Source organism: Pseudorasbora parva, chromosome 22 (genome assembly GCF_024679245.1).
Source record: "Pseudorasbora parva isolate DD20220531a chromosome 22, ASM2467924v1, whole genome shotgun sequence".
In the NCBI taxonomy this organism is placed as follows: Eukaryota; Metazoa; Chordata; class Actinopteri; order Cypriniformes; family Gobionidae; genus Pseudorasbora; species Pseudorasbora parva.
This window is the reverse complement of record NC_090193.1, coordinates 36,026,675-36,098,763: the sequence shown is the minus strand read 5'-3', so window position 1 is coordinate 36,098,763 and position 72,089 is coordinate 36,026,675. Positions and strand designations below refer to the sequence as shown.

The 72,089-nt window shown below is 42.1% G+C and overlaps 2 protein-coding genes and 1 pseudogene across 3 annotated transcripts; 2 read left to right on the top strand and 1 right to left on the bottom strand.

Annotated features, from left to right (window-relative positions):
• The first annotated feature begins 34,293 nt into the window (after nt 1–34,293).
• On the top strand, nt 34,294–38,706 carry LOC137058281 (uncharacterized; annotated as a pseudogene).
• Nucleotides 38,707–45,605: 6,899 nt separating this feature from the next.
• Nucleotides 45,606–69,869, top strand: LOC137058143 (F-box only protein 2-like). 2 transcript variants are annotated; one of them, XM_067431332.1, is made up of 6 exons: nt 66,200–66,278; nt 66,759–66,814; nt 68,522–68,648; nt 68,825–68,920; nt 69,005–69,143; nt 69,403–69,869. In XM_067431332.1, exons 2-6 carry the CDS (start codon nt 66,778–66,780, stop codon nt 69,535–69,537), a joined length of 534 nt encoding a protein of 177 aa, XP_067287433.1. In that variant the 5' UTR covers nt 66,200–66,278; nt 66,759–66,777; the 3' UTR covers nt 69,538–69,869. The 2 variants fall into 2 exon arrangements, with proteins under 2 accessions (XP_067287434.1, XP_067287433.1); XM_067431333.1 differs by lacking the exons at nt 66,200–66,278; nt 66,759–66,814 and adding an exon at nt 45,606–45,657.
• On the bottom strand, nt 49,711–61,183 carry LOC137058455 (PHD finger protein 13-like). The gene is made up of 4 exons (XM_067431730.1): nt 61,006–61,183; nt 60,237–60,277; nt 49,968–50,069; nt 49,711–49,885 (listed from the first exon to the last, which is right to left on the bottom strand). The coding sequence occupies exons 2-4, from the start codon at nt 60,273–60,275 to the stop codon at nt 49,778–49,780; spliced, it is 249 nt and encodes an 82-aa protein (XP_067287831.1). The 5' UTR covers nt 60,276–60,277; nt 61,006–61,183; the 3' UTR covers nt 49,711–49,777.
• Nucleotides 69,870–72,089: the final 2,220 nt, after the last annotated feature.

Sequence of the window (72,089 nt, the reverse complement as noted above, 5' to 3'; positions counted from 1 at the left end):
TTTTTAATGCCACATTGGGAGCTATACATTAATAAACCCTTTAAACAAGAACCAAAATCAAGGGTAGGTTCCAACTTTCCAAACTTTGTTTCCTTTTTACAGCAGAATGATCAGCTCCTTCCTTCAGCTGACCAATTCACTCAAAAATGTTAGCATTACTGCATTACATTATTTCACATGGGGTCATTTAAAAAAAATTATAGTGCAGGTGCATCTGACTCAGTTAACTAATCTCAAATTAAGTAATTTCATTTAATAATGAATTAACTAATATCCTGTAATAATTAACTTAATTCTGTATTTGTTAGTAATACTTGCAAATAGGAACCTTTCTTCCATTACACAAAAATATTTTTGCAAAACGTACTGAGTTGTTTTTTTCATAAGATTTGAAATCAAATTTGCCATGATCTTTTAACATATAAGACAATTTTGTACCATTAAAACATCTTGGAAGTCTCATAGCTTAAAATGTCCTCCTCATTACAAACAAAGAATTTATTTAATCAAGCTCCAATAATGTCTCGTTTTTTGATAGTGCAGGATCTGTGCAAATCACACTGACAAAACATTTGCATATGACTGCCTTCAGAACAAGACATGACGAAGGGTGCGTCTCAATCAGCTCCCTAGTTCAGTAGTTAGGGCGCTGATCAGGGAGTCATCCCGTTGACTTATAGCCTGGATGCCAGCCGAACTTAGCCCCGCCCACAACATTTTTAGGTCAGAAGGTTCGGTCTGACCTCGATCCATAGAGGAGTAATTATCCCAGAACAGAAACTGTTCGGACCAATGAAATCATCAGGGCGGGCTTTAGACGATGACGGACAGATGATCAACAGTAACGTAATCATGCACGTCATCAAAAGGGCTTGGATTATATTTGTTCAAATCTTAAACAGAAAGCTTGTTTGTATATGCATTCACCTTCACCGGAAAAAAATGGCGTTTGGGGGGTAAAATGTGTGTGTTATTTTGGCAAGGTTGCCTGCTAAAATTCGCACTCATGGGTCTATATATCACATAATAGTCGCTTCAACCCGCGGACATAGAAAACAACCCGCAGAAGAAAAAAAAACGCGGACTTGGCAACACAGTGAAGTTGAGCTCTGTTAACATTTGACAATGCGTCGCTTCGTTGCTCTGATTGGTTGTAGGTCTATCCAATTCAGGTCTTTCCTGGTTCGGTTGAAACACGCCCCATAATCACAGCCCAATGGAGCATCAGACTCATAATCTGACTAGAATTGAGTATGACCATGTCAGGCTAGTTGACTTATGTCCTGATCGGTGCCCTGACTACTGAACGCAAAGAGTTTCAAATCATCTCACCAAAGGCCCTGTCCACTGGTATTCAATCACTTAATGGGATAGTTCACCAAAAAAATGGAATTTTGTGAACTGTGAAATTAGTTTTTAATTTGTGAAATTAGTGCTGGGCAACAAACTAAAGATCCTCTTCTCTTTGAAAACTCTTTTTTTACTTCTAATTTGTGACCGGTGTTGACTTAAATCAAATGCATACAGATGTCTGTTTGCAGCTAGTTATTTTAGTTTATAAACTTTTAAATATGGATTTTTTTTTACACAATTGTTTCAGACAGAGAAGCGTGACTGGTCACTCTAGAAAACTTGTCTCCATTGCTCTAGAGACCAGTGGTGGCGTGCTTTACACCACTGCATCCCACACTTTGCATTGCACTTGGTATTTGTAATATATATTATATATACAATCACTATTATAGTGTTATAGAGTATGGATCCTATGAACTTGAACTTTCTATGCCTACTAATAGATTCCTTCTGCTGTTTCATCTTTAGTTCAAGTATGACTTTTTGAATATATTTTTGGACAAAAAGTCTTTGAACTTTACATTTAAATTCACACGTATACGCTTTCTGATGTTTTACCAGAAGGTCAAATATCATTATTTTTTCTTAAAATTCTGCCCCTGGATTCCATGAACTTGAACTTCTATACATATTGTAAGGCCGCCCAAATCGTCCCAACGAAGGCTAACGATCGGCGGGTGAAGGTCGCTGCGCGTTCGGTCTTTTCAGCGGGGCATAAAGGATTTTATTTCCAATTCCTCGTTATCTGACTCCATTTAATGATAATTTAGAATTTAGGTTAGAATGCCATTTGGTTATTTGGTCATTCATATTTAATAGTTTAACTACACATTTAATTATTCCGTTTAACCCTTTGTTGAAATTATACCCAACCTGAATAATTCCAGAGCAAGTCAGAATCAATCAAAGTGTAACAATTTATTTAACAGTCAGGTAAATGTATAAAGCCAATTACATAGTCAATTCAAAGGTAATCCATATATAACATCAAATACTCTGAAGTAAAGAATGAAATATATACCTGACTTCTGAAAACTACATAATGCTGGCTATCTTGAGACATCCAACATTACGGGCTGACCGGTTTAAAGTGTCAAGCCCTGAGCTCTTTGCAACATTTCCTTAAATACCCAGAAACAAATGCACAAACTCTTTCAAATGTAAACACGAGTGCACAATGGGAATTTGCATTGATCAAGACTTGTATTGATGTAAAGGCCAAATGGCTGAAAGCCACACCCACCAAACTAAGACAAGATATCTTTAAACTCTTAAAACATTGATTATCTTTTGGTTAACTTCTGTGGAGTTGAGATATTTGTACCAGTCGCACTGAGACATTTCAAACGATATCAAACACATATAATACTGTATCGTGTGGATTGACATTGTAATATAGAGATTCTGGGGTATATTTTCAGTGATCTCAGCATGAAAGTGGGAAGGAATTGGGGGAGAGTGGGTCAAAAGGGAAAGATGTAGATAAGCTGATAGTGAGGTGAGACTTGCGTCTCCAGTGCTGTGTGAGGGACAGTTCAGATGTTAATTTCCTTTATTTTCTCAGAGAGTCCTTGTTCTTCATTCAGACATTTCGGCATATACTAGTTTTTTCAGTCTTACAGTTCCACCTCTTGATCCCAATGGGTCAAACTCTGGTGGTCCTATGGGATCACTGTTAGACGTTGGTTAGACGTTGGTTCAGTCCTTGAGATGAAGAAATTGTCTTAGCAGCTGCAGAGCTCTTCGGAAGGCTCTTTGTTCACCTGCAGGACACCGTCTCGCCAGGTTTGTGTAGCTTGAGATTCAGCTGGTGGGTAAATGTGTTCAGGTGTTCTACCTGTAGTTCAGCACAGCATATTCATAGAGTCAGTCTCGGACCTTGGTGAATGTTCAGTTAACGTGTCACTTCTTCATGGGGAAGCTTCTGCTTCTGTAGCACTTTCCCGATAATCTGACTCTCCTTGTGTAATCCTCACACCTCCAATGGTGTGGCTCACTGGGTAGACTTCAATAGGTGGAAGGCTTCTCCATAGTTGACACCTGAAAGCATCTTAATGTCCACTTAACGACTGAACACTGATGAACTTGAAGCCGTAAAGAAATGCATAAGAACATATAATGCAAGAAAACATAAAAGAAAGAACAATGTGGGTTCACGTCAGCAGTGCGATTGGTACACCTTCTCTCAAGTGTTTTTCAAGGTCATAATTGGTGGGGTGGATTAAATATATTTAATCACCTAATTCTTTACTATTACTGGGATAAAGTGAGAGTGAAATTTTAGTATTCTTGGTCTGAATTACTTAAAGAAATGCAGCAAAAAGTCAGTGCAGTTTATATATTAAAATAGATGATATGCATATAATAATAACATCAATAATATTCAATCACAATTATGAAGATATACATATATATATAATAACCACTGTGTTTGTTCGGGAATCTTCCAATGCAATTAAGGCAGATCTAAATAAGTTTAGTCATTCAATAATGGAGATTGTGTATTCCTTGTCACAGTGTGTGTGTGTGTGTGTGTGTGTGTGTGTGTGTGTGTGTGTGTGTGTGTGTGTGTGTGTGTGTGTGTGTGTGTGTGAGTGCAGCAGGCAGGCTACATCAAAATCGATTACAGGATCAAATTTTAATTTTTGTAAATTGATTGAAGTGGTCACACTTCAGCTTTATCTACAGTTTAAAAATTTTGAATTTCCATAGCAGGTCTGTCTTTCTGCTTTAGAATTTGCCTCATCAATTTGTGATTAGCCTTGCACATGTGTTATACAGTGTTTTCCCATGAGGATGTTGTGAATAGCGTTTGCTATGTGTGTCTTTGTGATACTGTCATCATGTGACCAACTCTACTATCCTGTGTGTGTGAAGCTATTTGGATCTGTTGTTGTGAAAAGATGGACAATAGATCTTTAGTGAGGTAACACTTTTGGACTCTATGCCATCTTTTATGTGTAGTGTACAACCTGGATAGATTTGATCTGTTTCAGGTGAAATGAGGGTGTAGTGAAGGAGGTGTGTGTTCTGTGTGGAGATGGGTGGAGTCTTATCAATAACAATCTGTGTTGCAAAATTTAGTTCCAGTGCTACACTGGGAGGTATACATTTTGTGAAGTGTGAATGACCCCATTAAGTGTTTTCGCACCCATCTCCATCATTCCAGGTTGTTCTGACAATTCCATTGTTCTGGCTCTGATGGGGGTGTTAGCCCCATCCTGGTGTCCATCCTCCAAGGAATTGCAGTTGTCAACCTGAGACAGAAATAATGCAAAGAGAATCACAGTTAATTCTGACATTATCAACAGCTTCAGTCAGATGTGGACTTATTTGAATGGCACTATTATGCCTGTTGCAATTTTCATCCTGGCTGTCACATGAAACAGAGTTTCATCGGCCAGGTCTGAATTGTTGCTGTTGTTTTAGTACAGTGTGTGACACCTTAAAACTGTTCTTACAGTCGAGCCTTCACAGTCTGCTGTGAGCATTAGAAACCCCAGTTCTGCTGGAGAATTTTTCTGGATTAATCAGAGCTTTTATCGCTCATACTGTCATGAATTCCGATGGGTTGGTTCCCATGGCTTTATTTCCAGTTGCTCTCTTTACAGTCAGATCTGTGGGCAGAAATTGATTCACCTGTTTTGGTGTTGTCTGCTTTGAATTTTGTTTTACGGTGTCGCACACACATTTGATTATTTGAGGTCTCTGTGACCTGTAAAAAAATTGAGGTACTTCTGTGGTGAAGGGTGAATTGGTTTGCTATTATCAGTGCCACACATATAGCTGTGTTCTTGTAAAGGCAAAAGATAACAAGGTCTCTGTGACCTGTAAAAAAATTGAGGTACTTCTGTGGTGAAGGGTGAATTGGTTTGCTATTATTAGTGCCACACATATAGCTGTGTTCTTGTAAAGGCAAAAGATAACAGCACAACCCCTCCCTTTTGGCACTGGGAATTAACCCAATGCAACACAAGATTAAAATCCAATACATTTCTATATGCATTACCTCAATATTTCATCTGACTCCATAAACTAAAAGGTTTCCAAAGATTTTTAATAATTTATAAATTTGAGTACGTGTTTGATTAATCTATTTAACTCTTTTCTCTTATTGGACTTGTTTATTCGGTTCTCACCGTCGCTTAGGGTCCTCTGTAGCAGTGCACAAAAGAAACAAAAGTAACTAAAAATCAAATTGTTCAAATAGTCTAAATATATTTCCAGTTTTTACATTATTAAAATTCATGCAAATGAAAAGCTAAATGGGAGAACGAAAAGAGGTGGGGTTTTGTTGATTTCGTTAGGGAAAGTGGATATAGCAAAGAGGAAGTAGGAAGCAGGAAAAGGGAAGAGAGGGCCCGGTGGGGACGTTTTGAAAGTGGCGTGGAAAAATTAAGGGAAGTAAGGTGTTGTATTCAGCGTGTCGTGAAGACGCTCTTTGGATTACTATCGTGTGGGTAAAAGTGTCACGGTTCATGGATTCCCTGTCTCACTCTTGGGTCCGTGTTGAATGTAGGTGAGGGCGGAGCCTGGGATTGGCTCATCACGCACCTGTGGCTGATCACCTGCACCAGCTGCAACTCATCACCTTCACCCTATTTAGTCTCTCTGTTTCTCTCTTGTCTTTGTCAGAGCGTTGTTGGATGTTTCCCCTTGTGTCTCTGTGTTGGTTGTCGTTTCCCCCTTCCGTGAAACGCTGGATCCCTTCCCGGATTACCTCAACCGCGCTCCCGAGTCACTGCTGCTCACAGCCTGCCCGTGTCGCCAACAGAGTCTCTCTCACTGCTCCGTCTTATCCGGACTTCTTCTGTGTTCTGAGTTTTGGCTTCTGTGACACTTCTGTCAATAAACTAGTTACTTGCAATTGAATCCTGCCTCTGTGAATCCGTTACAGAACGCTCTGACCAACCATGGATTCAGCGAGTATCAACGCCCTACTGACCAGCAGCAACGAGAGACTGGACCAGCAGGAGGCGAACTTAACTGCCACAGGACAGGCAGTACACACCTTGGTGGCACGGGTGGCCGAGCTGACCCAACAGATGCAACAACTCGTCGGTCCCACTGTGCCCGACCCACCGCCGATTCCCCACACACCATCTGCATCACGGCAACCGGAACCACGTCTGCCTACCCCCGAGAGTTACGCCGGTGAGAGCAATTATTGCAGAGCCTTCCTTACCAAGTGTTCCTTGTTTTTCGCTCTTCAACCACAGACTTTCAACACGGGAAGATCCAAGGTGGCATTCGTCCTCACCCTGCTCTCCGGACGAGCCGCACTTTGGGGAACGGCGGTGTGGGAGAACCAACATCCTTGCTGCTCCTCGTTCCAGACGCTGGCGGCAGAGATGAGAAGGGTGTTTGACCGAGCGGTGACCGGAAGAGAAGCGGCACGTCAACTCGCAGAGCTCCGCCAAGGTAACCGCTCGGTCTCGGATTATTCCATCGAGTTCCGCACCCTGGCCGCCGAGTGCAAGTGGAACGAGGAGGCACAGTGGGACATGTTCCTGCATGGGCTGGCTGACCGCATCCAGAAGGAGATATTCGCCATCGACCTTCCGGAGAAGATTGACGGTCTCATTGACCTTGCTTTGAGGGTGGACGCTCGTCTGAGTCGGCTGAGGTCCAGGATGGAGCCTCAGCATGGGAGTGTCGAATGCCCTCAGGCCAGCGCTACGGATGCGGTCAGCTACACCGTCGACCCGGAGCCCATGCAGGTGGGTCGAGCTCGGCTCTCCCGGGAGGAGAAGGCGAGACGGAGATCCCGTGGTCTTTGCCTGTACTGCGGCGGGAACGGACACCTGCTAGACTCCTGCCCGGTAAAAGACCACGCCCGGCGGTAAAAGGAAGGCTACTGTCGGGCGGGATCTCCGTGGAAAAGACCTCATCCTCCACTCTCCTCCCGGTGAGATTGCTGTGGGCAGCTCAGGATTTTTCCAGCCTCGCCCTCCTCGACTCGGGAGCGGAAGGTAACTTCATTGACTCTGCCCTTGCTCACAAACTTAACATACCCACCATTGCACTCAAGAACACCATTTCTGTCAACGCACTCAACGGACAAGTTCTCCCTGACATTTCATTCACCACTGAACCACTTACACTGATCACTTCCGGCAACCACACAGAACGCATTTCATTTTTCATCCTGGACTCCCCTTTGGCTCCCGTTGTCCTCGGTCACCCTTGGCTGGAGTTACACAATCCAAGGGTTGACTGGGGACAAAACTCTGTGTCTGCGTGGAGTGATAGATGTTATGAGTCTTGTTTGGTGTCTGCTTGTTCGTCTGTTTCTCGTTCTGTTTTTCAGAGTGAGACGGTGAATCTGTCTAACGTGCCTCCGGAGTACCTCGACCTGAAGGAAGTGTTCAGTAAGTCCCGAGCTGCTTCTCTCCCTCCGCATCGTCCCTATGACTGTGCTATAGATTTACTCCCAGGTAAGTCTCCGCCTAAGGGCAAACTATACTCTCTTTCTATTCCAGAGAGGGAGGCCATGGAGAAATATATTTCTGATTCTCTAGCCTCCAAATTCATCCGCCCTTCCTCTTCTCCAGCGGGGGCGGGGTTCTTCTTCGTGGGGAAGAAGGATGGTTCTCTGCGACCTTGCATTGATTACCGAGGGCTGAATAACATCACGGTAAAGAATACCTATCCTTTGCCGTTGATGTCTTCAGCTTTCGAGAGGTTACAGGGAGCATCCGTCTTCACGAAGTTGGACTTACGTAACGCTTATCATTTGGTTCGCATCGGGGAGGGGGATGAATGGAAAACCGCATTTAATACCCCCAGGGGGCATTTTGAATACTTGGTCATGCCTTTCGGCCTTTCCAACTCCCCAGCGGTTTTCCAGGCACTCGTCAATGATGTGTTGAGAGACATGGTCGACCAATTCATATATGTCTACCTGGATGACATTTTGATTTTTTCTTCGTCTCTCCAGGAACATGTTCGACACGTCAGACGAGTGCTTCAGAGGTTGTTAGAGAATGGGCTTTTTGTCAAGGCGGAGAAATGCGCTTTTCATGCACAGTCTGTTCCTTTTTTAGGGTACATCGTGTCATCGGAGGGAATGCGCATGGATCCTGACAAGGTTAAGGCTGTGATGGATTGGCCAAGTCCAGATTCCCGTAAGGCCCTACAGAGGTTTCTGGGGTTCGCCAATTTCTATCGGCGTTTTATTCGCAATTTCAGCCAACTAGCCGCACCTCTGACTGCCTTGACCTCTCCCCGAATGACGTTCAGGTGGTCCGATACAGCCGAGGCTGTATTCGCCAAACTGAAAAGCCGCTTTGTTTCGGCTCCCATCTTAGTCGCCCCTGATCCCACACGTCAGTTCGTGGTAGAGGTCGACGCGTCAGAGGTGGGGGTAGGAGCGGTTCTTTCACAGCGCTCTCCCTCAGATGACAAGATGCACCCGTGCGCGTTTTTCTCCCATCGTCTTTCTCCTGCCGAACGCAATTATGACATTGGTAACAGAGAGTTGTTGGCCGTCAAGTTAGCGTTGGAGGAGTGGCGTCATTGGCTTGAAGGGTCGGGGGTACCTTTTATTGTATGGACGGATCATAAGAACCTTGAATATATTAGATCTGCTAAAAGACTCAACTCCAGGCAGGCTCGGTGGGCACTTTTTTTCGGACGTTTTGACTTTGTTCTCTCGTACCGCCCCGGGTCTAAAAACATCAAACCCGACTCTTTATCTCGTATTTTTGATGCTTCCGAACGCCCGGTTACTCCCGAGTGTATTTTGCCAGAGAAGATAGTTATCTCTACACTCACATGGGAGATCGAATCGAAGGTCAAAGTGGCCTTAGAAGGGGTAACGCCCCCGCCCGGCGGCCCACCGAGTTGTTTGTTCGTTCCGGAGGGGTTAAGATCCGAGGTCCTCAAATGGGGTCACTGCTCCAACATTGCCTGTCATCCAGGGGTAAACCGCACTTGCAGTTTAATAAAGCAACGATTTTGGTGGCCACTTATGGCTCGCGACGTTCGCAGTTTTGTTTTGGCTTGCTCGGTCTGTGCGGTTGGTAAGACATCTAACCAACCTCCCCAGGGGTTACTTCAGCCGCTGTCTGTTCCTTCGAGACCCTGGTCCCACATCGCTCTAGATTTTGTTACCGCCCTCCCGCCCTCCCAGGGCAAGACGGTCGTTTTGACCGTCGTGGACCGATTCTCGAAGGCAGCACATTTCATTCCCTTGCCCAAATTACCCTCAGCCAAGGAGACAGCGGTATCTGTAGTAGATCACGTCTTTCGGTTACATGGCCTCCCGATGGACGTGGTCTCCGACAGAGGTTCCCAATTTGTGTCCAAATTTTGGCAGGAGTTTTGTAAATTACTAGGAGCCACGGCTAGTCTGTCTTCGGGTTATCACCCCCAAAGCAACGGTCAGACCGAGAGAGCCAATCAGGATCTGGAGAGAGTGTTGCGATGTTTGGTATCCAAGAATCCTTCATCCTGGAGCCAGCAACTCTCTATGGTTGAGTACGCTCATAACTCGTGACCAGTGTCATCTACGGGCCTTTCGCCATTTGAGTGTAGTGTAGGTTACCAGCCACCTATTTTTCCTAGTCTGGATTCCGAGGTCGCGGTCCCCTCTGTTCACGCCTTTATCCAGAGGTGTCATCGCACATGGACCAGAGCCCGTGAGACTCTGCTCCAGGTGGGAGCGCGCACCAAGGCTAAAGCCGATCGCCACCGGTCTAAGCCTCCCGTTTACGTCGTCGGTCAAAGAGTGTGGCTTTCTACCAAGAACATTCCTCTCCGCTCCGTATCTAATAAACTTGCTCCCAAATTTATCGGCCCGTTCACTGTCACCAAGATCATTAGTCCGGTGACAGTCCGCCTCAAACTCCCTCCGGCGTACAGGAGGATTCATCCCGCCTTCCATGTATCCAAAATCAAACCTGTTTTTCACTCCCACCTTAATCCGCCAGTCCCGGTTCCCCCACCGCCGCGACTCGTAGATGGGGAACCAACTTATTCGGTTAATCGCATTCTGGATTCTAGACGGAGGGGACGCGGTTTCCAGTACTTGGTGGACTGGGAAGGTTACGGTCCGGAGGAGAGAAGTTGGGTTCCTGCTAGGGACATTCTGGATCACTCCCTTATTGATGATTACAATCAACAGGTAAGGTCGGCTGGGAGCGTCAGGGGACGCTCCTAGGGGGAGGGGTACTGTCACGGTTCATGGATTCCCTGTCTCACTCTTGGGTGCGTGTTGAATGTAGGTGAGGGTGGAGCCTGGGATTGGCTCATCACGCACCTGTGGCTGATCACCTGCACCAGCTGCAACTCATCACCTTCACCCTATTTAGTCTCTCTGTTTCTCTCTTGTCTTTGTCAGAGCGTTGTTGGATGTTTCCCCTTGTGTCTCCGTGTTGGTTGTCGTTTCCCCCTTCCGTGAAACGCTGGATCCCTTCCCGGATTACCTCAACCGCGCTCCCGAGTCACTGCTGCTCACAGCCTGCCCGTGTCGCCAACAGAGTCTCTCTCACTGCTCCGTCTTATCCGGACTTCTTCTGTGTTCTGAGTTTTGGCTTCTGTGACACTTCTGTCAATAAACTAGTTACTTGCAATTGAATCCTGCCTCTGTGAATCCGTTACAAAAAGTCCGAAACCTGCATTGGGAAGCGATCAATGCGGATGGTCTTGCTGGAACGAAGTAGAGCGACTGATCGAGCTGGAACCGGGACACCGGTAACATTGCATTATTGCTACAAAGGTGGTAAAGTTGAATAAGGATTCACAAAGCGAACCTGCCAGGCAAGCATAAATTCCTCCTTCTACGAGCTTTCAACTGGTCCGAACCACGAAAGGTAAAAGGATACATTTATCTTCCCCGCGCTCTCCCAGACTTAACAATTAACCCTTAACAACCTGCCTCTACGCCGTCGGAGTTATCCGTTTCTGAAAACGATTATTTTTCTTTTATTTGGACACCAAACATAGTGTTCGATGAACTTTCGTTTTCATTAATTATTTACTTATATTATGGACTATTGTTGGACAATTTTTTTGTTGATTTAAAAGGGATTATTCCTGTTGAATCTTGTTGGCCTGTGCAAAGACGCACGAGGAAAATAACTAAACGATTTGCAGACCTAACGAATGTATTTTCTTTTCTAAGGTTTGATATCTTAAGTCTGCACATGAGTGGTTGAACTCACTGCTATTACTATTGTTGTTTGTTTTTCTGATATTTATTTTGTGAAATTTAAAAGCCTTAAAGAAATTCTAAAATCATACGACATTTATTGTGTCCCTTTTTTGTTGTACGGGGTTAACGGAAAGTCCACATTCTTTGTCAGTTTATGTAAACTGTCTGGCGCCCAACTGGACTGATAGCCACCGTTACAGAGTGGCGCCCAACGTGGGGCTCGAATTACAAAATTTAGCCAGTTGAACTTGACATTCACGATTTGCTTGATTGTGGAAAACTGATGGACATATGAACTTTAACTGAACTATAAACTCCAACGGACATTGCATTGCCTTGCGGTACTGAAGTTAACTTTGAACTGATGAAAAGAAAAATATGTAATGTTTATTTTGAACCCCAGATTTGAATATGAAGGAAGCTTATTTATGATACATGTATCTCTGGACATGGTGGTAATTGTGAAATAGTGGTACTTATCATTGTTATTTATCATGTCTACTAACCATTCTTTTGCATATCCTTTGATGTCTCCTCCAGACATTTCCACTCCATTACATGTCCCTCTTCTTAGTGCTAGGGATAATAATCTGAACTTGCCTACCCAAATTCCCTGCGACGCACCTCCTTCCTTTTTACAATCAGCAGATATGGACATTGCCACTCCTGCTTCTTTATCACCTATTGTCCAAATCCATAATGAACCTCCTGTTGCATTGTCCATCCGTGAGGGAGTCTCGGCTGACTCCGAGATTCAGTGTGAACTTCCTATGATGCTCCCTACCCCTGGTAGAGGATGGGGTCAACTTACTGAGCAAGTCCACAGCAATCTGAATAAAATATACCAAGATCTAGATAAACAGGATAAAGTTTTGAATGATTTAAGTAAGCAAGTACAAAGAAGTAGGTTTCATATAGAATCTAAGATAAATAAACTCGCCGAGCAAACTGAGCAAAGTTTACGAAACCTACATAGCATAGTGACTTCCAAGAAGGACAACGATGACAGTGAGATGGATACAATAATGAAAGCAATGAAAACTGTAGTGTCAGAGGAAGTAGACCGAATTAAAGTTTCTCTGGTGTCTGACCTTGGTTTTATGGTGGATCAGTTGCAAATTGAAGTTCAGCAGGACCTAAAATGCATCCAGAAAGCTGTGCAAGAGAACCACACTGACATGGTAAGCCGTATTTCCGAATTCCCCTCAGCATTAAAAAGTTTGTCTACAAAAGTGGATGAAATGAGTGAGAAAGTTTATGAAATCTCAGTGGTTCACACTAGTAAAGTGGATGATGAAGAGAAAGTATCAAACCCTTCAGGTTCCCATGTCTTATCAGAGACTTCACCCTTGATCACTACTAATGCTCTTACTGCTGTTCCCAAAACTGATCATATTAAATTAGTCTTCCCAACCTATGGAAGGCCGGGAGATGATCCGGATCCACTGCTATACTTATCCAAGTGTCAAGATTTCCTTGCTTTGCACCCTTTGTCTGACACTGATCTTTTGGCTACTTTTCGTACTGTACTTCATGGCACTGCTCGAGATTGGTGGGAAACCACTCGTTCCAAAGTTGCATCGTGGTCTGAGTTCAAAGCTTTCTTTCTGATCATTCTTTATCCGCTTTCCTAGCTGAAGACTATGAAGACGAGCTTGCGGAACGTGTCAGAACTAAACAACAGGGCGACCATGAATCCATCCGAGACTTTGCATATTCTTATCGAGCTCTTTGTACAAGATGGAATCCAAACCTCACTGAAAAGGACATTGTTAAGTTAATTCTAAAACATATCAAGCCATATCTGGCCAGTCAGCTCCGTGGAAGAGTGGAGGATGTGGATGAACTTGTGCGATTGGGTCACCAGATGGAAAAAGACCATGAATTACAAGCGGTATATGAGCGTAATGTCCATGGCAGGAGAGCAGGGCCCACCCAGAAAGGGTTGCCTTCTCCCAATATTCCGCAGGAAGATAAAACCCCATTGTGTTGGCGTTGTAGAGGCACACATTCTCCTGGGTCATGCCCTCAGTACAATTCTCCTACTTTTACTCAGATGAACAGTCAATATAAACCACAAAAGTCAGCTAGGTCCAAAACTAGTGGATACCCTAATAATTCCTCTGCGTCAGCTGTGACATCTAAGCAGTCCTTTAAAGGTGATACTTCCCGGACTAAGGATTCTTTGTCAACTATAAAAGAGCCTTCCCTTCTGAATCCAAAAGCCGTTCCACAACAGCTAGTCGTACCCATACACATAAAAAATTGGTATGGTAAAGCTATCTTAGACACAGGAGCTAGCTACACATTGTTACATGAGAATCTTTGGGCTGAGTTAAATGGCTCAAAAGATAATCTTAAACCTTGGTGCCATGGTCCCTTGTATCTTGCCAATGGAGAAGCAGAGACACCTTTGGGCTGGACAACTTTAGACATCGAAATAAATGGGAATGTGGTAAATTCTTCAGTGACTGTGCTTCCTGCTAAGGCTCTGGCTTATGGAATTGTATTGGGGCTTGATTTTATTTATCATAGCCAACTACAAATAAATGTTGCTGACCAAGAGTATGGATTTAAACACACCCCTTTAGTTACTTACCCTTTCCAACCTGGCAGGGCCTCAGTGTCTGGACAGCAAAGCCAGACAATAAGGAACAGTACGGATGGGGGTAAAACAAAACATCAGCTGGTCCTTATAAGTTCAGTTCCTCCTCCGGGGTTTCAGCAGCAAGATCGTCTTGAATTTCAAGATTATATAAATAAGGCTGTGTCTTCTGCAAACCTACAGGCCTTCGGAAAACAACAACTGTGGGACATTCTACAGACAAATCCTAAAGTGTGCACCAATGAAGTTGGTAGAACCAATGTTTTACAGCATCACATATACAACTGCCCAAATTCCTATAAAACAAAAACCTTACCGCATGTCTTCTGTAAAACAGACCATTGTGAAAGAGCAGCTCCAAGAGATGTTATTAGCAGGTGTCATCGAACCGTCGCGGTCTGGGTGGTCCTCTCCGGTCGTGCTAGTACCTAAAAAAGATGGTGGACAGAGATTTTGTGTGGATTACAGAAAACTCAATTCACTCACAGAAAGTGATGCCTATCCCCTTCCATCCATCACAGAGATTCTGGAGTCCCTCTCTGGTTCAACCATTTTTTCCACTATTGACTTAAATAGTGGATACTGGCAGGTGGAGATGGCCCCTGAAAGTAAGTTCATGACTGCCTTCACCACTTCCTCAGGCCTCTACCACTTTAATGTAATGCCATTTGGACTTAAAAATGCACCAGCCTCCTTCCAGCGGTTAATGGAGTTGGTCCTGGGAGACTTACGTGGTCAGTGTTGTCTGGTGTATTTAGATGATATAATCATTTATTCTTCCTCTGTGACACAGCATTTTTTGGATCTCCAGATGGTGTTTGACAAACTGCAACAAGCGGGCCTAACTATCAATTTGAAAAAAAGTACATTCTGTATGGAGGAGATTAAATTTTTGGGGCACATTGTCAATACCAATGGCGTTGCAGCAGATCCTGAGAAGATACGTTCCATTCAGCAGTATCCTGTACCAAAAACCCTCAAAGAAGTTCAAAGATTTTTAGGAATGTCTGGGTGGTACCACAGGTTTGTTCCCGACTTATCAAAAATTTCTGCACCCTTGAACAATCTGAAAAGAAAAGGGCAGCCTTTTGTCTGGTCTCCTGAATGTCAGCATGCCTTTGACAAATTGAAATCATATCTGACCTCTTCTCCAGTTCTAGGACATCCCAAGCCAGATCTTCCCTTCACAGTGTATACAGATGCAAGTGAAATTGGCCTTGGTGCAGTCCTTACGCAAAAATTAAAAGCAGACACTGAACAAGTCATAGCGTATGCCAGCAGGACCCTGACTAAGTCTGAAGTGAACTATTCCGCAACAGAAAAGGAGTGCCTTGCGGTGGTATGGGCCCTAGAGAAGTGGCAGTACTATTTGGAACCAAAAATCTTCACCATAGTTACTGATCATTCTGCTTTACAGTGGGTGCTAACTTCTAACAAAACCACAAGCCGTCTATTGAGATGGGCTCTGAGATTGCAGAAGTTTGATTTTGTTGTAGAATTCAGGAGGGGCAAACTCAATGTTGTTCCAGATGCTCTCTCTCGAATAACTTCAACTGGGGAGTGTAACTTGTTTTCTACAAAGGAAAAGGTAGAGGATTTACCTTTTACTACTGATGTTGTGTGGGAAGAGCAACACCAAGATCCGGAAATTGAAAAGGTCTTCCGTGCTTTAGCAAAAGATGATCCAGTCCTGATGAAAAAATATATAGTCCTGGAAGACAAAGTGTATAGGAAAACCCAGGTTGATGAGCACCAAACGCATTACCGGATTTATGTCCCTGCCTCACTAAAATCACGAATATTACAGGCTTATCATGAAAATCCTCTGTCTGGTCATCTCGGCATCTTCAAAACCTACAAAAGGCTTCACAATGTTGCATTCTGGCCTAAGATGTGGTCCGAAGTAAAACACTTCATTAAATGCTGCCAGAAGTGCCAAGTCCTAAAAGGAGACAATAAAAAACCTTCGGGAAAACTGCAACAGACTATTGTGGACGGACCAAATGAGCTACTGGGAGTAGACCTGATGGGGCCGTTTCCTCGCAGTTCACAACAACATGAATACATCATGGTGGTGGTAGACTACTATACACGTTGGGTGGAAATTTTCCCCCTGCGAACCGCGAACGCTTCCTCGATTGCCCGAGTCTTTAGAACTGAAATTCTTACTCGATGGGGAGTTCCAACGTACATTCTATCGGATCGGGGTTCCCAGTTTGTATCATCCATTTTCCAGGAGCTGTGTGAACAATGGAAAGTCATGCCAAAGCTTACCACAGCGTATCATCCCCAAACTAACATGACTGAGCGTGTTAATCGTACCTTAAAGTGTATGATTGCATCATACGTTGAAGACAATCACAAAAAGTGGGATGCATACCTTCCTGAGTTCCGATTTGCATTGAACACCGCAGTACAGGAAACTACAGGACTGACACCGGCCGAACTCCAAATAGGCAGGAAGCTCCAGAGTCCTATGGATCGAATCCTCCAGTCATCAATCCCGGTTCTGCCAGATACGCCACTTTATGAAACTATTGATAGACTCAATCAGCTTCATGCTAAGGCCGATGCTAATTCGAAAAAAGCACGTTTCAGGCAATTAAGAAACTACAATAAAAACCGAAGAGATGTGGCTTACCAGTCTCAAGACAGAGTGTGGATAAGGAATTTCCCAAGATCCAGTGCTCCACATCAGTTTACAGCCAAACTTGGTAGGAAATGGAAGGGACCTTACCGGGTTGTCCGTCGGCTGGGTCCGGTAAATTATCAAGTTGTCCTGGAAAGCACTGGTGAAGATGTTAGAACTATACATGTTTGTAATCTGAAACCTTGCTATCCTACAGCTAAAGAAGTAGAAAGATGGGAAAAACAAAAAATTCTGGAAATATTTCAGGACTCGTCCGATGAAGAGGAATTCTTAGGATTTCAGGAGTAGACCAACCATGGGTTGATTTTCCAATGGGGGGAGGATGTAGCAGTGCACAAAAGAAACAAAAGTAACTAAAAATCATATTGTTCAAATAGTCTAAATATATTTCCAGTTTTTACATTATTAAAATTCATGCAAACGAAAAGCTAAATGGGAGAACGAAAAGAGGTGGGGTTTTGTTGATTTCGTTAGGGAAAGTGGATATAGCAAAGAGGAAGTAGGAAGCAGGAAAAGGGAAGAGAGGGCCCGGTGGGGACGTTTTGAAAGTGGCGTGGAAAAATTAAGGGAAGTAAGGTGTTGTATTCAGCGTGTCGTGAAGACGCTCTTTGGATTACTATCGTGTGGGTAAAAGTCCGAAACCTGCATTGGGAAGCGATCAATGCGGATGGTCTTGCTGGAACGAAGTAGAGCGACTGATCGAGCTGGAACCGGGACACCGGTAACATTGCATTATTGCTACAAAGGTGGTAAAGTTGAATAAGGATTCACAAAGCGAACCTGCCAGGCAAGCATAAATTCCTCCTTCTACGAGCTTTCAACTGTTTCGAACCACGAAAGGTAAAAGGATACATTTATCTTCCCCGCGCTCTCCCAGACTTAACAATTAACCCTTAACAACCTGCCTCTACGCCGTCGGAGTTATCCGTTTCTGAAAACGATTATTTTTCTTTTATTTGGACACCAAACATAGTGTTCGATGAACTTTCGTTTTCATTAATTATTTACTTATATTATGGACTATTGTTGGACAATTTTTTTGTTGATTTAAAAGGGATTATTCCTGTTGAATCTTGTTGGCCTGTGCAAAGACGCACGAGGAAAATAACTAAACGATTTGCAGACCTAACGAATGTATTTTCTTTTCTAAGGTTTGATATCTTAAGTCTGCACATGAGTGGTTGAACTCACTGCTATTACTATTGTTGTTTGTTTTTCTGATATTTATTTTGTGAAATTTAAAAGCCTTAAAGAAATTCTAAAATCATACGACATTTATTGTGTCCCTTTTTTGTTGTACGGGGTTAACGGAAAGTCCACATTCTTTGTCAGTTTATGTAAACTGTCTGGCGCCCAACTGGACTGATAGCCACCGTTACACCTCGCACTGGCCATTTATTATGCGGGCCCACGATCACAAACTCGCCAGTCTTAGTCATGTAGACAGAGGTAATTGACTATACTATTTAGAGGGTTGCCCACATGCTCACTCATTCTAAAAGTATTTTGTTTAGTCCCCATAGACTGTGTACACTTAAATTAAAGCAATGTTATCTCTAGTCAGAGGTCACGACCACTACTATAGCTATAAGTCGACCGATACTTTCTCTAATAGTAGTTTTGGTATGATCGTGCCATGGTTTCCCATGTACACTTAGCTAGAGTAACTTTAATTTAAACAGAGGTAAGGCTCACCCTATTTAGGTTGGTCGAGCAACATTGTTGTCCTAAACGGAAATTCCCTTTTTAGCCTTCACAATCTAAGTACACTTGAACTAATGCTAAGCGTTAGGCGGAGCTCTAAAAACTCAATTGGCGTGCCCCAATGCTCCACTCAAAAGTAGTTTTAGTCCGTTTCTAACCTGACGCAGATTTGCGGTAACGAATGGATACAACGTAATCTACTAAAGTCAATAATTTCAGATTAAATTAGAATGAAATCAAATGTAACAATCCATAAATAATTTGATCTTTCTCCTAATGCACTGCTTGGCAATTATAATACAATGTATATTATGTTTTGATTTATAATACAATTATATTATATTAAAAACAATATAAATTAAATAATATTATTTCTGGTTCCTGAAGAGTCTGTGGAACAGCTCATTTGTGTTCTTTTCTTCAAAAGGCAATCATCTGCACCATCATGTTCACCACGTGCACAACAATGGTCAGGCTTAAAGCCAAGGGGTGACTCTGTTGTTGTTAACACAGAACGAACATGCTGAGTGTATCGCCAAATCTCTGTTTGAATTCTGAAGAAGTTTTAGATTGCATCGCGTCAATACATTTGAATATGAAAAAGACTGTGGTTCAGGCTGATGCAAGCACATTCACTCATCTTTTGAGATTACAAATGCCTATTTCCTTGATTTAGTCTATTTAAAGACTAATCTGCATGGCGGCACAATGGTAATTTTAACTGTATTTACAAAATGTGATAGATTTAGTTTGTTACTTATTGGGCGAAATGCTCCCATTGAACAGGGAGAGAAAGTCTGTTCTCCGAGTGGGCGTGGTACGCCCCGTGGGCTCGCTGAGCCACTCAGAACATTAACATGCGGTTTCTTAACAAAAATACAGTAACAACATCACTATTATTCTGTATATCAGTCTCTTAGATTTAAATTCTTACCACCTCTTAATCATTTCTAGTCACGAGTAATTTGCTGCGTAGCAATAATATTTATAGCCAATTCTGATCAAACAAAAAGTTCTTAACTTTTAAATGTTACATCAGCCTGTTTTCCTACTTTGCTTTTCATAAACAAATATAAACATTGCTATTTATCAAATCTCAAATGTATTCCAGTTGTTTACATACTTAGAGTTCTCATTCTATTGTTTGCTCGTTCTCACCGTGCGTTGCTAGATTGTTGCAACAAAGCTAATAAAACAATAGAGAAAGCATTTAGCTGATTTAAAAAACGTTCTAATTTGCAACTCTACGCCGACAAGGAAATATTTTAAAATTCATAACACGAGTTTCAATTCCTCTACTGCGCTGTCGCTATCATGTCCCTGATATGTGATTGTATCTAAATTCTTAAACCCCACCGGATTGCGGTTCCGGTCTAACATTGGGTATTCCGACCCATTCTATTCATGTGTCTATATGGGATGCGTCTGTTTTTCCCTAAACATTTCTAAAAAGGCAAAAAGAATTTTACTTACCAGAACAGCTGAAGAAAGAGAAGCTCAAACCTCTTGTTGATTTTAAAATCGAATACTTCGCTGAAAAAACGTTGCTCGTAAGAGAGTCGCAACATCACGGAGGCTGGTCACCATTTTGTAAGGCCGCCCAAATCGTCCCAATGGAGGCTAACGATCGGCGGGTGAAGGTCGCTGCGCGTTCGTCTTTTCAGCGGGGAAAAGGGGATTTTATTTCCAATTCCTCGTTATCTGACTCCATTTAATGATAATTTAGAATTTAGGTTAGAATGCCATTTGGTTATTTGGTCATTCATATTTAATAGTTTAACTACACATTTAATTATTCCGTTTAACCCTTTGTTGAAATTATACCCAACCTGAATAATTCCAGAGCAAGTCAGAATCAATCAAAGTGTAACAATTTATTTAACAGTCAGGTAAATGTATAAAGCCAATTACATAGTCAATTCAAAGGTAATCCATATATAACATCAAATACTCTGAAGTAAAGAATGAAATATATACCTGACTTCTGAAAACTACATAATGCTGGCTATCTTGAGACATCCAACATTACGGGCTGACCGGTTTAAAGTGTCAAGCCCTGAGCTCTTTGCAACATTTCCTTAAATACCCAGAAACAAATGCACAAACTCTTTCAAATGTAGTGGTTCAAGAATGACCTTTTGAACTTATTTGTGGCCAAATAGTCTTTGAACTTGAACCTATACAGACTTTCTGTTGCTTCATCAGTAATTCAAGGATGACATTTTTTGACAAAAAAAAAAATTCTGACCCTGGATCATATTAACTGGAACTTTCTATGCATAATAGATTCCTTCTGCAACTAATAAAGGATTATAAGGAACACATGTTCAATTTCTCATTAATGGAGTTATCTAATCAACCAATCACATGGCAGTTGCTTCAATGCATTTAGGGGTGTGGTCCTGGTCAGGTGAATGTCAGAATGGGAAAGAAAGGTGATTTAAGCAATTGTGAGCGTGGCATGGTTGTTGGTGCCAGACTGGCCGGTCTGAGTATTTCACAATCTTCTCAGTTACTGGGATTTTCACGCACAACCATTTCTAGGGTTTACAAAGAATGGTGTGAAAAGGGAAAAACATCCAGTATGCGGCAGTCCTGTGGGCGAAAATGCCTTGTTGATGCTAGAGGTCAGAGGAGAATATGTCGACTGATTCAAGCTGATAGAAGAGCAACTTTGACTGAAATAACCACTCGTTACAACCGAGGTATGTAGCAAAGCATTTGTGAAGCCACAACACGCACAACATTGAGGCGGATGGGCTACAACAGCAGAAGACCCCACCGGGTACCACTCATCTCCACTACAATGAGACAAACAGGCTACAGATTGCACAAGCTCACCAAAATTGGACAGTTGAAGACTGGAAAAATGTTGCCTGGTCTGATGAGTTTCGATTTCAGTTGAGACATTCAGATGGTAGACTCAGAATTTGACGTAAACAGAATGAGAATATGGATCCATCATGCCTTGTTCCCACTGTGCAGGCTAGTGGTGGTGTAATGGTGTGGGGGATGTTTTCTCGGCACACTTTAGGCCCCTTAGTGCCAATTGGGCATTGTTTAAATGCCACGGCCTACCTGAGCATTGTTTCTGACCATGTCCATCCCTTTATGACCACCATGTACCCATCCTCTGAGGGCTACTTCCAGCAGGATAATGCACCATGTCACAAAACTCGAATCATTTCAAATCAGTTTCTTGAACATGACAATAAGTTCACTGTACTAAAATGGCCCCCACAGTTACCAGATCTCAACCCAATAGAGCATCTTTGGGATGTGGTGGAACGGGAGCTTCGAGTTTGAGTTTATTGAAATAAAAAATTTGAGTTGATTCAATGAAGGAATTTCTTTTAAATAAATAGAAACTCAAAATAGTATTGTATCTGAACCACATAAATTTGATAAATCATGAAAATAGCACTATTTGGCATGTTTCACTGCGTCATCAAAAATAAAACACACAATTACCCAATATGCGTACAAAATCTTTAAATAATATTTTAATAAAGGTTGTTGAATCTCAAAAAATGTTCATTGTATTAACTCAAAAAATTTATTTCAAGGCAACCAGGTAACTTTTTTCTAAATAATTGTTTACAGTGTATGGTGTTCCTAATATTCCTTTAGGCAGAGGTGGTAAGTAACGAAGTAAAAATACTTCGTTACTTTACTTAAGTATTTTTTTCGGGGATCTGTACTTTACTTGAGTATGTTTTATTTGCATTTACTTTCACTCTTACTCCACTACAATATTAAAGACAAAGTTTACTTTTTACTCCGATACATTTCCCCATGCCCGCTCCAAGTATTTATTACACTTGCTTCCCAAACCAATGAAAAAACGGTGTTCCCTTTCGAGAGAGGTTCCTCGTATTACGTATGGGAAAAACTCCTTTTCTCGAGAATGTGAAGCAAAACTTTTAATAAAGGTATCTATGTAAAGCGCAGTGAGCTGCACGGCCATAGCCCAGCGCGAGGAGCGCTCTGATTGGCCGGGCCGCGGCAACTGCAGGAACCTATGGTGAGGCGGCTGAGAGGAACGAACCAATGGGGGGCGTTCCAGAAGCCCGCCGAAAAAGGTGCTTATATTTGCATACAGGAGGCTATATAAGACCCTAATTCGCCATAGGTGTCAGATTTTATCTCCTTCAGCGATACCTTCGCTGGTCTCCGGAAGAAGCACCGCCGTTGAAAAGGCACCAGCGGAACCTGCAGCTGAGGACGACGGACTCCCTCTCCGCCTTCTCTGCCGTTCCAGCTACGCCATCCGCGTTATATATCCTTTAAACTGTGTCTATGTTGAGTGTTATATGTGTTTGTGTGTGTGTTGCCGCTGCAACGCCACTTCTAGAGCTTACAGGCTTGTTCTACTCGAGGACTCTCTCGTTCCGCCGCGTCGTTAAGCGCCGCGGAAAGACGGAGCTCTTCTCACTCTCCCTCTGCTCTCGTCCCGTCGCGCTGAATAGCGCCGCGGAAAGAGAGAATGTTAGAGGACATGAGCACACTCAAGCCGAAGCTCTCTTCACTCTGCCGCCGCCGCGGCTCTTCTTCCGCCGCTGCCACAGAGTTGTTCTCACTCTTCTCTCATTCCGTCGCGCTACAGCCGCGGACAGAGAATACTAGAGTGAATAGGCGAACTCGAGCCTAAGCTCTCGTCACTATACCGTCGCGCTGAGGAGGCGCCGCGGACAGACGGATTTTTCCTCACTCTTCCTCTTCTCTAGTTCAGTCGTGATATCGCCGCGGACAGAGAATACTAGAGTGAATAAACTAACTCGAGCCGAAGCTCTCGCCGTGCTGAAGAAGCGCCGCGGACAGACGGAGTTTTTCCTCGCTCTTCCTCTTCTCTAGTTCAGTCGCGATATCGCCGCGGACAGAGAATACTAGAGTGAATAAACTAACTCGAGCCGAAGCTCCCGCCGTGCTAGAAGCGCCGCGGACAGAGTTTTTCCTCACGCTTCCAATTCTCGTTCTGTCGCTCTATCGCCGCGGACAGAGAATACTAGAGTGAATAAACAAACTCGAGCCGAAGCTCTCGCCGTGCTAGAAGCGCCGCGGACAGAGTTTTACCTCACGCTTCCAATTCTCTCGTTCTGTCGCTCTATCGCCGCGGACAGAGAATACTAGAGTGAATAAACTAACTCGAGCCGAAGCTCTCGCCGTGCTAGAAGCGCCGCGGACAGAGTTTTTCCTCACGCTTCCAATTCTCGTTCTGTCGCTCTATCGCCGCGGACAGAGAATACTAGAGTGAATAAACTAACTCGAGCCGAAGCTCTCGCCGTGCTAGAAGCGCCGCGGACAGAGTTTTTCCTCACGCTTCCAATTCTCTCGTTCAGTCGCGCTGTCGCCGCGGACAGAGAATACTAGAGTGAATAAACAAACTCGAGCCGAAGCTCTCGCCGTGCTCATTCTACCGCCGCCGTGCTGAAGCGCTGCGGACAGAGAATACTAGAGTAAGTTAGACGAGCGAGCTCGGGCTGTTGGGTATGTCAAGAACAATGTCGCTGCAGCGCGCGCTTACTGCCAAGGAAGTTGTAATGGCTGCCTTGTCATGATAGCGCGCGCCCCTTCCACAGCGCGTTGCTGACTAGAGCGCGGCTTACGTCATAGCACGCGCTCACTGTCAGAGCATAAGGGCGTCGGAAAATGGCTGTCAAGCTAAGCCCTTTTTTCACTCTATCACTTCCAGTCCCCTTTATTCAGGCGGCTGGAAAGGTTTTTACACTGTTGAAGGGGGGAGTGGGCCGACACCCTTGCCTCTTCATCATATGCATCTTCATCATATGCATCTTATCCTTTTGAATGATTTTTAATAACCTCATGAATTTCATAATCAGTTATTATCCTTTCAAAATAATGAATTATTTTGACAATCAATTTAATTTGATCATTAATACATTTAACTATTATTTAATATGATTTTGACTCTATGTCTGCTGTATGGTGTCTAATTTGCTTTCCAGAGACGGTCTGACAAAGACAGTCTGACCCCTATCTATGTGCCCTGACATAGATAGCCTGACCTCTATCTCTGGGTCCTGACCAACAGGGCCTTGGAGAAAGTTAGAACTTCCAAGAGGTGAATCCTGCCTGTTGTTAGTAAACCCAGGACTGGAAGGGGTGGGAGGATTTGAGTCTCCCAATTGTGATTTCTTCCCATTTATATAGTGTGATTTTTCCCATTGATAGAAGTACATTTTTGTCTTTATATTTCTTTATAAAATTAGGTAGATGACATTAGTCATACTTTTCTTTCTGGAGATGTGTTTGTCATGTGGTGTTGATATCTTGTTCTGTTGATAAGCTCACTGCTGCGCTAACCTTGGAGGAGAGATGTGCCCTAGAGTCTTGTGTGTGTGTGTGTTAGATGTTCTGTGCAGGTCTATGGAATGGATTGGACCGCTTTTCTCACACCCTAGACCTCTTGGCGTCTTTCTAGGACTCCCCTGAAGTCAACACTACCCCAATCTTGGGATTGTCTGATGTATACATCCTGATTAACAACAACAACATCTCCTATCTATTCTCGCGTGACACATTGTTTAGACTTTATGCCAATCAGTAATATTCCACGTGTTTGTAATGATGTAAATCATGCCCTTGAAATTGGTATAACTGGTGTGGTAATTTTGTGTAGAGTAGAGTCTGGCCTGACACCGCCCTGAGAGACTCTGAAGCTGACTCTACTGATGAAACTGCAAACTATTCTTCAGTAAAATTCTCTCTGATGATTGAACATCCTGACTCCTGGTCTTCATTTCGCATATCTGGTCTATGGGTCAAAACTGTAACCCCTAACAGTTTTTGGTGGAGGATGCGCGGGCAATAATTCCTTGGTGACACCTCTGGCAAAACAACAAATAAGGTAGTATTTATTTATTTTATTGTTTGGATAAGGTTATCTGAATGGAAGATTGGTAAAGGGGAACGAGAGAGCTTCACTTCGATAGGAGTGAGGAGTTAATTATACTTGTGTGATAGTATAAAGCAAAGTCGCTGATGGCATCGTTACGGTTAACGGTAGAAGGCAGTGCATTGAAGCGTACTTAAGAAAGGGGTCCCCGGTGGGCATTGAGTGCAGTCACTACCCCTACAGGAGTACGTCCCTGGAACGGTGTGTGAGTCCAGTAGGCATCGCAAACCTGCGCCAGTCTCTTCCATTCAGATAAAGGGATCCCCTTGTTTAAACAAGTAAAATAGATTCAGGAGTTGTTTGCCAGGGGTGCATCTGGAACGATACCGAGTAGAATAAAATAAGACCCAAATTGGTAAGGACCAGTATATGTGACCAGGAGTAAAAAAATATACTTTGGGGTTTCATGAGTAGAACTCACTTCTATTCTATTAAAAACTAATTTGAGGATAAAAATAAGATTCATTGCCTTACGTTGCTAAAAACCTTTTTTTGTGATCAAGAAAAGATTGTTTAGAAACAAAATAGGCGTCAGATAAACCCAAATTTATAGCCGTTTGTGCTCGCTGTAAAATGGGAGGCGTACCAATGAAATCAATCCCTAATGGGGCTAATGAGTGGTACGACCTGGATGCACGTGACAGAATAGCAAAATTAAAGGAAGTGCAGGTGGGCCATGATCAGGGAGGTTTTAATAAGGGGCTGGGAAAGTTTTGTGACAAAGTAGAAAATGCTGCCAAGTCTCTTCCTCCCTCTATCCCAACTGACTCTTACCAGGAAGTGCAGGTGGCCCCCACTCAGGGATCCGCCCCACTTCCTGATAACAGAGAGGAGGGACCGCATGAAAAGGCACGCCCAATATTGAATGCACAGGTTGAAATCCCTCCCCCGTGCAACCCAGAGGTTCTTTCCGCACAAGCAAAAAGTAAATTAACCACAGAGGTCAAAAATATCAGCTTGTCCTCTGTTGAGGCATATAAACCCAGAAAAACAGTCTTTGCCGCCCCAATCCGACATTCGGAGTGGGACGACCAGAACACTGAAATGGGGGCTGGGCATGAATATGGGTCATTGACCAGACTAACCCCAGCTGAGAAAAATAGTTTGCTTGCGGGGATAGAACCTTTCAAACTGTACAGCCCAAATAAAGTTTTATGGGATAAGATAGAAGCCATTGCCAGACAACAAAATCTGGGCATTGCTGACATACAAGCACTGGTGGAAGGATTAATTCCTACCAGTAAACTGAAAGCTGTACAAACAATTAGACCCCACCCCTTCGTTCCTTCAGACTGGACTGAGTACTGCGAGGCCTACTCCACTTACAAGCATGAGGTTGAAGAACTTTTAGGTCAGGGGTCATACCCCTGGACCAGTGTAACCCAGGTCAAACAGAGAGTAGGGGAAAGCCCTTTAGAATATGCTGACCGTTTTCGCATAGCCTATGAAACTAACTGTGCTGTAAACTGTAAGCCTGAAGTTTGTGATTGTTCCATTGTCCTTGAATCAGGCACAGGCAGCCTGAACATGCTTCCCTTATCTCAATCTGGCCACCATTGTAAACAGAGATGCGCAGTGACTGATGTTGACAAAGAGACTGAAACTCAACCTGAGTGGAAGTTTTTGACTTCTAAATTTCCTGATGTTTGGGTAAAAGATACATTTGATTGTGAGCTTGCCCAAGTTCAGTCACTGAGCATCCCAGGACCCATGCATGTAGCCAAACGACAATACCCTTTAAGAAATGAGGCTCGAGAGGTTGCGAAGAGTGTGGTAGACAAATTATGCAAACAGGGTATCATAATACCATGCACCTCTCCGACAAATTCACCGATATGGTCCGTGAAAAAGAGTGACAACTTTTGGGGTCTCACAATAGACTTCACCGCGTTAAATGCAGCTTACGAAAAGATGCACCCCCTTGTCACGAACCCCGCCATGATCCTTTATGAAATAGGGTCTGAACACTGTTATTTCACTGCACTGGATATTTCTAACACTTTCTGGACTTGCCCTCTAGCCAAGGAGGACCAAGGAAAGTTTGCTTTCACCTGCAGGGGTCGCCAATGGACATGGTGCCGTTTGCCACAAGGATTCTGCAACTCTCCAACCCTGTTTCATCAGGTACTGGCATCCTTCATTGATCCGGTAAGAAAGACTGTTGAAAATGATGGATCATTTGTCCTACAATATGTGGATGACATTCTGATTGCCAGCCCAAGCAAATTTAAACATTTAACTGCTGTACGAACTGTTTTGAATGCTCTGAAAGACGGGGGATTCAAAGCCAACTTGAAAAAGGCACAGCTGGCACTGCCCGAAGTGACTTATTTAGGGCAGATTGTCGGGGTGCACGACCGACGAATCACTCCAGAAAGAGTCAAAGCCATCGTCGAACTTCCAAAGCCAAACATGGTTACTGGTCTAAGGCAGGTAATGGATCTTCTGAATTACTGCCGCCAGTATGTTCCTGAATACACTGAACTTTCTAAACCCCTCACAGAATCTCTTAAAGGGGGAAAACCTGGATCCGACCTGATCGACTGGACGGAGGAGACGGAGGAGGTGTTCGTGAGTATCAAAGAAACTCTCACTTCCTCCCCAGCACTGAGACATGCTGACAGCAGCCAACCTTTTCACCTGTGGACATGGGTGGGAACCCGATCATACTCTGCTGCCCTTGGCCAGAGAGTTCCAGGCCGAAATTCCTACGGAATGGTAGGATATTATTCTGTTCCTATTCCTGTTTCTATGGCAGGTCAGCACCCCTGCCTGCTGACATGTGACTGTGCAGAATGGGCTGTGGAAACCACAGAGGACATTGTGACACATCAAAAGGTGATACTGCACACAAGACATCAGATTTTGAAGTTATTGACAAACACTTGCTTGAGCTCTATTTTAATTCAAAGACGAGCAAAGGGGGAAATCACTCTTCTGAGTAAGAATGTGGAAATTCAAATTGACAATGAAAATGCTGTAAACCCTGCCTCCTTGCTTCCAGAAGAAGGAACTGCCCACAACTGTGTCCATCTGATCGAGAACGACAGCCAGGGCCCTCTCCAGGCCGAACCATTATCTGATGCCATGAACTTGTTTGTTGACAGGTCCAGTTTTCATGAACAAGGACAACGCTCCACAGGCTGGGCTGTGGTAAACGAACATTATGAGACTGTTGAATGTGACTCTCTTTCAGGGGGAGGGGCTCAGGTGGCAGATCTGGTCACTCTGACAAGTACACTTCAATACGGCAAGGCCTTCGGGACGGTCCATGATTTTGGACCTGTGTGGAAACGACAGGGGTTCCCTACCACCACTGGTCTACCCATCTCTCATCAAAAGCAGGTACAGAAACTCATGTCTGCCTGTGATTTTCCTGCAGAAGGAGCTGTTATCAAAAGAACAGGACACTCTACTGATAACGCCCAAGAATCCAAGGGCAACCAAGCTGCAGATGCTGCTGCCAGTCTGGCTGCACAACAGACAGAGACATGCGTGAGTGTAATGGCTATCTCTCCCCAGGAGAGTGAGCCACCCCGAGACATTTATGCACAGGATAAAGATCCTGAAGTAACAGAGCAATGGACAAAACTTGGTGCACTGATGAACTCAGATGGACTTTGGAAACTCAATGAACGTTTTGTCTGCCCTGTTTCTGCTCGAACCGAGCTCATGTCGTTATTTCAAGGGTTGGCACATGCTGGGCCTGAGAAACCATATGCAATGATTTCTAAAACATGGTGGTGGCCAGAGATGAGAGCTTCTTGCAGGGATTTTTGCAGATGTTTAGTTTGCTTTAAGGTTAATTCTTCAGCTAAGCTAAATATCCCCTTAGGTCACGCCCCATGTCCCCAGGGTCCGTGGACCCATCTTCAGATTGACTTCACTCTACCCCCTAGTGGGGGCTTTTCATACATCTTAATGATTGTTGATTTGTTCTCCAGATGGGTAGAGGCTTTCCAGTTGAAGAACTGCACTGCAGATGCAACTGCCTTGATGCATCTGCACATGCTCAAACTAACCGTTGACTTAACTGTTTGGATGTGTGTGTTCGTTTTAGTCTTCTCTATCTGTGCAGGTCCTCTTGCTGAGGAACAAGCTGAATCCTGCCAAGGAGGACAGGAGGATGCTGACACTAACGAACAATCTGAGAAGCGAGCTGACAAAGAAACATGTTGTACCCCTAATGTGAGTGGAAGGTGTGAGAGCCTCGGAATGGGGACTGGTCTTTTTAGTGGCCAGCATGTCCGTGATGAGGTGAAGAGACAAGTGTGACCCGTCAGGGAAGCATGAGTCACCACTCAACCTTCCATAGAGACCTCACTTGTAGACCAGACGTGGTGGTATTGGACCCCACATTGGTCTTAAAACGGGGGATTGAAGGGGGGAGTGGGCCGACACCCTTGCCTCTTCATCATATGCATCTTCATCATATGCATCTTATCCTTTTGAATGATTTTTAATAACCTCATGAATTTCATAATCAGTTATTATCCTTTCAAAATAATGAATTATTTTGACAATCAATTTAATTTGATCATTAATACATTTAACTATTATTTAATATGATTTTGACTCTATGTCTGCTGTATGGTGTCTAATTTGCTTTCCAGAGACGGTCTGACAAAGACAGTCTGACCCCTATCTATGTGCCCTGACATAGATAGCCTGACCTCTATCTCTGGGTCCTGACCAACAGGGCCTTGGAGAAAGTTAGAACTTCCAAGAGGTGAATCCTGCCTGTTGTTAGTAAACCCAGGACTGGAAGGGGTGGGAGGATTTGAGTCTCCCAATTGTGATTTCTTCCCATTTATATAGTGTGATTTTTCCCATTGATAGAAGTACATTTTTGTCTTTATATTTCTTTATAGAATTAGGTAGATGACATTAGTCATACTTTTCTTTCTGGAGATGTGTTTGTCATGTGGTGTTGATATCTTGTTCTGTTGATAAGCTCACTGCTGCGCTAACCTTGGAGGAGAGATGTGCCCTAGAGTCTTGTGTGTGTGTGTGTTACATGTTCTGTGCAGGTCTATGGAATGGATTGGACCGCTTTTCTCACACCCTAGACCTCTTGGCGTCTTTCTAGGACTCCCCTGAAGTCAACACTACCCCAATCTTGGGATTGTCTGATGTATACATCCTGATTAACAACAACAACATCTCCTATCTATTCTCGCGTGACACATTGTTTAGACTTTATGCCAATCAGTAATATTCCACGTGTTTGTAATGATGTAAATCATGCCCTTGAAATTGGTATAACTGGTGTGGTAATTTTGTGTAGAGTAGAGTCTGGCCTGACACCGCCCTGAGAGACTCTGAAGCTGACTCTACTGATGAAACTGCAAACTATTCTTCAGTAAAATTCTCTCTGATGATTGAACATCCTGACTCCTGGTCTTCATTTCGCATATCTGGTCTATGGGTCAAAACTGTAACCCCTAACACTGTAGACAAAGTGTCCACTACACAGTGTGCACCCCTACATAAGCACTGTTAATTCAGCCTCACAAAATCACAAATAAATCCCGCCGCGGCCGGATTACACCATATAAAGTCAACTAGCCTTATTGCAGTCAACTAGCCTGTGGTCAAACACGCTTGTCTGCATGCGTGCTTTCAGTCTAGACTAGAGCATAACGGCATTGTGGAATGGCTCACATACCACCCGCACTTCCTTACATTCTCCCAGTTCCCTTAAGTTAAGTGACTGGAGATGAAATATTGCAGTCAACTAGCCTGTGTTAAACACGCTCGTCTACACACTAATGCTGTGTGCGTTTACCCCTGTGGATTTGCTCACTGGTTTGCACCGTGGGTATTCTACGTAGGTTGTGCGCCACTGCACATTGTTTACACTACACACAAAAGAGCTTTCTATGTAGGAAATGTGCCCACTTTACAGTCTGCACTCCTGCACCCAAGCACTTTTCACAAAGTTCACTCTCGCACACACAATATAAATGTGAGGCGTGCGCCCACTGCAAAGCCTGCACCGCCAAAACTAACACTATCCCCACAGTGTTACAAGCAGTGTTACAGCACAAGCAACCCGGCTAACAGGCCCCTATTACTAAGCGGCCAGCCCCCGAATCTAATTCAACCCCTGGCTTTACGAGCCCAGGCCTGGCAGGCCATTCCTGGTATATAATATTGGGTGTTGAACATATAAAACGAGGTTCTCGCTACAGTTTTGCTCGCAGACCCCGCGATTCTAGCCGTGGTCGAGCCCTCTGTAAGAAGCAGTGTCAGTCACGTGCTTCTCGCTGAGGCATTGAAACTGTTAAAGGAGAGAGCGGCGGAAACAGTACACCCGACGCTAGCGAGTCAGGTTTTTACTGTCGCTAATTCCTCATGCCGAAAATGGGTGGCGGTCTCAGGCCCATTTTCCAGGCATCTGAACAAAGCACTTATGACACGCTCGTTTCAAGGTGCTGACGGTGAAACAAATCCTCGCGCACATTCGCCCCGGGGATTGGGTTTTCTCAATAGATCTGAAAAACTAATACTTCACGTTACGATAACCCCCCACCACCACTACAGGCCATTCTTGAGATTCGCCTTCGAGGGGCAGGCTTATCAGTACAGTCATTGTCATAGACTCAAGACTCAACGAGCGTCTTACGGCATAAGAACCACCACGTCTTGATAATGTACATAAAATCGCTAGGGCAGCCGAGATCAGACTCTCTTCACTGCATGGCTAAGCATCTCCTTTTATGGGCAGAGCACAATCTGAGCTCCCTAAGGGCGGCTTACGTGCCAGGTATTCTGAATCAGGGTCCGGACATGTTATCCAGAGGACCCATGTCCCCAGGGGGATGGTCCCTTTACCCGCAAACGATTCAGCTCACACAGCACACGCTGCCCAATATTTTTTCTGCAAACGCAGGGATGCCCTGGCCCATGTTGGCCCAGACTCCCTCTATATGTTCCCTCCGATCGCGATCCAGCTGCAAGCCTGTGCTTTTTAATAGCCCCACTTTGGAAGAACCGCACATGGTTCTCCAAACTGTTTCAGCTGTCAGACACAGCCCCATGGCCTATTCTGCCAATGAAAGGGAAGGTCTGGCATCCCAATCCCGAGCTGTGGGCCCTCCACGTATGGCCCATCAACGGTATCCGGGAACCTCTCTGACAATTTATGAACACTATTTCGGAAGCTAGAGCCCCTGCTATCTGGCAGCTCTGCTTTGAAGTGGTCAGTGGTTTTCAAACCAACGTGCTACGCGAAACATCGACGCACACTCATGCGAACTGGCGGAACTGCTCGCTTTCTCCAAGAGCTAATGGATGCGGGTCGTCCCCCCTCCATACTCGGGGTGTGTGTCTCCGCCATAGCAGCTAGCCACGCTCCGATCGCGGCACATTCACTAGGGAAAAGTGATCTTATTGTGTGTTTTCTTAAAGGGGCCAGGAGATTCAGCCCGCCTTGCCCCTACCTCGGTCCCTATTTGGGACCTCGCCATGGTTTTGGAGGCCGTGAAGGGTTCCCCCTCCTAACCACTTCAGAACACGAGCTTGAAGCACATATCACTCAAAACCGTTTTTCTGCTGGCTGTGGCCTCGGTTAACCGAGTGGGTGGCTTACCTGCACTCTCCGTGAGCCCTTCCTGTCTTGAGTTTGGGTCCAACAACTTCAAGGTTGTGCTCAAACCGAGGCATGGTTTTATGCTGAAAGTGCTATCAACCCCTTCAGTATGCAGGTCTTTTCACTGCTTAACCCGCGTCTCAGAGAGAATAAGACGCAAACCTATTCTGCCCAGTCAGAGCATTGAGATTGTATCTATAGCGCTCCGCCCCCTTCAGGCAGTCGGATCAGCTCTTCATTGCTTCGGTGGCCGCACTAAAGTTTGTGCTGTCATGAAACAAGTCTCTCACACTGGATAGTGGATGCAGTCCCACTAGCATATAGGTCTAGGACCTAACCTGTCCCACAGGCATTTAAGCCCACTCCTCTAGAGGCATGGCCTCATCTTGGGCTTGGTCGTGTGACATTTCTTTGGAAGATATCTGTGCGGCGGCAGGTTGGGCCTCTCCGTCCACTTTTATCAGATTCTACAAGTTGGAGGTTCCAGCTCTACAAGCAGGGCTTCTCTCCATCTAGGCTCTATCTTGACCCTGGCAAACAGATTGCCTTACGTTTTGGCCTGTACACATTAGTCCTTAAGCACTATTCATTCATCATAAGATCCGACTATGTCCGATCAGCTGTTCAAACGAACCGACTCTTCCGGTTCTTCATTCCCCTTATAAGCCGCCTCTGTCTGTGTCTCGGGGGTTTATAACATGTGCTTTGGGTATACTGGGTCAGTCAGCACACACGGCGCTTTACATTGTGTTCCCATACGTAATACGAGGAACCTCTCTCGAAAGGGAACGTACTCGGTTACTTTCGTAACCTCGGTTCCCTGAGAGAGAGGAACGAGTATTACGTTCCGTGCCGTGTTTATGCTTCTCAGGTATCGCTTCAGTCGATCTTAAAACCTGACACCTATGGCGAATTAGGGTCTTATATAGCCTCCTGTATGCAAATATAAGCACCTTTTTCGGCGGGCTTCTGGAACGCCCCCCATTGGTTCGTTCCTCTCAGCCGCCTCACCATAGGTTCCTGCAGTTGCCGCGGCCCGGCCAATCAGAGCGCTCCTCGCGCTGGGCTATGGCCGTGCAGCTCACTGCGCTTTACATAGATACCTTTATTAAAAGTTTTGCTTCACATTCTCGAGAAAAGGAGTTTTTCCCATACGTAATACTCGTTCCTCTGTCTCAGGGAACCGAGGTTACGAAAGTAACCGAGTACGTTTTCTTTTGAATAAAAATATCGCGCGAGGCGCCGCACGCAAGCTCTTTCCCAGCATACGCTCACATAGCAGTCAGTTCGCCATTGCGAATTTGCGAAGTGGAAGATGGCCGCAGAAACTGGTGAAGGGGCGGCTCTCGCTGCCAACAATGGTCCCGAGATACCCGAGAGATATCACCCATGGCCGTATCTCAAGGATATGTTCGAATTCACTCAGGTCAAGGGAGATTCTTATCGGCTGAAATGTCTTCTTTGCCTGCCACGGGTGAATGAAATTTCAGCATTTAAAAATTCACCCTCAAATCTGAGAAAACATGTTGAGGTGAGTTGATGTTAATGTTATTGCTTACAATAGCTTAGTTACAGCTATTGTAACTATTGTCAGCCGAATGATTTCATATTGAAACGTCAAACGTGGCTTGTAAACAGCTAACGTTAGTAAATTTAGCTAAAGCATAACTTATTGATGATAGCTAACAGTCGTGGTAACGCACTAATATGCATTGACAAGCATTCATGCTTAACTAATGAAGAACTAAACCATTTATTAATGATCACTGCATCAGTAACTAATGAACATTCTATATGATTAAGTAAAATATGAATTTATATTAATTACATGTGTCATGTAATTCTCTAATAACATGTTATATTAACTAATAGTGTAAATTAATCTGTTAATTACTGTATTATTTAGAAAAAAGACAACTAGAGTCGAGGATCACTTCAAACACATGTGGGTGTCTATATACAGGAACTGCTTAACATGCAGAATTACAGATCTATTCAAACAACTTGAATATTACAATTACCACAATGGGTCAAAGCCATGCATTTGAGCTTCCAGTTGTCTACTTTAATTAATCATTAGCTAACAATTTGCAAAGGTATCATTATGTTATGACTTTACTTGTTGAGGCACATGACTATTAACTAACTGTTACGTAAGATTTCATTGTGGTTATGGCTTTTGAATTAATTTTGAATTATTTAATATAGTCATGTGCGTCAACAAGTAAAGTATTAACATAATGACACCTTTTCAAATCACTAGCTAATGATTAATTAAAGCAGACAACTGGAAACTGAACTGCATGGCTTTGACCCGTTGTGGTAATTAACATATGCATTTACACTATTAGTTAATATAATGTTATTAGAAAATGATTATGACACATTTAACTAATAACATATGATTACTTAATCTTTTAATCATATAGAATGTTCATTAGTTGCTGATGCAGTGATCATTAATAAATTATTTAGTCATACATTAACTCATATTTATTGTTGCATTAGTTAAGCATGAATTAAAGCATATTAGTGCACCCATATTGTAAAGTTTTACCCAAACATCTCACTGCACACCACCATGACATTAAACAGCTCACAAAATAACAGCAGATAACCATACTCTATTGAATGCAGCTATGTTGCCTGTTTCTATGTAGCCTATGCAGTTTTTATTAGAAATAATAACATTAAAATGTGATTTATAGAAATGGTAAGCCTACAGTTTCAGCCAATAAAAATATTTTTTTAAAAAGTGAATATGGATTTTTCCTGTGCTACATCTGGGCAGTAAGGCAGCACACCCTTTGGGAAACACAGTGTTAGCTATCACTGCATTGATAACTTGAACCATGTTTCAATAAAGCTGGCAAGTCACATGTAGGCTATATGGTTGTTATTAACAGTTTTATACTTAGGGGAATGCACATTTATTAATTAATTGTATCTTTCTTGCAGAGAAAACATCCCCATCAGTTAGAGAGTTACTCTAAATTGACGCAGTGTCATAACAGCTCACAGAAGAGAAACTGGCACGAAAATCCTCCTGCCAGTACTAGCAAACAGCTCAAGTTGGATATGTCAAGCAAGCAGGTGTCACAAGTGAAAATAAACAAAGCAGTGATTAAGTTTGTTGTTAAAGGCCTTCAACCATTCAGTGTGGTGGACCTACAAGCATTCAAAGACCTGATCCACGACCTCCAACACCAATGCCACCATCATGTCACGCCCCACTCTACGATCAAGTATAGCTGAAGCTACAAAATCTATGAAGAAGAAATTGATTGCGGCAATGAGTGAGGTGGAATACATTGCGACCACCACAGACTGCTGGACCACCAGAAGGCGCAGCTTTATTGGCATAACAGCTCACTGGCTTGATCCTGACAGTTTAGACAGGTGCTCAGTAGCCCTAGCATGTAGGCAGTTAAAAGGCTCCCACACTTTTGACGTTTTAGCGGCTGCATTAAACGACATCCATGCAGAGTACCAGATCCGTGATAAGATTGTTAGAACAACGACTGACAATGGGTCGAATTTTCTTAAAGCATTCCGCATTTACGGAGAGCAGGATGAAAACAACAATGTGACTTACACTGAAGAATTAAGCAACTCGGGCGAGGGAGATGAGGAGGAGATTCAAGAAGAGGAAGAAGATGTTAACTTCCAAGAAGTGGCAAGTGTGCTTGATGTAGGCGATGGTTTTGACTATCATTTACCCAAGCATCAGCGTTGCGCATGCCACCTTCTCAATTTGGTGTCAATGGTAGATGCTCTAAAGGCAAATTCGAATGAAGCCTACAAAAAAGTGTCCAGAGCCACATTTTCAAAGTGCCAGGCACTATGGAACAAAAGTGCACGATCCTCTTTAGCTGCAGAAACCATCATAGATGCATGCAAACTTCAGCTAATAAGGCCCAATGCAACCAGATGGAACTCGATGTTCTTTGCAGTGGAGAGAATAGTGAGGATCGTCAAAGAACAAGGAGAGGGAGCCATCCGAGATGTCTGCACAGCATTCAAAATTCCAATGTGAGTACTGTATCTTTGTTTATTGGGATTGTTTTCCGATGCCACTACTTCTACACTATAAGCTAGACACATGACACCAACTTTATTGTAGCCTCTCTACATACTTGTAACTAATACATACTCACTAAATTGCCCCATTACAACTTTCCCACTCCTAACCCAACTCTTAAGCTTATTAACTACTCCAGCACAGTTATTCACTGAATCTACCCCACACTAATCAACCCACTACAGTTGCCCCACTCTTAACATCCTAAATTCCTTAATCCTAAATCCCTAATTGAAAATTCTATTCCATTCTAAAGCTACTACCTAACATTTGATTAAACTATCACTATGACTACCCCAGATTTAAATTAACTGTTTTGTGTTTCAGGCTCAATCCAACAGAAGTGGCCTTTCTAACGGAATACTCAGCAATCATGAGTCCAATGGCCAAGGCCATTGATATTTTGCAAGCAGAAACCAACATACAGATGGGATGGCTTCTTCCCACTCTGACTCAACTAAAGACAAAACTTGAAAGGATCAAGCCATCATTAAAGGTTTCCAAGCCACTTGTTGATGGCATTCAACTGGGTTTGAAGAACCGCTTCAGTGAAATCTTGGAAGACCCAGAGCTGATTGCAGCCGCCATCTTGCTGCCAAAATTCAAAACGATGTGGACCAAAGATGAAACTATCCTCAAAAAGGGTAAGGCAAAGCGTGTTTCTTTTGAACAGATATTTTGAATTTATTTTCAAAAACCTAAATACTATATGTTTATATACATATACTATATACTATACTATATAAATATGTCTACTGTGCATTGATGGTAGTTCATGCATTAAACCTCACATTAAAGGTGCGCGGTGGTCATAGGTATAATTATTTATTTGTAATCGTTATATTACAATATGATACCAGTTCATTGTTTGACCAGTGCAATACCAATGTCCATGTAATGGCCAGGGCTCATTGGCCGGGCTCGTAGCCCCACTCCATTCCTCTTATTAAAGGTTAGGCTGGGTAAGAGAACGATATAAAAAAATAAAAATATAACCTATGCAATAGATTAACACACACAATAACGCAAATAGGAAAGGAATTATATGCCATGATAGGTTGCATGCATTCTATGACAATACAACTTGGGTTCCTATGCATCCCTGAGGTGGAAGTTTATTGTCTGTTAACGGTGTAGAATGATATCATGGATGATATCAATTGCCAAATTACAATAACAGTTAAAAATAGAACTATGAAAAGTATGTCCTTTGGCCATCATTAACTAATGTTCTGAATGTCATTCTCTTCAATTTCTGCATGTGTATGGGACATGCATTGTTTTTCAGGACTGGACTACATCAATATGGAGATGGAGCCTTTGCATCCCCTCACCAACTTGCATTCCACCTCTTCTGATGATGACGACTTTTTCTCATCCATCAAGTCCAACGCACAAGAAAGCTCCAAAGAACTTGAGGGATATTTGGCATGCTCTGCTGACCACACTGGCCTGCTGAAGACCTTTCCCTCCATCTGCAAGTTGTACATCAGGTTAAACACACCTCTTCCTGCCTCAGCGGCATGTGAGAGGCTGTTTAGTACGGCAGGACTTTTATTTAGCCCTAGGAGAGCCAGGATGGACTCTAGCAATTTTGAAAATCAGCTTCTGCTAAAGCTGAACAGAAGCTTTTACGACCTTGAGTAGTATTTTGTGTAGCTTAATGGTGTGTTTTATAAGATATTTCAACTTAAAGAGGTGGTTCTTCCTCATTGATATTCTGAAAATGTCTTGCCTTGTACCTTTGCTTATCTTCTGTTTGAAGCAGCTAATGTTATGGAACATGTCTATTGCTTGTTCAACCTCTATACTGCGTTAAGGTGCTTCATTATCTCTTATGATTGCAAATCTAACAAATTCTTAATTGCAGTATCTAATCTTATCATTTGTTCAAATAAACCATTGCATATCACTTCCAAAACAATTGACCTGCTTAATTATTGATATTTACAGTCAATTTGAATATTTACTTTTTACTTTCGGTACTTGAGTACGTTTTAAATTGGATACTTTTGTACTTTTACTCAAGTGATTTTTGAATGGAGGACTTTCTACTTTTACTGGAGTATTTTTTTATTTAGGTATATATACTTTTACTCGAGTATAACTTTTGAGTACTTTTACCACCCCTGCCTTTAGGTGAGTGTATTTGGCCATGAAAACCAATTCCACGCACTCTCCAAGGTCTGTAGCTATTGATTCTGCAGAAAGTCACCGACTTTTGCACAGTGTGACCCTCAGCATGAACCCGCTCTGTGATTTTACATGGCCTAACACTTCATGGCTGAGGTGCTGTTGTTCCCAATTGCTTCCAATTTATTCACTAACAGTTGACTGTGGAATATTTAGTAGTAGTGAGGAAATGTCATTAATGGACTTATTGCACAGGTGGCAACCTATCACGGTACCACGCTTGAGTTAACTGAGCTCCTGAGAGCGACCCATTCTTTCACAAATGTTTGTAGAAGCGTCTGCACGCAAAGTGCTTGACTTTATACACCTGTGGCCATGGAAGTGATTGGAACACCTGAATTCAATGATTTGGAGGGTTGTCCCAATACTTTTGGCAATATTGTGTGTGTGTGTGTGTAAAAATGTATTAACATTATAAGTGAACCTTAAAGAACATTAAAATAATTATAAATAAAGAAAATGCCATGACCTCTTTAACACTTTTGACATGGATTTTAGTGTCATAAAAGCAGGGATAGCCTACAGAAAGTGAACGCTTTATATTTTCATGGCTGGAGCTAAACTCTGCAGGACAGTAGCACTCCAGAACCGACGTTGCCCATCCCTGGTATATAGAAACAAAAAAAAGGCTTTGATAAGGCTTTTTCCTCTGTAGATTGAATGACATTTGTGCTAATGTACACTGTGCTGAGCTGTGCAGAAGTGTCGGGGGTGGATACAGCTGCGGCTGCAGGACGGCCCATGTGCCTGATTCTACCAACCAGAGCTCTGCAGAAGCATCAGATGGGTTGGTGGGTTGGAGCTACAGGAAGCTATAACCAACCAAACACACACACACACACACAGAGGACAGAACTGGGCTCAGCTGACTGTACGCACTCTCACTGTAAGTACAATTTATATGACTCATTGCTTTTTATATGTATATGGAGAGAAAACAGTATCAAAACCTTCCACAAATGTACGTGAGAGATCCACATGCGCACGCACCAATTCACAAATGCACGCAAGAGATCCACATGCGCACGCACCAATTCACAAATGCACGCGAGAGATCCACACACACAAAGCAATCCACAAATGCACGCGAGAGATCCACACACACAAAGCAATCCACAAATGCACGCGAGAGATCCACACACACAAAGCAATCCACAAATGCACGCGAGAGATCCACACACACAAAGCAATCCACAAATGCACGCGAGAGATCCACACACACAAAGCAATCCACAAATGCACGCGAGAGATCCACACACACAAAGCAATCCACAAATGCACGCGAGAGATCCACACACACAAAGCAATCCACAAATGCACGCGAGAGATCCACATGCGCGCACCGATCCACAAATGCACGCGAGATCCACACACACAAAGCAATCCACAAATGTACGCGAGAGATCCACACACACAAAGCAATCCACAAATGCACGCGAGAGATCCACACACACAAAGCAATCCACAAATGCACGCGAGAGATCCACATGCGCGCACCGATCCACAAATGCACGCGAGATCCACACACACAAAGCAATCCACAAATGTACGCGAGAGATCCACACACACAAAGCAATCCACAAATGCACGCGAGAGATCCACACACACAAAGCAATCCACAAATGCACGCGAGAGATCCACACACACAAAGCAATCCACAAATGCACGCGAGAGATCCACACACACAAAGCAATCCACAAATGCACGCGAGAGATCCACACACACAAAGCAATCCACAAATGCACGCGAGAGATCCACACACACAAAGCAATCCACAAATGCACGCGAGAGATCCACACACACAAAGCAATCCACAAATGCACGCGAGAGATCCACACACACAAAGCAATCCACAAATGCACGCGAGAGATCCACACACACAAAGCAATCCACAAATGCACGCGAGAGATCCACACACACAAAGCAATCCACAAATGCACGCGAGAGATCCACACACACAAAGCAATCCACAAATGCACGCGAGAGATCCACACACACAAAGCAATCCACAAATGCACGCGAGAGATCCACATGCGCGCACCGATCCACAAATGCACGCGAGATCCACACACACAAAGCAATCCACAAATGTACGCGAGAGATCCACACACACAAAGCAATCCACAAATGCACGCGAGAGATCCACACACACAAAGCAATCCACAAATGCACGCGAGAGATCCACATGCGCGCACCGATCCACAAATGCACGCGAGATCCACACACACAAAGCAATCCACAAATGTACGCGAGAGATCCACACACACAAAGCAATCCACAAATGCACGCGAGAGATCCACACACACAAAGCAATCCACAAATGCACGCGAGAGATCCACACACACAAAGCAATCCACAAATGCACGCGAGAGATCCACACACACAAAGCAATCCACAAATGCACGCGAGAGATCCACACACACAAAGCAATCCACAAATGCACGCGAGAGATCCACACACACAAAGCAATCCACAAATGCACGCGAGAGATCCACACACACAAAGCAATCCACAAATGCACGCGAGAGATCCACACACACAAAGCAATCCACAAATGCACGCGAGAGATCCACACACACAAAGCAATCCACAAATGCACGCGAGAGATCCACATGCGCGCACCGATCCACAAATGCACGCGAGATCCACACACACAAAGCAATCCACAAATGTACGCGAGAGATCCACACACACAAAGCAATCCACAAATGCACGCGAGAGATCCACACACACAAAGCAATCCACAAATGCACGCGAGAGATCCACATGCGCGCACCGATCCACAAATGCACGCGAGATCCACACACACAAAGCAATCCACAAATGTACGCGAGAGATCCACACACACAAAGCAATCCACAAATGCACGCGAGAGATCCACACACACAAAGCAATCCACAAATGCACGCGAGAGATCCACACACACAAAGCAATCCACAAATGCACGCGAGAGATCCACACACACAAAGCAATCCACAAATGCACGCGAGAGATCCACACACACAAAGCAATCCACAAATGCACGCGAGAGATCCACACACACAAAGCAATCCACAAATGCACGCGAGAGATCCACACACACAAAGCAATCCACAAATGCACGCGAGAGATCCACATGCGCGCACCGATCCACAAATGCACGCGAGATCCACACACACAAAGCAATCCACAAATGTACGCGAGAGATCCACACACACAAAGCAATCCACAAATGCACGCGAGAGATCCACATGCGCGCACCGATCCACAAATGCACGCGAGATATCCACACACACAAAGCAATCCACAAATGTACGCGAGAGATCCACACACACAAAGCAATCCACAAATGCATGCGAGAGATCCACATGCGCGCACCGATCCACAAATGCACCCGAGAGATCCACACACACAAAGCAATCCACAAATGCACGCGAGAGATCCACATGCGCGCACCGATCCACAAATGCACGCGAGAGATCCACACACACAAAGCAATCCACAAATGCACGCGAGAGATCCACACACACATTTAATTATGTGTAAATTACACACCTGTAATTTAATGCACAGTAAATCACGAGTCTTTTGCATTGGTGTTCTTCTTAGAATGCCCCTGAATATGCGCTTTTGTACCTGTGGAATGTTTTGAGACTGTCGTTCTGTGGCCTTGATTCACAAATGCACAGAAGCCTATCCGTATCTGTCCCAAAGATGCGATACAGTGTTCTTCCTCCAGAGGGCGCTTACCGGCCTTCGAACTGAATCTTCCAAAGGGCTAAATTCATTTTGTTTTCTGACTTGGTGAGACAACTGAAGTCTAAACATTTTTCACTAAATATCTTATACATAAATACAAATATAGAAAACAAACCTTTTTGTATTCTTCAACATGAGATCAGAAAATATATAGCCTATTAAAAAAAACATTCGGATAACAGGAAAGCTTTTAAGTCTTGATTTGATTTCTGTAACTGTTGGTCATTACTAGGCTCAATACTATCGCAAGTGCTGTGCCAAGTGTGAGACTGAACAGGGGCACGTGCAGAGGGGGGAGCTTTGGGTGCTCGAGCCCTAGCCCTTTTTCAAAATAAATCAAAAGTGCCCCTCTCAGACAAATATCAATGATAATATTTGTGGTCAATAAAACAAAATAAATTTGACTTATAATAACATGACAATGTGTACAATATTAACGAATGGCTCAAAAGTCGGAAAATGTCTGTTTATTTTTTCTTATCAGTCGGTCTAAGTGTTGCCATAGCGCGTTGCTATGGGTTGCATGCGATTTACTGGCTGATTTTCCACAGCTAAAACGCTTAACGTGGCTTAATGCACTAAGACTGTTAAAAACACACCAAACTCAGGAAATATCATATTAATTGAGTATACTATGCACAAAAAATCAGGTGAGCCCAGAATATGAACGCAACGCGTTTTATTACACGTTAAGCGTTTTTCTCCCATAGAAAACCATGTAAACGCTTACGTGGCTTAATGCACTAAGACAGTATTAATATGATATTTCCTGAGTTTGGTGTGTTTTTAACACTGTCTTAGTGCATTAAGCCACGTTAAGCATTTTCTTATAATGGTTTTCTATGGGAGAAAAATGCTTAACGTGTAATAAAACGCCTTGCGTTCATATTCTGGGCTATGATATTTCCTGAGTTTGGTGTGTTTTTAACAGTCTTGGTGCATTAAGCCACGTTAAGCGTTTTTCACGTTAAGCGCTTTAGCTGTGGAAAATCAGCCAGTAAATCACATGCAATTCGTTAATATTGTACACATTGTCATGTTATTATAAGTCAAATTTATTTTGTTTTATTGACCACAAATATTATCATTGATATTTGTCTGAGAGGGGCACTTTTGATTTATTTTGAAAAAGGGCTAGGGCTCGAGCACCCAAAGCTCCCCCCTCTGCACGTGCCCCTGTTCAGTCTCACACTTGGCACAGCACTTGCGATAGTATTGAGCCTAGTAATGACCAACAGTTACAGAAATCAAATCAAGACTTAAAAGCTTTCCTGTTATCCGAATGTTTTTTTTAATAGGCTATATATTTTCTGATCTCATGTTGAAGAATACAAAAAGGTTTGTTTTCTATATTTGTATTTATGTATAAGATATTTAGTGAAAAATGTTTAGACTTCAGTTGTCTCACCAAGTCAGAAAACAAAATGAATTTAGCCCTTTGGAAGATTCAGTTCGAAGGCCGGTAAGCGCCCTCTGGAGGAAGAACACTGTATCGCATCTTTGGGACAGATACGGATAGGCTTCTGTGCATTTGTGAATCAAGGCCACAGAACGACAGTCTCAAAACATTCCACAGGTACAAAAGCGCATATTCAGGGGCATTCTAAGAAGAACACCAATGCAAAAGACTCGTGATTTACTGTGCATTAAATTACAGGTGTGTAATTTACACATAATTAAATGTGTGTGTGGATCTCTTGCGTGCATTTGTGGATTGCTTTGTGTGTGTGGATCTCTCGCGTGCATTTGTGGATTGCTTTGTGTGTGTGGATCTCTCGCGTGCATTTGTGGATTGCTTTGTGTGTGTGGATCTCTCGCGTGCATTTGTGGATTGCTTTGTGTGTGTGGATCTCTCGCGTGCATTTGTGGATTGCTTTGTGTGTGTGGATCTCTCGCGTGCATTTGTGGATTGCTTTGTGTGTGTGGATCTCTCGCGTGCATTTGTGGATTGCTTTGTGTGTGTGGATCTCTCGCGTGCATTTGTGGATTGCTTTGTGTGTGTGGATCTCTCGCGTGCATTTGTGGATTGCTTTGTGTGTGTGGATCTCTCGCATGCATTTGTGGATTGCTTTGTGTGTGTGGATCTCTTGCGTGCATTTGTGGATTGCTTTGTGTGTGTGGATCTCTCGCGTGCATTTGTGGATTGCTTTGTGTGTGTGGATCTCTCGCGTGCATTTGTGAATTAGTGCGTGCGCATGTGGATCTCTTGCGTACATTTGTGGAAGGTTTTGATACTGTTTTCTCTCCATATTCATGTACACTCTTTTCAATGAGCAAATGCCTCTCATTTAAAGGAAAAGAAACACTACTGCTTTATAATGAACGGTTCTGGTTAAAGTTGTAGGCTTTAGCATCACATTAATAGTGGGGTGTAATTTATGCCTTCTTTCACATTGGTCTCCTGGGAATGAATGTCCTGAAAGTCAATGCTCAAGCACTACTGCAGGATCCAGGTAATGTAATCAACCCCAGGCATATGAATGACAAAAGGGATTGCTGATGTTAAAAAGATAAAACAATACAGAAGTCACAGCAACGAATAGTTTGAAAAGTTTTTTTTGTTGCATAAAGTGTCAGTCTTACACCGTTTTATCTGCCCTTTTTCTCACAGGAAAAGCTGATTCAACAAAATGTATAGAAACCTCCTAAAAAATCCTAATGGAGATGGTAAGTTTTATATTAGGATGAATTTGATTTATCAAATGTGGCAGTCAAGGCATTTATAATGTCTCAAAAGATTTATATTTCAAATAAATACTGTTCATTTGAACTTTCTGTTCAGAATCCTAAAAAAAAAAAGTATCACAGTTTCAAAAGAATATTAAGCAGCATTGTTTTCAACATTGATAACCTCAAACTTTTAGATTGATTTTAGGTAATAGTGCATAAGAAAAAAAACAACAACTAGTCACCATTTAATCACATTTAGCAGTACACAACAGCCTTGTAGTGTGAGAAATACATTTTTAAAAGTACAAACATCTCATGAAGTTCGTTAAAGGTGCATCAAGCGATTTCTGAGAAGCTCAAATCACTTGCAGCACCTTTAACTTGAAACCTCCCCTCCCTTCATTCTTCTTCTCCCAAAATGCACAAACAATGGAAGAGTCTGTATCTCTAGGCTAGTGTATCTCTTTATCATAGCTGAAATGAAGCAAAATATTTATTCGCCAAAAAATAAAACGGAAGATGCGTGCGAATGTCATAGAAGAACAATTTGTTCTCGAACAAAAGGAAGAACTTTGTAGAGCAAAGTAGAGTACACACAAATAAGAGTTGGTAACGTGTTAGCCCCCATCAGCACACCTGCAGGGTATTCCAGAAAGCCCGTCATGCGACATACCTGGGAAGTTTCCTCAGAGTAAGAGGATTAACCTCAAGTTTCCGGAATCTTTGGAATCTATGGAAGCATTTTTCTGGGTAAATAGCCATAGCTAAAGGATTTCGAATGAAAATATGCACTGAGAATGTAAATTGGCATTTTTAAAAAAGACGTACGTATGGCTTGCTTCTTATGCTGTGTTCCAATTCACCAACTTATATATTTGTGAAGAAAAAGTGTATACTTTTGAGTGTGTAGCAAAAGAGTACACAAGCTTTGGGACACACTATCACATCACATCCTACACACCTTCTGTCACCGTAAACTGGCCTGTCATAGTTCTCACAGTTAACATCCTCCACATTTCTTTTCTTTTAATTTCCAACCGCATCGAAGAGAAATGGAATAGCTCGTTGATCTGCAGCGGCGGGTCTTTTATACGGAGAGAGATGCATTTAAAAGTTAATCACCAAATGGATCTTTATAAAAGCTTACATTGTTATTAAAGGTATATGTGACGTTAAGTTAACCTTGATTTCTGGAATACCTCCAGCTCCAGACAAACAATGACACTCAAGACTGTCCTGTTACTCACATTACTACAACAGTATGGTTCTGAAACAGCAGAAACAACGAAAGCTTTTATAATATTAATGCGGATCCTAAAGCTCTCGCCTGATCATAACCCTTCATTTTCCAGTGACATTCTTCTGACCATTTCTCTTTTGTAATGTCTCTCAGCCATCTCTCTTTCTACAGGCTCTTATAATCTCCCTCTTGCTCACGCTATCTCCTCCGCTATTATGAGTGGACACGCCCCCTACTGCTGATTGGCTACATTGTGCTCGGCCCCATCCACTTCAACAGCGTTTCTCAGAAAGCACTTACTGCACCTTTAATTGACGTCATACTGCATGCATAACAAAATAAAATAAAACGCTGTACTGTAGTAGTTTCAGATGAAGGAGAACTCATTTGCTATCACATGACAGCTCAGATCATTACTTTAAATATGTGATATGTTGTCGCATGTATTTTCATCAGATGGTCTGAAATACTGGCAGTTGACAGAGAATGGAGGCGACCAGTGGCGGATCGAGGACATCCCGGGGAACTGCAGACACGCTTATGATAATGAATTAATCACAAAATACTTCTGCACCTCTTTTGCGTAAGAGAGAACGAATAGTATCTTAATAGACATGGGTGAAAAAAATAAGGGTGTTTTTCTTTAAAAGCACCAGGTGAAAGAAGGATCCATGTGTTTCACTCGCAATGTCCCTGCTTTTGTTTTTGGTGTGTGTTGTTCAATTGCACATCTGTGTGTGTCCATTTCTATCCGCTGTTCCAGGCCGTGTATAAAAAGACAAGTGATTAACTTGCTGGCAGAGGGTTACGACCCCAAATATTTAGATCTTAGACAGCCAGCTGTCAATGTGGAGGACTGGTAAGCCTTGATGTTATGGACATAATGGGAGGAATTTTGTTTTGTCACATTGTCCATTCAATCACTTCTTTTAAACGTGTTTAGGTACTCTGGCCGAACAGACTGTGGGTGCATTTATAAGATCGCTGTGGTCCTACTTGATAAAAACCAAAAGGTCCTCGCTGAGTTTAAGCCGGAAAAAGTGATCCTTAACCCTGACTGCGGAGACTGCTCTTGGAGAAAGGTATGAGTGTGGTCCTGTTTGGCATTACAAACCCACCTAAAAGCTTTAAAGAAATTAATATGAAAATATAAAACAAATGATATGCAAAACCACTAGTCATATCAATGACCTAAAATCTTCATGTGATATTTATACAGTGGTATATTTAGGTTCTACATCATACAAGTGTTTCTTTATTATAAAGCCTGCCGTATTAATTCAGTTCAACTCAAGTTTGTGCATGCAAACACACTGTTTTATCATTTCTGTCATAGGTGAGCCACACATTCACTGGCTACGGCCCGGGGCTGCGCTTCATCTCTTTTGAGCATGGCGGTCAGGACACCAAGTTTTGGAAGGGCTGGTATGGAGTGAGAGTTACTGGGAGCTCTGTCACCATAGACCTCTAAACACCAATCAGGCAAAAATATGAATCATTGGCTAAAAATATTTTCTCACAACTTCACAGCTTTTTATTTTTGCACATGCTGTAGTAAGTGTAATACTAAGGAATTAAGGTTAAACATGTAATGCTAGGCATTAAAAAAGCATCTGGCTATATTAGAAATCTTGTCTGCTCGACCACTAACTACCTCTGTGCTCCTGCAAGATACAAAACTAACTCTCTATATGCAATTATAATCTTATAATGTGGTATAAAATCCAAATAGGTCTAAAATCATGCTCATGCCACATTAAAAAAATTATAATAAAAAACAAGTGACAAAACATTATCTGTTCCTGACCTTTCTTCGTTAAATGTATGGTTTTGCATTGAAACATTTGTGTTATTATATCATGACTTGGAAACAGTGGCAACATCAAATAGCTTTTTTCCCCTTTCAGGTAGGTCCATTTAATTTGTCTTTTCTGTTGTTGTTTTTTATCACTGTTTACTTGCTTTCAGCAAGCCTGATATTATTTTAGGCTGGTATTAGTTTTTTTAATATTTTTTTTAATTGAATTTATAATGAAAAAGGTGATAAGAATTACGAAATCTCAATGGCATATAAAACTTATATCATAAAAACCTTATATAAAGCAAAAAAATAATTATATTGTGATAAATCGTTATCGTGAAAAAAAGAAATTAATCATATCGTGATATAAGATTTTGGTCATATCGGCCACCTAGGTTAAACATCTATTTAAAAAAAAAAAAATCATAAAAATAAAAAGTTTGATTTGCCACTGCCTTTTTATCTGCTTAACAGTGAATGTTCATCATTAACTGAGGGTGCCACAGTGTTAGTATCATCATTTATCCTCACTGCCTACTTAGCACCCAAAACTGACTATTCTACCCAATATTTGTTAGATACTTTCATTTTAAACAACATACAAGTGTCAACTGAGACTTGAGTGTCCCATGCACTTTATTCTAGCAGTTAGGATGCTCCCTTAGAAGGCAGCGACCTCTGTAGACAGCAGACAGCTCACTAGGTTTTGGAACATTTGGAGCTATTATCTGCCCTCATGCCTTTCCCTGCAAACAGAGTTTCCTCGATTTAGCCTCCATCCATTTGAAGGATCCATTAAAGGGAAGACCTGAAAGTGAAGTGTTTGTGGATGCACACACACTGCTGTTGTGAAGAATGGCACTTAGAGACAGGGTCTGAGATGAGAATGAGGAGACTGGAGTGGCCCTCTTACCCTGGGAGGGAGGGCTGAGGTTTTTTTGGAGGGAGATGTCTCTCAGCAGCCGTGACATAAGAGCCACCACCATTTCTGTGGATCAAACATGAGCATCAGCAGCAAAGCAGCTCATAAGGGGTTGCACCTCCAAAAAAAGAAAAGAAAGAAAAAGCACCCAGTGCTACACCACTGCCAAGGATAGGAACCTCTGGAGGTCGGATGTGTCAGATCGTAGAGCGATCTTGAGGAAATGCAAGGCCGCTTCACCCTGCAACACTGACAGCACTTTCTAGCAAACGTACAAGCACAGTAAGAGTATCATTTTTACCACAATCTCCTCAGTTACATGACTAAGACATGATAATACTCACCTCCTGTGGATACGGAATATAACCAGCATATGCCAGCACAAATGTGCAGAACTTGTTGAAATCTTCCACTGTCCGTTTCCGCTTAAATGTTGAACTGTATCCCTGCAATAAAAACGGAGTCAATAATGATAATCATTTAAGCATATACTTTTTTACTTTGTAAAAGGTTAATGCCATACCATTTCACACTTTTTAAAAGGATTAGCACCAGATTATTAACTAAATGTTGTTAACCAAAGATAATCAGCCAATCAGAAACGAAGCAATGCATGCCTCATTAAATATTCATGCACTTAGTTTGCGCAATCACAAGAGCACTATTACGCATCATATTAATCCGAATTTGAAAGTGTGAACCATGCATCAAAACGACTCAGGATTACATTTGTTGAAATGTGTCATTTCTTCATCACCAACATCATTTAATGTATTAAAACAACAAAAACGAATGCCTGCTTTCAAACAGGTAGTCCCACCCTGAACAAAGGCCATTAACCATTAGTTGAGTCACGGGTGTGTTTGGGCTGGTCGTGATGTTCAAACAAGCACAACAAAAAAAAAATGCACAATTCTGAAAGCCTTACAGAGTCAAAGTCTGAACACTTCTCAAGAGAATCAACATAGAAAGGCTTACTTGTATTTGTCTCTCTCTATGCGTCAGTCGGATTACAAAACTAAAAATCCTATTCACGGTCTCTACAGGGAAATTGATCTTTAACAATAACTTATAAATTAATAGCCTAGAAATCTAGACGCACCCTAGCGGCAGCAAACCTAATCTGCCACGAGTATCGCCAATGTCACGTGATTTCAGCAGTTTGACACGTTGAGCAACACGGAAGAGAAGACAATGCTGAATGAAGTCGTAGTTTTTGATATTTTTGGACCAAAACCAAATCTGTCAACTTTACCTTAAAGTCAGAATTTCAAATAATTTTTGCTTTAAATCAAAATATTTAATGTTAGTTTACATTGTAGCAGGTTGGTTTGGGTTATGGTTAATAACTTTTAAAGATTTTTTTCTTTTTAAATCCCTATGGAAAACTTCTGGAACCAAGACAGGTGAAAAAGTGAATGGGCACCGTTTCTAAAATTTTCTATATATTAAAAGGCAAGCACTTTTAACTCTAGTTAAAGCCACATTGTGTTATTTTTCGCAGCAAGAGCTCGATGACAGCTTGATTTCGCTGAGCTTTGATTATGTCACAGCTGCCGCAGCCGCTTCTTCCACTCATGCGTATGTGTGGTAACGCAGCGCTGTTTATCTTATTAGATACATTATTTGAGTGCTGAATGTTATGTTATGTTATGTTATAATGCTACTCTGTGTGTTTGCTCGATGGCTGCTATGACACACTTGGTCACACTGCAGTGAGCTAGATCGATATTAGGCATGGTAAAACATGGTACTCACGGTAAATCAAGAAAATGAGATTTCAACAATAAACCTAACTGTGTTCCATGAATGTATCCAAAGAGTTGCTCACCTGTCTAATAAAACACAAAATATAATAAAGTGTCTTTGGTGTTTCCATGATTTCCAGAAATCGAGGATAACACATGGCTGTCATTGATTGTCCTGGTTAAAATTGCTTATTTCTCCTGATTTAAACATTCTTGGAAAAATGTTGGATAATGCAAGTACACAAATCAACGAAATATAAAACATTGTTCTTGTTGCTCTTGGATATTTGAATTAAAAAAATCTTACATATTGTGCCTTTAATCTTACATATTGTGCCTTTAATCTTACATATTGTGCTAAGCTTTACTTTCCAAACCAGAGGTTGGGGAGTGAAGCAATGTACGCGCATGCGCATTCGCTCATTGGCTCTGTCAACTGAGTATGAGGTCTCTGCGGAACAAAAAAGGGGGCGTTTCTCAATTCTGGGCGTTTTTAAAGTAAAATGGGCGGTTTTCCACATCTTTAACTGATTGGCTAAAGTCGAATGGGCGATTCCCAGTACCTATTTTTCGTCATCAAGATGCCAAGCGCATGCGGAGAAGAGGAAATTGCTACCGAGAGATGAAGTGCTTATAGATGTAAGTAGATTTATTGTAAATTACCAATTCGTGTAGTGTTTTTAATCAATGTGTGTGTATTTTTAGCTTCGACTCTCAATCTATCGTGAAGCATTAGGCCACATTCGCTTCCTATTTGATGAATGCTTGTCAGGTTAAACGTGATACCATTGTAGATCATTCACATGCTAAACTTTTTCCTGTCAGGATAATTTTAATGAAAAATTAAATTGTAAATTAAGTGTAATCCAAATACCCTTACGAGAATGAACCATTGATTTTATTATAGCAAAGCCAAGTTTTTTTTTTTTTTTTTTTTTTTTTTTTTTTTTTTTTTGTGGCAAATTACGATTTGTATAACCACAGAAATACCATCGATAAACTATGGTTTTGTAGCAAAACCTTTGATAATTGGTGGAATAATTACGATAACCATGGTTTGTTTGTTTTATTCGTATAGTAAAACCATTTTTTATTTGTGTACGGTTAGTTTAAAGTTTAGCTTAAAGTATTAAAATACCTTATTTATAATACAGTGCAACGTATTTTAGGGCTAGGAATATGTTGCTTGTCAATAACCGAACCCTTCTAATCTCATGACAGATGGCTCAAGCTCTTTCAGGTAATATTGATAATGAAGTGGCATATGTGGACTCTACAGTGATCAAACAGAAAGACTTAAGAACTTTGACAGAACTTTGTGAGGTTAAAGGAAATGTAAGAAACACTAGCACAATAAACATAAATCAAAAATTATAAAGAAAAGTATCCCCTCCTCAGGTGTTGAATTTGTGTTCTGCAGCAGATTGCTCTTTTACAGGTTTAACTTCAAAGTCTAAAGAGCAGAAATAAATAATAATAATAATAATAATAGTAATAAACTTGTTGATCAAATACTAAAATTAATTTCTTTTGTTTTCAGAATGTGGATGTGGCAAGGGGGGCGTGGTTCAGCGAGGTCTGCAGCGGGAGAGAGGGCCGCGGGACGAGCGGTAAGTGAGTGGGTTGGACGCAGATTAATAACACCTGTCTCTTGTTCCAGTAATGAGCGCGGAGACGGGATAAAACACCAGCGGAACCGGAGACCAGGAAGAGAGAGAGTCGGACTGTTGGTGCGAGAACACAGAGACTGAGTTTACCCGGAAGCCGGAAGTGCCGCGAACCGGAAGTTATTGTTGCTTATGAGTTTGACTGAGAACACACGAAGAAGTGTGTTATTGACATTGAGAAAGAGAAAATAAAGATACGCATCAACAGTCCTGCCGACCCCTGTGTCCTCTTCCTTCCTTACTATATCGAACTTGTTACACTGGTGCCGAAACCCGGGAAGGAAGTAGGACCGCGCCGCTGCCACGACAACACCAACGCCCTCCGCCTCGCCGTTTGCGGACCTCATCACCTCCCTCGCGGCCCTCCATCAGGAACAACACCAGTCCATGCTGGACCTGCGGGCGGACCAGGAGCGCCGCTTCGAGGCCATCGTCCGCGGCCAGCAAGAGGACCGCGAGAGGTTCCGGAGCTGGATCGACCGGGAGGTTCGCACCAAAGCCGCCGGGCTCGCCAGCGCACCGGTCCACGTGCCCCTACACAAGATGGGGCCACAGGACGATCCCGATGGACATCGGGACAATGATCCGGATCCCGGACGTCCAGCGGACCACCCCCGATCAAGCAGGAGAGTACCAAATTCCTGTAAGTATCAAGGGGGGTACAAGGGGGCCTTGGTGGATTCAGGATGTAACCAAACCTCGATCCATCAAAGCCTGATGCAGCCTGGGGCATTGGATACAAGCCGCATGGTTAAGGTGCGGTGTGTGCACGGGGATGTGGTGGAATATCCGGTTGTCCCAGTCACGATACAGTTTAGGGGGAAAAAGCATAGTGTTGAGGTGGCGGTTAGTCCCCACCTCCGGCATCCGCTAATTCTGGGGACGAATTGGCCCGCCTTTTCGGCGTTATTGGGGTCGTTATGCGCGGATGCCGCTTGGGAAAACAAGGCTAGGAACGGGGCGGTGCGAGTGCAGGTTGGCGAGACTGATACGGGACCCTTGGGAACAGCTTCAGAGGAACCGAGCGGGGTTGAGAGACTGATTCTCTCGGACCGCGATGACTTCCCTCTGGAGCAGTCTCAAGATGAGACTCTAAAACATGCTTTTCAACAGGTCCGCACTATCGACGGTCAGTCCCTCCAACCCGCATTGCCCGTCACGTATCCTTATTTTGCCATAATTAAGGATAGGTTGTATCGAGTGACCCAAGACGCTCAGACAAAAGTGGATACAACCCAGTTGTTAGTACCAAAGAGCCGCCGGGAAATGCTTTTCCAGGCGGCTCACTCTAACCCGATGGCGGGCCACCTGGGACAGGCGGCCACGCTGAATCGTTTAATGACCCGATTTTTTTGGCCAGGCATTCATGACAATGTGCGCAGGTGGTGCGCGTCTTGTCCTGAATGTCAGTTGGTGAACCCACTGGCCGCCCCAAAAGCGCCATTGCGCCCCCTACCATTAATGCAGGTCCCCTTCGAGAGAATTGCGATGGACCTCATCGGGCCATTAGAGCGATCCGCACGCGGACATCGTTTTGCGCTAGTTATCGTGGACTACGCAACGCGATATCCGGAAGCAGTGGCTCTCCGCAACATCTCGGCGAAGAGTGTTGCGGACGCACTGTTTCGTTTAATCTCCCGGGTGGGGATTCCGAAAGAAATCCTCACTGATCAAGGCACGGCTTTTATGTCACGCACGTTAAGCGAATTATACGGATTATTGGGCATTAAATCCATTCGAACCAGCGTCTATCACCCACAAACAGACGGCTTGGTCGAACGATTTAATCGCACTCTTAAATCCATGATCCGTAAATTCGTACAGGAAGACGCCAAAAATTGGGATCGGTGGTTAGAACCCCTCTTATTTGCTGTGCGCGAGGTCCCGCAAGCCTCCACGGGGTTTTCCCCCTTCGAGCTTCTCTACGGTCGACAGCCACGGGGGGTGCTGGACGTCCTACGAGAAACTTGGGAGGAGGGGCCTTCGTTGGCCAAAAACGAAATTCAGTAAGTCATGGACTTGCGAACAAAACTCCACACATTGGGGCGGCTATCTAGGGAGAATTTGTTGCAAGCCCAGGACCGCCAGAGCCGGTCATATAACAGGGGTACTAAACTACGCAAATTCACACCGGGAGAGAAAGTGCTCGTTCTACTCCCAACGTCGAGCTCAAAATTAATGTCAAAGTGGCAGGGGCCGTTTGAGGTCGCACGGCAGATAGGAGAGCTCGATTATGAAGTGATACGATCCGATAGGAACGGGGCACGTCAAATATACCACCTCAATCTGCTAAAAAAATGGAATGAGGTGGAATCGGTGTTGTTGGCAACGGTGATTGGGGGAGAGGATGATCTCGGGCCAGAGGCGAGCATTAAAGCGCAATCAGTCGCGTTGGCCCCTGGGGGAGATCACCTCTCACCGTTACAACTCGCTGATTTATCGAAATTGCAGGCGGAATTCGCTGACGTGTTCTCGCCCCTACCGGGACGTACCGACTTGATTCAGCACCATATCGAGACCGAGCCGGGCGTGGTAGTTCGCAGCCGGCCGTATCGCTTGCCTGAACACAAGAAAAAAGTAGTTCAGGACGAATTAGGCGCAATGCTCCACATGGGAGTAATCGAGGAGTCCAACAGTGACTGGGCGAGCCCGATCGTTTTGGTCCCCAAGACAGACGGCTCGGTCAGGTTCTGTGTGGACTACCGCAAGGTGAACGCTGTGTCGAAATTCGACGCGTATCCAATGCCGCGGGTTGACGAGTTGCTTGATCGGTTAGGCACGGCTCGATTTTATTCGACACTGGACTTAACAAAGGGCTATTGGCAGATCCCCTTGTCTCCATTGTCCAAAGAAAAAACAGCTTTCACCACGCCGTTTGGATTACACCAATTTGTCACGCTTCCTTTCGGCTTGTTCGGGGCGCCCGCAACCTTCCAGCGACTCATGGATAGGATTTTGCGTCCCCATGCTGCATATGCTGCTGCGTACCTGGATGACATAGTGATTTATAGTCACGATTGGCAGCGGCATATGCAGCATGTGAGGGCGGTCCTGAGGTCGCTGAGGAGAGCGGGGCTCACGGCCAATCCGAAGAAGTGTGCGATTGGGCGGGTGGAAGTAAGGTATCTGGGCTTCCACTTGGGTCATGGGCAGGTGCGTCCCCAAATTGATAAGACTGCCGCAATTGCAACCTGTCCGAGGCCCAAGACCAAAAAGGAGGTAAGACAGTTCTTGGGGCTGGCGGGATATTTTAGACGGTTTATACCAAATTATTCGGACCTCACCAGCCCTTTGACTGATCTTACTAGAAAGGGGCTACCAGATACGGTCCAGTGGACGGAGCCGTGTCAACAGGCTTTTACCCAAGTGAAGGCTGCTCTATGTGGCGGGCCGCTCTTACACTCCCCTGACTTTTCTCTCCCTTTCTTGTTGCAGACTGACGCGTCGGACAGGGGGCTGGGCGCAGTCCTGGCCCAGGAGGTGGAGGGGGGAGAGCGGCCGGTGCTGTACATTAGCCGTAAGCTCTCCAAGAGGGAAGCTAAGTACAGCACCATAGAAAAGGAGTGTTTGGCCATCAGATGGGCCGTTCTCACTCTCCGCTATTACCTCCTGGGGCGGGAGTTCACCCTCTGTTCGGACCACGCTCCTCTCCAATGGCTCCACCGCATGAAGGATACCAACGCGCGGATCACCCGTTGGTATCTGGCTCTTCAGCCGTTTAAGTTCAAGGTGGTCCACAGGCGAGGGGGGGGGCTGCAGGCCGGACGGCTCCCCGGCCTGAGTCGGGCGGTGGGGGTATGTGGCAAGGGGGGCGTGGTTCAGCGAGGTCTGCAGCGGGAGAGAGGGCCGCGGGACGAGCGGTAAGTGAGTGGGTTGGACGCAGATTAATAACACCTGTCTCTTGTTCCAGTAATGAGCGCAGAGACAGGATAAAACACCAGCCGACCCAGAGACCAGGAAGAAAGAGAGTCGGACTGTTGGTGCGAGAACACAGAGACTGAGTTTACCCGGAAGCCGGAAGTGCCGCGAACCGGAAGTTATTGTTGCTTATGAGTTTGACTGAGAACACACGAAGAAGTGTGTTATTGACATTGAGAAAGAGAAAATAAAGATACGCATCAACAGTCCTGCCGACCCCTGTGTCCTCTTCCTTCCTTACTATATCGAACTTGTTACAGTGGACATCTATCCAGTTGACAGCCATGTCATCGTGACATGGTTGCCACCTTTTTGTCCACATCCCATGGATGGCTTAGCTGTATGTACGGCTTAAATTCTCAGAGGTGGGTTTGCCAACTGCATAAAAGAAAGTCTATAGGTTTAAAGATTTTTTGGTAAACTTGTGCTTTTCCAAACTATAGACTGACATGTCAAGAATTAGGAGATGGTGGTTTGTTCTTTTGCTGGGGATGTACCCACAAACATTATACATTTTCCCCTGGTATAAGTTTGTGAAAATTGATACAAGGATGTCAAAATGTCAACAATTGGTGTTATTATTAATTCCTTACCTGCATCAATCAGTCCTGATATACTGTATTATTAATGTATTTTCATGTCAATTAATTTAGGTCACTTAAGCAAAGGAAAAGAATGCGAATCAGTGCCGACAATTGTTGGTATTGGTATTGTTTCCTTTGTCCGAGGAGCTCTATTACTGATAATAAATGTTGCTTTTAAATTGCTGATCTTCTGTATTGTCTCTTCCCTGTAGTTGCAACCAGTAACACACCCCAGAACAAACAACAGGCATGTATTTGCCATTTTACTCAACCTTCAAAGTGCAAGAGAATTATTATCACAACAAGCTTTTTTCTCATCTACAGCTTTCCCTGCTAGTTCTTCGAGCACTCTTGCTGGAGGTTGTTCAGGATGGTGATGATGCAGTCCGCACCCTAGCCCACACATGCAGGTGCTTCAACAGCTCACTTTCGGTGGTTGGACAGTAGGTTTTATTAGTGTTTTTTTTTATTTTGTGCTTCCATCTTTCATGATGTCATTGTTGGGTACATGACGGTATAATGATGGTACAGTAAATAAACATGATTGTATAATATTTGTCAATACATTGTTGCATTTTTGCCTGCGAATGTGGTTGTCTTTTTTTTATATACACACTTATCAGGTGTGGTGAACTGGAGCTTCAGAGCCCTGTACAGAATTCCCTAAGCAATATCCAGATGCCTCCAGTGTGATGCTCTGTACGAGGATCATGGAGCGGGCTACAGAAGAAGAGGACAAAGAGGCGTGCTACAGGGGTTTTATCCTCAGATGACTTTGAGGGATATTGTGGTAGTGATTGCTTTTATGAGGCTCGTGGAACGTGTAATATTTAAAATTAGATCCTCTTTTTAATGTCTGTTTTTATTACTCTTTTTTTGGAGAATATAGCACTTTAAATAATTAGTATTTTTTTTGTTATAGTGTTGTGGCCATGTAATTAATAAAGTGATGTTAATGTTTAAAGTTTTCTGAGTTGTCATCTTTTTAGTTTAACATGTTATATTTATGCATTTTAGAGAGTCACTTAAATATTCAGAATCAGAAAGAGCTTTATTACTAAGTGTGTTTACACACACAAGGAATTTGGTGATGGGCTTCCAGTACAGGAGTACAGTACAAACAAAGTGAAGATATACATAGGATTACACAATAAAAAAAAACATGGTATTACACAGTAATATTCAAAATAAAACAAAAACTAATTGGAGCTATGGTTCTTGTGAATGTGCAATTGTACACATTAGTGCAAGCTCATTCTGTAAAAGTACAAAAAGATGCAATGTGCTTCTGTATTTGTCATGTTGATATATAACAAAAACTAATACACTTACAATAATAAAGTTAATTAAAAATAAGTAATGCACCCATTTCAAATGGGATCCTTAATTGATCTGCGAAAGGTAATGGAAATGAATGATGTTGATCTGTTAGTGAAGTTATGATACATGAATAGCTTTAAAAAGGTTTACACAAGATTGTCACATATTTGCCTAATATAAATAAAATACTGTGTGCATGTGCCATATTTTTATATGTTCTGTGCCATTTACATATTTTGAAGTGCAACAGCTGTATTGTAGGCTACTGGAGATTATGGCATGAATGCAAAAGAGTTTATGAGATACTGATGATCTTTTGATCATGTTTGTAATTTTGAATGATATTGTTTGTAGCCTTGTCTGTGCTAATCGGTGCTTATCCTTAGTCACATCAATTCTGAAATGTAGTTCTCATCACTGACTTTAATCAGTTACTGATGTGAGGTTGGACTGGGCTAGAATCACCTATCACAGATTTTCTTAAGGCTAAAAATTCGTTAATAAAAACGTACAAAATGATTGTGTAGGTCTACAAATAGGCTGAATCCGAAATCACCCCCTATACCCTTAAATAGGGCAATATTTGAATGAACAGCACCGACCCCGATAATGAGTGTATAGCACTGATACAGCCTACACTCAACGGCTGTCCGAATTCGCTCACTAGTTTTCATTCACTACTTCAAGTAAACTGTAAGTAGGGAATGGTGAATGCGATTTCGGATTCAGCCATATGCAAGAAATAAAAAAATACGATGTATGGGATTTCAGGGCTTCCATACTTTTTTGATTGGATGGACAAAAAAACACCCATCCCGGTCTGAAAACGCCCACAAATGGAGACACGCCCCTTTTTGTTCCGCAGAGACCTATACTTGTGTCAACTGTGCAAAAATTCGACATATTTGACACCTGAGTAAACGACACATCCCCGTCATTCAATTACACGATCAAACCCCAATGAATTTGCTTGATATATTAAAACGCCGTCTGCATCGACAAAAATAATCATTTCGTAATTTAATGAATATTACCGAGTGACTAAAAGGCTTGTTAGCAACTCCATGTACAGGCAAAGAGAGAATGAAAACGAGTGTTACAAAATAAATCTCGTATGAAAGCTGTGAGAACAATGAGGACAAGCAGAAACAAAACTATATCTCCTTTAATTTAATCAAACTAAACCGCATCGATGGGTTAGCCAGCTATGGCTAATGAGATAGCCTAAAACAATGACACTTCCTCTGAAAAATATAATATCAAAATATATCCATGCCGAAATGATGGAATGACACAACAGCAACAACATCCAAAATAATATTAATAATAATAAAAAACATATCTGGGTAAGAAATTAGAAAATCAAATTATTTTACCTGTGTATCAAAGGGACAAGTCGTCGAGCTGTTGTCCATTTCTAGTGTAAAAAAAAACGGCTTTAGGTTATGGTCACATTTTCGGCCACATCCGACTCACATCCTGACAGATATATCGTCAAAATAACATACAAAATACAAATACATCGAATAACACTTTCCTGTTTTGATGCATAACGTACTATCAGTTATGATAATAACATATGCCGCATATCAACATCTGACTGGACCAAACTGTTATTAAAAAACCTTGGTATAACTGTTCAGTTTAATCGATCACTAAATAGATGAATCGTGTCAGATTAGTGAACAAGTTTTTTTAAAGGGATTTATGATATTATATAACGTTAATGCAGAGAGTCACGTCACGTAAATTAACGTTACCTCTCCACACCTAAAAGCCCTGCAAAAGCATTCCTCTGACAACTTTATACATTCACCTTCACATCTCAAATTAAAGGTATGTTATGGTTATATGGGTTATTTATTTTATTAATCTTTTTGATGGGCAGTCCTCGAGCTCAGTTAACTTAGCCTGCTAGCACTACCTGATCTAACGTTAAGTTTAATAGCACTATATAATTCATAACACATTAATTATGACCAATACCCAATATTACACATCTAAATCTTCAACTAGCTCGAACTGTAATGTCTTTAAACAAAAGTTGATCCACTTTTTTTCTTCCCCTGCTGGAACTTGCTAATTGGCTAGCCGTCATGCTAACATTCTTGTGACTGGTGTTTGGGGTGTTTTATTCACGTTTACCTGGTGCTGAAACACAGACAGTGGACCACACGACGGAAAAGAGGCAGATAATTATCCTGGATCGAAAAACAGACGATGACAGTGGCAGGAGAGATAGAAAACAGTGATGATATATGTCCGAATGTGATGAAGATGTGATGGGTGAAACCCAGACAGACCGATCTGCTCATCTGCCAAAATAAAAGCCCCCCGTTGATTCATATGAATCACACATCTATTGGTCAGTTTACTGGCCAGAAGTATAATATTCACTTACAAATGCGAATATTATACACTAAGCAGTTGGTATTAGAATTAAATTAGATAAAAACTCGAACCAAGTGTGATTTATTTCAAAAAACAAAAAAACAAAAACGAGTTTGTTACTGCAAAAAATCTGACTTGTTGGACTACATCAAAAATTTTATTTATTTTACACTTTTACTCTGTCCGACTAGGTTTTGATATTTTTAAAGAGAAACATACTGCAATAAATATTAACAGAAAAATGTAAAAGTAAAAAAAAAAAATTATTAATTGCATAAAATTGCAGTCTAAAACACAATACACATAATTACAGTCTACAAATTAAAACTTATACTTAAAAATCCTATAGCAAAAATAATTAATAAATAATTTCATATCCTTTTATATAAAATTATATTAAGTCATGTTTCAGATATGGTTATATTCCAAAAAAGTAAAATAATACTAAATAGATTCGATCTGAATTATCACTAAATGAAGAAAGTGTCATGCCATGAAAGTGTCAATGTCACACCTTGATTATGTCATGCCACCAGATGACAGCATGATTTAGACTTCTTTTTAATGCCACATTGGGAGCTATACATTAATAAACCCTTTAAACAAGAACCAAAATCAAGGGTAGGTTCCAACTTTCCAAACTTTGTTTCCTTTTTACAGCAGAATGATCAGCTCCTTCCTTCAGCTGACCAATTCACTCAAAAATGTTAGCATTACTGCATTACATTATTTCACATGGGGTCATTTAAAAAAAATTATAGTGCAGGTGCATCTGACTCAGTTAACTAATCTCAAATGAAGTAATTTCATTTAATAATGAATTAACTAATATCCTGTAATAATTAACTTAATTCTGTATTTGTTAGTAATACTTGCAAATAGGAACCTTTCTTCCATTACACAAAAATATTTTTGCAAAACGTACTGAGTTGTTTTTTTCATAAGATTTGAAATCAAATTTGCCATGATTTAACATATAAGACAATTTTGTACCATTAAAACATCTTGGAAGTCTCATAGCTTAAAATGTCCTCCTCATTACAAACAAAGAATTTATTTAATCAAGCTCCAATAATGTCTCGTTTTTTGATAGTGCAGGATCTGTGCAAATCACACTGACAAAACATTTGCATATGACTGCCTTCAGAACAAGACATGACGAAGGGTGCGTCTCAATCAGCTCCCTAGTTCAGTAGTTAGGGCGCTGATCAGGGAGTCATCCCGTTGACTTATAGCCTGGATGCCAGCCGAACTTAGCCCCGCCCACAACATTTTTAGGTCAGAAGGTTCGGTCTGACCTCGATCCATAGAGGAGTAATTATCCCAGAACAGAAACTGTTCGGACCAATGAAATCATCAGGGCGGGCTTTAGACGATGACGGACAGATGATCAACAGTAACGTAATCATGCACGTCATCAAAAGGGCTTGGATTATATTTGTTCAAATCTTAAACAGAAAGCTTGTTTGTATATGCATTCACCTTCACCGGAAAAAAATGGCGTTTGGGGGGTAAAATGTGTGTGTTATTTTGGCAAGGTTGCCTGCTAAAATTCGCACTCATGGGTCTATATATCACATAATAGTCGCTTCAACCCGCGGACATAGAAAACAACCCGCAGAAAAAAAAAACGCGGACTTGGCAACACAGTGAAGTTGAGCTCTGTTAACATTTGACAATGCGTCGCTTCGTTGCTCTGATTGGTTGTAGGTCTATCCAATTCAGGTCTTTCCTGGTTCGGTTGAAACACGCCCCATAATAACAGCCCAATGGAGCATCAGACTCATAATCTGACTAGAATTGAGTATGACCATGTCAGGCTAGTTGACTTATGTCCTGATCGGTGCCCTGACTACTGAACGCAAAGAGTTTCAAATCATCTCACCAAAGGCCCTGTCCACTGGTATTCAATCACTTAATGGGATAGTTCACCAAAAAAATGGAAATTTGTGAACTGTGAAATTAGTTTTTAATTTGTGAAATTAGTGCTGGGCAACAAACTAAAGATCCTCTTCTCTTTGAAAACTCTTTTTTTACTTCTAATTTGTGACCGGTGTTGATTTAAATCAAATGCATACAGATGTCTGTTTGCAGCTAGTTATTTTAGTTTATAAAGTTTTATATATGGATTTTTTTTTTTACACAACTGTTTCAGACAGAGAAGTGTGACTGGTCACTCTAGAAAACTTGTCTCCATTGCTCTAGAGACCAGTGGTGGCGTGCTTTACACCACTGCATCCCACACTTTGCATTGCACTTGGTATTTGTAATATATATTATATATACAATCACTATTATAGTGTTATAGAGTATGGATCCTATGAACTTGAACTTTCTATGCCTACTAATAGATTCCTTCTGCTGTTTCATCTTTAGTTCAAGTATGACTTTTTGAATATATTTTTGGACAAAAAGTCTTTGAACTTTACATTTAAATTCACACGTATAGGCTTTCTGATGTTTTACCAGAAGGTCAAATATCATTATTTTTTTCTTAAAATTCTGCCCCTGGATTCCATGAACTTGAACTTCTATACATATAAATGGATTCATTCTGATGCAGTGGTTCAAGAATGACCTTTTGAACTTATTTGTGGCCAAATAGTCTTTGAACTTGAACCTATACAGACTTTCTGTTGCTTCATCAGTAAATCAAGGATGACATTTTTTGACAAAAAAAAAAATTCTGACCCTGGATCATATTAACTGGAACTTTCTATGCATAATAGATTCCTTCTGCAACTAATAAAGGATTATTAGGAACACATGTTCAATTTCTCATTAATGGAGTTATCTAATCAACCAATCACATGGCAGTTGCTTCAATGCATTTAGGGGTGTGGTCCTGGTCAGGTGAATGTCAGAATGGGAAAGAAAGGTGATTTAAGCAATTGTGAGCGTGGCATGGTTGTTGGTGCCAGACGGGCCGATCTGAGTATTTCACAATCTGCTCAGTTACTGGGATTTTCACGCACAACCATTTCTAGGGTTTACAAAGAATGGTGTGAAAAGGGAAAAACATCCAGTATACAGCAGTCCTGTGGGCGAAAATACCTTGTTGATGCTAGAGGTCAGATGAGAATATGTTGACTGATTCAAGCTGATAGAAGAGCAACTTTGACTGAAATAACCACTCGTTACAACCGAGGTATGCAGCAAAGCATTTGTGAAGCCACAACACGCACAACCTTGAGGCGGATGGGCTACAACAGCAGAAGACCCCACCGGGTACCACTCATCTCCACTACAAATAAGACAAACAGGCTACAGATTGCACAAGCTCACCAAAATTGGACAGTTGAAGACTGGAAAAATGTTGCCTGGTCTGATGAGTTTCGATTTCTGTTGAGACATTCAGATGGTAGACTCAGAATCTGACGTAAACAGAATGAGAATATGGATCCATCATGCCTTGTTACCACTGTCCAGTTTGGTGGTGGTGGTGTAATGGTGTGGGGGATGTTTTCTCGGCACACTTTAGGCCCCTTAGTGCCAATAGGGCATTGTTTAAATGCCACGGCATTGTTTCTGACCATGTCCATTCATTTATGACCACCATGTACCCATCCTCTGAGGGCTACTTCCAGCAGGATAATGCACCATATCACAAAACTCGAATCATTTCAAATCAGTTTCTTGAACATGACAATGAGTTCACTGTACTAAAATGGCCCCCACAGTCACCAGATCTCAACCCAATAGAGCATCTTTGGGATGTGGTGGAACGGGAGCTTTGAGTTTGAGTTTATTGAAATAAAAAATTTGAGTTGATGCAATGAAGGAATTTCTTTTAAATAAATAGAAACTCAAAATAGTATTGTATCTAAACCACATAAATTTGATAAATCATGAAAATAGCACTATTTGGCATGTTTCACTGCGTCATCAAAAATAAAACACACAATTACCCAATATGCTTACAAAATCTTTAAATAATATTTTAATAAAGGTTGTTGAATCTCAAAAAAATGTTCATTGTATTAACTCAAAATTTTTATTTCAATGAACTCAAAATTTTAAGGCAACCAGGTAACTTTTTTTCTAAATAATTGTTTACAGTGTATGGTGTTCCTAATATTCCTTTAGGTGAGTGTATTTGGCCATGAAAACCAATTCCACGCACTCTCCAAGGTCTGTAGCTATTGATTCTGCAGAAAGTCACCGACTTTTGCACAGTGTGACCCTCAGCATGAACCCGCTCTGTGATTTTACATGGCCTAACACTTCATGGCTGAGGTGCTGTTGTTCCCAATTGCTTCCAATTTATTCACTAACAGTTGACTGTGGAATATTTAGTAGTAGTGAGGAAATGTCATTAATGGACTTATTGCACAGGTGGCAACCTATCACGGTACCACGCTTGAGTTAACTGAGCTCCTGAGAGCGACCCATTCTTTCACAAACGTTTGTAGAAGCGTCTGCACGCCTAGTGCTTGACTTTATACACCTGTGGCCATGGAAGTGATTGGAACACCTGAATTCATTGATTTGGAGGGGTGTCCCAATACTTTTGGCAATATTGTGTGTGTGTGTGTGTGTGTGTGTGTGTGTGTGTGTGTGTAAAAATGTATTAACATTATAAGTGAACCTTAAAGAACATTAAAATAATTATAAATAAAGAAAATGCCATGACCTCTTTAACACTTTTGACATGGATTTTAGTGTCATAAAAGCAGGGATAGCCTACAGGAAGTGAACGCTTTATATTTTCATGGCTGGAGCTAAACTCTGCAGGACAGTAGCACTCCAGGACCGACTTTGCCCATCCCTGGTATATAGAAAAAAAAGAGGCTTTGACAAGGCTTTTTCCTCAGTAGATTGAATGACATTTGTGCTAATGTACACTGTGCTGAGCTGTGCAGAAGTGTCGGGGGTGGATACAGCTGCGGCTGCAGGACGGCCCATGTGCCTGATTCTACCAACCAGAGAGCTCTGCAGAGGCATCAGATTACAGGAAGCTCCAACCCACCAAACACACACACACACACAGACAGAACTGGGCTCAGCTGACTGTACGCACTCTCACTGTAAGTACAATTTATATGACTCATCGCTTTTTTTATATGTTGCTGTGATACATTTACTTTATCAATGAGCAGAGACTCCTTCCTAATGCTAAAGTTTACAGCAAGAGCTAAGCTAGAGCTCATGTACACTCTTTTCAATGAGCAAATGCCTCTCATTTAAAGGAAAAGAAACACTACTGCTTTATAATGAACGGTTCTGGTTAAAGTTGTAGGCTTTAGCATCACATTAATAGTGGGGTGTAATTTATGCCTTCTTTCACATTGGTCTCCTGGGAATGAATGTCCTGAAAGTCAATGCTCAAGCACTACTGCAGGATCCGGGAAATGTAATCGACCCCAGGCATATGATTGACAAAAGGGATTGCTGATGTTAAAAAGATAAAACAATACAGAAGTCACAGCAACGAATAGTTTGAAAAGGTTTTTTTTGTTGCATAAAGTGTCAGTCTTACACTGTTTTATCTGCCCTTTTTCTCGCAGGAAAAGCGGATTCAACAAAATGTATAGAAACCTCCTAAAAAATCCTAATGGAGATGGTAAGTTTTATATTAGGATGAATTTGATTTATCAAATGTGACAGTCAAGGCATTTATAATGTCTCAAAAGATTTATATTTCAAATAAATACTGTTCATTTGAACTTTCTGTTCAGAATCCTAAAAAAAAAAAAAGTATCACAGTTTCAAAAGAATATTAAGCAGCATTGTTTTCAACATTGATAACCTCAAACTTTTAGATTGATTTTAGGTAATAGTGCATAAGAAAAAAACAACAACTAGTCACCATTTTAATCACATTTAGCAGTACACAACAGCCTTGTAGTGTGAGAAATACATTTTTAAAAGTACAAACATCCCATGAAGTTCGTTAAAGGTGCATCAAGCGATTTCTGAGAAGCTCAAATCGCTTGCAGCACCTTTAACTTGAAACCTACCCTCCCTTCATTCTTCTTCTCCCAAAATGCACAAACAATGGAAGAGTGTGTATCTCTAGGCTAGTGTATCTCTTTATCATAGCTGAAATGAAGCAAAATAATTATTCGCCAAAAAATAAAACGGAAGATGCGTGCGAATGTCATAGAAGAACAATTTGTTCTCGAACAAAAGGAAGAACTTTGTGCAGCAAAGTAGAGTACACACAAATAAGAGTTGGTAACATGTTAGCCCCCATCAGCACACCTGCAGGGTATTCCAGAAAGCCCGTCATGCGACATACCTGGGAAGTTTCCTCAGAGTAAGAGGATTAACCTCAAGTTTCCGGAATCTTTGGAATCTATGGAAGCATTTTTCTGGGTAAATAGCCATAGCTAAAGGATTTCGAATGAAAATATGCACTGAGAATGTAAATTGGCATTTTTAAAAAAGACGTACGTATGGCGTGCTTCTTATGCTGTGTTCCAATTCACCAACTTATATATTTGTGAAGAAAAAGTGCATACTTTTGAGTGTGTAGCAAAAGAGTACACAAGCTTTGGGACACACTATCACATCGCATCCTGCACGCCTTCTGTCACCGTAAACTGGCCTGTCATAGTTCTCACAGTTAACATCCTCCACATTTCTTTTCATTTAATTTCCAACCGCATCGAAGAGAAATGGAATAGCTCGTTGATCTGCAGCGACGGGTCTTTTATACGGAGAGAGATGCATTTAAAAGCTAATCACCAAATGGATCTTTATAAAAGCTTACATTGTTATTAAAGGTATATGTGACGTTAAGTTAACCTTGATTTCTGGAATACCTCCAGCTCCAGACAAACAATGACGCTCAAGACTGTCCTGTTACTCACATTACTACAACAGTATGGTTCTGAAACAGCAGAAACAACGAAAGCTTTTATAATATTAATGCGGATCCTAAAGCTCTCGCCTGATCATAACCCTTCATTTTCCAGTGACATTCTTCTGACCATTTCTCTTTTGTAATGTCTCTCAGCCATCTCTCTTTCTACAGGCTTTCTTATAATCTCCCTCTTGCTCACGCTATCTCCTCCGCTATTATGAGTAGACACGCCCCCTACTGCTGACTGCTGACATTGTGCTCGGCCCCAACTACTTCAACAGCGTTTCTCAGAAAGCACTTACTGCACCTTTAATTGACGTCATACTGCATGCATAACAAAATAAAATAAAACGCTGTACTGTAGTAGTTTCAGATGAAGGAGAACTCATTTGCTATCACATGCCAGCTCAGATCATTTAGCCACCTAAATATGTGATATGTTGTTGCATGTATTTTCACCAGATGGTCTGAATTACTGGGAGTTGACAGAGAATGGAGGCGACCAGTGGAAGATCGAGGACATCCCGGGGGACTGCGGATACACTTATGATAATGAATTAATCACAAAATACTTCTGCACCTCTTTTGAGTAAGAGAGAGCGAATAGTATCTTAATAGACATGGGTGAAAAAAACAAGGGTGTTTTTCTTTAAATGCACCAGGTGAAAGAAGGATCCATGTGTTTCACACTGTCCCTGCTTTTGTTTTTGGTGTGTGTTGTTCAATTGCGCATCTGTGTGTGTCCATTTCTATCCGCTGTTCCAGGCCGTGTTTAAAAAGACAAGTGATTGACCTGCTGGCAGAGGGTTACGACCCCGAAAATTTAGATATTGCACAGCCAGCTGTCAATGTGGAGGACTGGTAAGCCTTGATGTTATGGACATAATGGCAGGAATTTTGTTTTGTCACATTGTCCATTCAATCACTTCTTTTAAACGTGTTTAGGTACTCTGGCCGAACAGACTGTGGGTGCATTTATAAGATCGCTGTGGTCCTACTTGATGAAAACCAAGAGGTCCTCGCTGAGTTTAAGCCGGAAGAAGTGATCCTTGACCCTGACTGCGGAGACTGCTCTTGGAGAAAGGTATGAGTGTGGTCCTGTTTGGCATTACAAACCCACCTAAAAGCTTTAAAGAAATTAATATGAAAATATAAAACAAATGATATGCAAAACCACTAGTCATATCAATGACCTAAAATCTTCATGTGATATTTATTTTATACAGTGGTATATTTAGGTTCTACATCATACAAGTGTTTCTTTATTATAAAGCCTGCTGTATTAATTCAGTTCAACTCAAGTTTGTGCATGCAAACACACTGTTTTATCATTTCTGTCATAGGTGAGCCACACATTCACTGACTACGGCCCGGGGCTGCGCTTCATCTCTTTTGAGCATGGCGGTCAGGACACCAAGTTTTGGAAGGGCTGGTTTGGAGTGAGAGTTACTGGGAGCTCTGTCACCATAGACCTCTAAACACCAATCAGGCAAAAATATGAATCATTGGCTAAAAATATTTTCTCACAACTTCACAGCTTTTTATTTTTGCACATGCTGTAGTAAGTGTAATACTAAGGAATTAAGGTTAAACATGTAATGCTAGGCATTAAAAAAGCATCTGGCTATATTAGAAATTAGAAATCAATCATATATTAGAAAGTAATTTATTTTTATTTTTTAACTGTCTGCTCGACCACTAACTACCTCTGTGCTTCTGCAAGATACACAACTAACTCTCTATATGCAATTATAATCTTATAATGTGGTATAAAATCAAAATAGGTCTAAAATCATGCACATGCCACATTCTGTTTAAAAATTATAATAAAAAACAAGTGACAAAACATTATCTGTTCCTGACCTTTTTTCGTTAAATGATGTAATCTTGCATGTATGGTTTTGCATTGAAACGTTTGTGTTATTATATCATGACTTGGAAACAGTGGCAACATCAAATAGCTTTTTTCCCCTTTCACTTGACTGGAAGTGGGCAAGTCTGTCTGAAGACCTCAGGCACACTTTTCCAGACACTGTTTCTGTGGCACGAGACAGTCCCTGCTGAGAATTCAACTGACAAGTGTGTTCGCACTGTCTTTGAAAGTGTCTTGTGCTCACCAAGGCTACATTTATTTGATCAAGAAATACAGTAAAACAGTTACTAAATTTGGAACCGCATACTAGTATACTACGTTCATTTACCATATCTTTCTATGCCAGAAGTAGTAAGAGTAATATGCTAGTGTGCAGTTCTGAATTCAGCAAGCGATTTTGGAATATAATTCAGTCCTAGGATGCAAAGAAGATGCAAATTTTTATCACCATTACTACTTCAAGAAATTCCAGGATTCCATGATGAATAGAAAGTTAAAACAGCCTTTATCTGAAATAAATCATCAGTTTTGATCAATTTAATTCATAATTCATTCCTAAATAAAATATTAATTTCTTTTGAATAATTTTTTTACTGACTGTTTTGTTTGTAAACAGCGATGATGAGTTATGAAAATAACAGAAAATAACAGTTCTACAGTAGCACTGTGGAAGCCACGTAATAAAACAATAAAACCTTTTTTTGCATTTCAGTTTATATTTCACAATTCTAAGAGATATCAGAATTGCAAGATATAAATTAATTTATTCTGTCTTTTTCCTCTCTGAATTGACAACTCGCAATTGCGAGAAAAATATAGGCCTAAAAATGTTATTTAAATGGTACCTATATAAAACGTTATACGTTTAAATATTTCATATTGTAACTGTAAAGCTATTATGCCCCTATGAACTGCATATGTCCATATTAAGTAGATCTATGGTTTACATTAAAGTCCATGCTTTAGTAGTAGACTAATCGTCGCAGGTTTCATCAGACCAGTCTGTGGCTTGCAACCATAAATGTCTTCACAGAGCGTCTTCGATGACGGTATTCTATAAATATCAAGACCATCTTTTTTGCATTCTGATTCTGACATACAAAGGCACAAGAAAAATGTTTCTTTTATTCTCTGGATTTTTCCCATTTTCCTCCCATTGTTACCAACGTTTTTCTGCCACCACAATGTGCACGCAGCTGCAAAAGATGTAACCGTGACGTTGACTCCAAATTGATCTATAGGTTTACACCTGCTGGTTATAATTACAAGAGAGGTCTGATTGGAGCAGAGGGAGAGAGGCGTGTCTAATGGAACTCATGGCAATGGCTGCATCCGAAATTGCATGCTTCCCAACTATATAATCTAGGGCTCGACATTAACGCTTGTATTTTTTGAAGGGACAAGTGAAAAAGAATTTTACTTGCCCGACGGACAAGAGCCTGATTAAAACAAAAAATAACTAGCGAATCAGCAAAAAGCAAGAATGATTGTGCATTAATTTAGTGTAAGTGGCGATCGATAGTGGATCATAATATATAATGAACTGACGATAACAAGGTCGCGCTGTTGACGCTCATGCAGCCTTTCGAGGAGGAATTACAACACTAGAGTGTTTAAGCTGTTACCTGAATACCATCACGACTGAAAATGACACTGCTTTCATATGAAAGTTTCATAAACAATTAATTAAAGGGGAGGTGAAATGCTGTTTCATGCATACTGATCTTTTTACACTGTTAAAGACTTGAAATAAAGAATATGTTAAAGAATGTTGGACGTTTGATGGAGTATTTCTGTGTTAAAAATACTCCTTCCCATTTCTTACAAGTTTCGGAGAGGTTTTTTTGAGTATGGCTCGGCTTGACGTTAAAGCTACACTGTGTAACTTTTTTAGTTTATTCTTAGCTAAAATCACTTAGTTCTTTCAAAAATATATGTGCTCATTAATGTATATTTACTTCTTTCAAGTAATAATTAGGGCCGGGACTTTAACGCGTTAATTAAGATTAATTAACTACGGGACTTTAACGCGTTAATTAATTACGCAAAAAAAAAAAAAAAAATTAATCGCACTTATTTTTGCCCCGCGGAACGTTTTTCAATGAATGAGTTTTGACGGAACGATTATACTGGAACACCAACTAGCGCTCATGAGTC

Excerpts from the sequence above, each read along its gene's own strand:
- LOC137058143 (XM_067431333.1), top strand. The coding sequence starts at position 45,621 with ATGTATAGAAACCTCCTAAAAAATCCTAATGGAGATG. Across the intron at positions 45,658-68,521 it reads AAAAAATCCTAATGGAGATG|ATGGTCTGAATTACTGGGAG; the intron begins GTAAGTTTTATA and ends TATTTTCACCAG. Across the intron at positions 69,144-69,402 it reads GAGACTGCTCTTGGAGAAAG|GTGAGCCACACATTCACTGA; the intron begins GTATGAGTGTGG and ends TTTCTGTCATAG.
- LOC137058455 (XM_067431730.1), bottom strand. The coding sequence starts at position 60,275 with ATGGACAACAGCTCGACGACTTGTCCCTTTGATACACAG. Across the intron at positions 50,070-60,236 it reads CTTGTCCCTTTGATACACAG|GGATACAGTTCAACATTTAA; the intron begins GTAAAATAATTT and ends TTTTTATTGCAG. Across the intron at positions 49,886-49,967 it reads ATATTCCGTATCCACAGGAG|AAAGTGCTGTCAGTGTTGCA; the intron begins GTGAGTATTATC and ends TACGTTTGCTAG.